Source organism: Diospyros lotus, chromosome 2, assembly GCF_014633365.1.
Source record: "Diospyros lotus cultivar Yz01 chromosome 2, ASM1463336v1, whole genome shotgun sequence".
Classification (NCBI taxonomy): domain Eukaryota; kingdom Viridiplantae; phylum Streptophyta; class Magnoliopsida; order Ericales; family Ebenaceae; genus Diospyros; species Diospyros lotus.
In genome coordinates, this window is record NC_068339.1 from 24,372,765 (window position 1) to 24,444,853 (window position 72,089).

The following is a 72,089-nucleotide window of genomic DNA, read 5'->3' on the forward strand; positions in this document are numbered from 1 at the left end:
CATTTGCCTACCCTTTCTCCCTAGGCTTTCCCATACCTAGCATTTCCTTAACTTACAAATAGACACTTACACAATACTCCACCCATTTAATCTAAAGGATCTTCCACCTAAGTCTAAGATTCTCCCCAAATTTACATGGCTCCATGCCATTCATTTGGATAAGAGTGCATCACCTCTTCTTATACAAGATGTTCCATTTTTCAACCTATTCCTTAGCACTCAAACTTGAGCCTAAGCATCCTTCAAACCCAACATTCCATACCTCACTAGAACCTAACTTAAGACCTATCACTACCCATCCTAGGCAACACTAGACCTTCCTAATCCCTTGCTCATTACCTATAAGATGATTTACCTTCCCTTTCTTTGTTTAACTCGAATTTTGATCAACAATGGCTACACCATACAAGATAACACTTGCACACACCATTTCCCCTTATTGTTCACAAGGACCCTCACTGCAAGAGCCAATGTTATCTTAAACACTAGCTTCCTCCCTCTCACAATCCACAGCCCAAGCTTACACGATGAATATGATAATTTTTTTTTCTAGATTTCCTTATTGCTATACCCTAGTTCATAGGTTGGTTTCGGACATCCCAAAGGATTCTCCTTGCTGGCCAGCATTCTAAATTCCATCCCTTGGCCTTGGAATCAACTAATTCCATGTCCTGTTAGTATAGTTTTTTTTTTTTTTTTTTCCCACATAGGTAAGAACCCTAGCTTTAGAAGACCTAGGCATACCTATTCCACAATTCTACTCCACCTAACCTTTCATACCATAAGCAATTTCTAGCAAGCTCATACTTAATTCTAGCAAGCTTATATACGCTTGGGAATTCCTTAGGGACACATCATCTCCACTAGGTTCACCTCACCTAGCTCTACCATGAGACAAGGCCTAGATAGGTCCCCCTAGATCCTAGAAACTGATCTCTAATGGGCTTTTAATATATACAAGGTTTGATTTTGGAGATTTCTACATTTGGTAACCTTACCAAACTACATGATTCTTATTCCCTTATGTAACACCCCAATTCCCGGGAGCGTTAACGTAACGTAAGATTCCGGGGATAAATTTTTTTTTTCAAACAAAAACCCATCACACAAACCATTCCCCGAAGATCCCGTTACACCTTCTCAGTATATCAACTATGAACCATTAATAAACCAAGACAGGTTCACCAACACAAATGCGGAAGCTAGATCGAAACCTCAACAGGTCATAACCAAAACCACTTTATTTATATATAAAGTTGCACCAACGTTTACATGACGTTTTCAAAAGTAAATAACATAACTGAAAAGACATAATGTAAACTATCCGCTAATCGCCGTCACTCCTCGACGATTCCTTTCCCTTTCGCACCGCTGCCTTCACCTGGAACGTTTGAATATTCCAGGGACAAAGTCCAAATTAGATGATGAATCATCTAAGTGAGAGTTCAAAACACATTTTTCATGAATAATGCAAGACATGAAATAAACCAATATACCCGGTAAGCCCTAGCTCAAGAGAATTCCCACGCGCTTAACCCTACCATGGGGAAAGAGCAATCTCTCTAAAAGCTATGCCACCACACCGACTCGACGACACGACGACGCGACGCGATTCTAGCTTAAATGGGGCTGCCAACGCATCGCACCAGAATACGTTCCCACCTTAAGCATCCAGGAACCACCATACAATCCCAACTCTAAAATTTCACATGGACCACCTAGTCGTCCTAGTGCAACTTCCCTGGCCAAATGGCCTGGCACGGAAATCAAGGCGGCTATCCTGACATGCACACCTAGCATCAGATACCCCTATTATTCCGTCACGCCCTTGGAGAATTACGGCTACACTATCCAGACAACATCCTAGGCTGACATCCCACATGAACAACACAATATGGACCACCTAGTCGTCCTAGTGCAACTTCCCTGACCAAACGGTCTGGCACGGAAACCAAGGCGGCTATCCTGACATGCACACCAGCATCAGATACCCCTATTATTCCGTCACGCCCTTGGAGAATTATGGCTACACTATCCAGACAACATCCGAGGCTGACATTCCATACGTACACATAAAACTCAAGACAATGCAACAATTCACAATTCACAATTCAATGCATCGTATAAACAACATTTATAAAATGCAATGCACAGTTCAAAACGTTTAGGGACAAACCTCCCTCATAAATCCAACCGTCACCGGTTACCATTTTAATGCATAAAACCATTTTGCATGAAATCACCATATGTTCAGATAGAACAAGCACAATAAATCAAGTTTTGGAGGAAAACCACTCACAAGAAAGCCAAATTTTGGTAGCGAACAACTCACCTTGAACGAAACTCAGAACACCTCGAATCTTGTGCCCAACCTCAATTTTCGTGCAACTCCTCAAGTCTTTTAACCAAACCACCTCCTTACAGGTCCTCACGCGCTGCCTAAGTGCTCTACGCGTGTGATGCCTCGCGTATGCTTTAAAAACCCTCTATCCACTAAACCCGAAGCACTCTCGTCTAGCACAAATGTATCACAACTTCGAATGAGAGAATCCTTAGCCTTGAGCCCCTATTTATATGTTTAGGAAACTTAGCCACCAAGAAATATATATTCTGCAATCATTTCAAATCTTTCAAAATCTTTTCCAATCATTCCAAATCTTCTAATATTTTCTATAATCATTCCAAATCTTTTGATATCTTTTGCAAATCATTCCAAAATCTTCTAAGATTCTCTACAATCATTGTAAATCTTCTATAATCATTCCAAATCTTCTAATATCTTTTGTAATCATTCCAAAATCTTCTAAGATTCTCTGCAATCATTGTAAATCTTCTATAATCATTCCAAATCTTCTAATATCTTTTGTAATCATTCCAAAATCTTCTAAGATTCTCTGCAACCATTGTAAATCTTCTATAATCATTCCAAATCTTCTAATATCTTTTGTAATCATTCCAAAATCTTCTAAAATCTTCTGCAATCATTGTTATCTAAATCAAATCTTTTCTTATCCAATCAAATCTTATACAAATCTTATCCTTAAAGTCATCATGAGCCTTCATCTTATCTCTAACGTCATCATGAGACTTCATCCTTATCTCTAAAGTCATTTATGAAGTTTTTTCCTGAATCTCCCAAATGCCCATAGTAAAAAGATTTCAAGAATTACACTTTGGCCCGAACTTTTGGATAATTGCACTTAGACCCTTTTCAACATGGTCCCCGGGCTAATTTTTAATTGCATTTTAGTCCCTGAAAAATGGACTAATTGCGCTAATGCCCCTATTTTTTCGGTAAATTACACTTTTACCCCCAACCTCAAAAATTACGATTTTGCCCCCGGCTCAAAAACTGAACTTCTCTTTAAAGACCTTTATAACCCTTTGAAATATCCCAAAACACTCTCTTTAAAATTCCAAAAAAATATCGTTTCGATCTCCCTCCGTCAATTTCGAAAAAACTGTACTTAGGCCCGAATCTTCGTTTTAGCTACAAACCCTTTTGTTTCTTCCAAAAACTACTGAAGGGTTACTCTATATGCCAAATATGAACTTCCTTGGGGTTCCATTGACTTCCCGGATGCCCCGTACGATAATTCGGTATTTCAGCCTAAATCACAATTGCCTTTTTTTAGCTGTACCGGGAACCGTTCCCGATCCAACTTCTTTTGATGCCTAAAATCATAACTCGTATTACTTGTCGATACTATACCATTTTCCTTGGCTATCTAGGGTCCAGGGTACTCCCTCTGACTAATTCGATCGTCCAAAGTTGCGTTAGTGTACCCTATAGTCTTATTTTCCACAAAGTCCATTTATGCCCTTCATCAAATATTATTTATGACCTCAAATCATTCTCGGGTATTACACCTTATACCTACAAAATTTTTCTCCCCCTAATATCCCTTGCTTTAGATACCTTTCTTAGTCCTTACTCACCATTTTGAGCCATCCTTAACAAATGACACAACCTAACCTTATCATAGGCTATCTTTTAGTAGCTGCATCTTATCCACATATAAATGCAAGCATGCACCACATAACCTCCATGCTTGAGGGTTGCTACCATCTCTCTAAGAGATCCTTGCAACTTCTTAGGACTCCAATTTTCCTCTATAGGAGAAAACCTTTACTATGTAATTCTTCCTAGAGAAATTAGGTTTATGATTAAATAAGGATAAATTTACAACTTCCAAAATTCTGGAATAGCTTCACCATGCTTCCTATTCTCTACCATCTCCAATTCCCTTGACCTTAATTTGATGCCTAGACAAACCATTTCCCCCTCCACCACGACTCTAGGTAAATACCCATTTCCTATGAGAAGTACACTCTAAACTTAGGACCTATGCTACTTTTCCTGCATACTTATAAAAACTATAGGACATCCGCACTCTCATAGCCAAAACCACATATGGTGTTTGAACATTCAGGGCTGGTTTTCTCTTGGGATTCTTTATTTCTATTTGGGCAATCCTTTTTCATATGCCCTTCTTCATGGCAATGAAAACATTTAAACTGTTTCTTACCATTTTTGGACTTAGACTTAAACTTCCCCTTAGATTTAAATTCTTTTTTCTCAGGTTTGCTCCTTGCTTGTCAAAACATCACCACCAGCCTTTCCATCAATTTTCTGCTGTAACTCCTTAGAGTTTAGGGCTCCTATAACATCCTCTAAGGTTAATGTATCCCTACAATGTTTTAGGATGTCACACACGACGATTACTTCCTGTTATTTCTTTCTTTTGTATGCTGTAATCGTTTTCTTTATTTCTGTTATTGCTTTTTATGATTCTTGTTTTAATTTCCAATTGTAATAGTTTGTTATTAGGGAATATTCCAGGGAAGGCCCACGTGTAAGGGTTAGAATAGGACAAACCGGTTGTTATAACCGATTAAGGGAAGGAATCCCCTATGGCTGCGTCCATTTCAGGAGGTATATGTATCCCTCCTAGACCCTTTGGGTCCATTAAAGAGAATATCATTAACAATCAGCATCTCTCTATCTCTCTCTTTCTCTCGCTATTCCTCTGCTCTTCGCTGCTCTTTCTCTCTTCATCCCTCTCTTTCTCGCTTCACTACTGCTACCATTGATTAATTCTAAGTTAGCTAGCTAGCCCGAGCCACCAGTCGTGACAATTTGGTATCAAAGCCACGGTCTTGGCTAGAGTTTGTAAAGTATTCTTCCATGGAAGAAGGTACCCGCATGAAGAGCTTTGAGTCGCAGCTACAATAGTTCAGCTCGACAGTGACAGACTTCCAGTGTCGCGTAGATCAGTTGGAATGAGGGTTGGAGCGCAATCATGAAGCGATCTTAGCATTGGATCGCATGATGGAGAATTTGGTAGGAGAACTTGAGAGAAGGCTCGGTGGGGCTTTATTTGAAATGCGGGAGGATAATGTGCAAATGAGAGCAGAGCTGGGAGCCCAACTCCAACAGTTTATGGTTATGTTCACTCGCCAAAATGCGATGAGATTGGCCTCTGAGTTCCCTCCCAGAGATAGAACAAAACCATTAATACCAGATAATAGGCGAGACAGAGTAGTGGGAAATGATGGAGTCGAGATGGAACTAGAGGGAGATATAATGAATGTGATGGAAAGTGGACAAGAATGACAGAATTGTCCACAGTAATCGGGGTTCCCAACACCCAGGCTGGAGATTCCGGTGTTTGATGGGAATAATCCTCGGTGGTGGGTGAGAAAATGTGAGCGCATGTTCGATTGGTACAATGTGCCAGAGGGAAGAAGGGTAGCCCTAGCTACAACCTACTTTGATGATCTGGTAGACGCTTGGTACCAGGGGTGGATAAGGGTCAGGATAACCCTACATGGGGGGAGTTTATTGATAGACTATGCAAGAGGTTTGGGGAAAAGAGCATGTTTGATGTTGTTGAGGAGTTCAATAAATTAAAACAGGTGGGAGAGGTGAATGCCTACCTAAGGAGGTTTGAAGAGCTGAGATCAATGATGATTAACAATGACCCCCACCTCTCGAAAGCTTATTTTGTGTCAAGCTTCTTGAGCGGGCTCAGTGAGGACCTGAGGCCTATGGTTAAAATGATTCGGCCTAGAATAGTGGAGCAGGCGACAGAAAGTGCACGTTTGCAAGAGATGATGGTGGAGGCCTTGATGAGGAAGTAGAGGCAACAACACCGGGCTATCACTGGAAGCGCATCTCATCAAGGAGAAAATGGACATAATCGTGATTGGGGTAGAGGTAGTTAGGGTGTTAGAATTTCAGGGGGGCCTGGTCTTGGGGGAAAATACGATAAGCCGAGGAGGCAGCCTGGGCTATGTTTTAGATGCGAGGATAAATACTATCCCGAGCATCAATGTAGACAACTATTGTTGCTGGAAGGGGATTTGAAGGAGGAATTGGAAGAAGAAGAAGAAGAAGATGAAAGAGAAGAGGATGAGGAGCTCGAAGGAAGGGACACGAGTGAAATCTCACTACATGCGCTGAAGGGGGTGACCAATAATAAGGTTGGTCACCCCATCCGTACACGAGTGAAATCTCGAGTGTAATCGTTTGGATGCATCATCTCCAGCATGAATGGGCGGCCGCATATGGTGGGGCGAGTTTATTGAGGGAGGAAGTGGTTGTAAAAATGGATTTTCAAATGAGGATATTTTAGGTATATTAAAAGGTGGCCACAAATAGAATTTTCTTTTGCAAAATGCTGCTACTAAATAAGTTGTGTTGACTAAGTAAATGATAATCTTACTTTCAACATTTTGATCAATTTTATCTTAAATTGATTGATCAAGGGAGCTAAAAATTATTTTCCTATCTCATAATGATTAGATCTACCTGGTGAATATGGCGGCGGTGTAACCGTCGGTGTGTTTTTATAGAATAGGCAGGTGTCAATCTGATAATTATAGTTAGGTCCTAAATCTCTCTCTTCTTCCATTCCGGCGCAACAATGTTGTCTCATGGATAGTATAAGAAAGCATTCCATGCAATCTCGTTCGAACTGATTTGGCGTGCACTGCATAAGTCCATGTATACTATTGCCAGAGTCCGAAAGAGTGGCAAATTTACGGTGGTCGCCACCAAACGCCGCCTTTATTTGGAGACTATCGTGCAAGTTCTCTCTTGTTAGGCTTAACTCACCCTCTCCGTCGAAAATATTTGCTAAATTCCCAATAAAGAACATCTAAGTTTTCAATATGTTCAAAATGTGTTCCATGTATTTGTTCGAGTATCAGAGCATGCAGTAATCGTACCAGCTGATCGGTTTCGTATAATTTGGACAAATTTGCGATCTCTTCATAGTAGAGTCATCGATACAGTTCCGGTATAGATCAAGCTTAACGTTTTCTCGGCAGAGAACAATGGCGTAAGCTTTACCAAAGTTATCACATGTGAAGGAGTTTTAGAAGCCATAATTGTGGACATTGGAGGAGAGGGAGAGCATGAGGGTTTCGAGATTCTTCATATATGTGGTGGAGTTGCATTTCAAATATAATAAGAATTCATTGTTTTATCTTACAATAAAAACATAGAGAATACAACAAATATATAGAGAGATGCTTGATCTCTTAACAGATCACATCTAACTGTATCTAGCACTACGCACACACAAGTTATCAACACAGCTATACAAATAAAATAGTTGAATTTCGATGGATTTACGCAGTGAAAAATAAAATTGATGGCTCAATCGAGCGCTTCAAAGAAAGACTTGAAGCAAGGGGATATACTCAAACCTACGAGATCAATTAGACAGAGATATTTGCTCCTGTAGGTAAGATTAATATTGTTCGTGTTTTATTATCCTTAGCTGCAAATCTAGATGGGCTATTGCAACAATTGGATGTGAAGAATGCCTTTTTACACGTTGATTTATTGGAAGAAATTTATATGGATCTCCCACTAGGATGCATGACAATAGAGACACACAGTCAGAAAGTCTACAGATTAAAGAAATCATTGTATGGGTTGAAACAATCTCGGAGGGCATGGTTTGGTTAGTTTACAAGGTCAATGAAATCATTTAGCTATCAGGAAACTAATTCATTTCAGGGTATTTTACCTTTGTAGGGAGAAATCTTATCACATGGAGGAGCAAGAAGCAGAATGTTGTTGCTCGCTCAAGTGGAGAAGCTGGACTTAGAGGGTTGGCTCATGGAATTTGAGAATGTTATGGCAAAAGTTTCTCTTACATGATCTGGGATATGCACAAAATAAATCAATTCAATTATATTGTGATAATAAGTCAACATGTGACATAACCCATAATCCTGTTTATCATGATCGAACGGAGCATGTGGAAGTTGACAAATTTTTAATCAAAGAAAAATTAGATCTAAGAATTGTAGAGTTACCGAAGATACGATCAGACGAACAAATTTGCTGATATCCTTATCAAGAGTCTCAAATAGAGTATTCTCAAAATTTGTGAACAAGTTGGGCATGATTAACATCTATGCATTCTTTGTATGGCTGTGTTGACAAGTTGTGTGTGTGGTGCTACATACAACTAGATGTGATTTGTAAAGAGATCAAGCATCTCTCTATATATAAGATATAACAATGAATTCTCATTATATTTGAAGTGCAACTGCACCGCGAACATGAAGAATCTCAAAACCATCTTCCCTCCCTCTTTTCCAACGTCCACAATTATGGTTCTAAAATTTCTCCACCGGTGACTAACTCCGATAAAGCTTACGCCATTGTTCTCTGTCAAGGAGACTCTGAGCTTGATCTATGCCGGAGCTGCATTGATGACTCTCCTAGGAAGCTGCTGCAGATTTTTTCGAATTATACGGAAGCGATCGACTGGTACGATTACTACATGCTCCGATACTCGAACAAGTACATGGTACACATTTTGAGCATGCCGGAAACTCGTATGTTCTTTATGGGGAATTTAACAAATATTTTCGGTGGACAGGGTGATTTAAGCCTGATGAGAGAGAACCTGTTCGACAGTCTCCGGGTAGAGGCGACGTCCGATGGTGACCACAACAAATTTGCCACGAAGTTGGCCGCTGTTTCGAACTGTGGCAAGAGTATATATGGGCTTATGTAGTGTACGCCGGATCTGTACGAACGTGATTGTGGTGAATGCTTTCTTATGTTGTCTGTGAGACAAGATTGTTGCACTGGGATGGAGGAAGGGAGATGCTTAGGACCCAACTGTAATTATCGGATTGACACTCACATCTTTTATAGAGACACACCGGCGGTTACACCGTTGCCGCTGTATTCACCAGGTAGATCTGATTATTATGATATAGGAAAATAATTTTTAGAATCGATTTAAGATAAAATTGCTCAAAAGATTGAGAGTAAAATGGTCATTTACTCGATCAGCACAACTTATTTGGTAGCAGCGTTTTTCAACAGAAAATTCTATTTGCAGCTAGATGAAGTGAATAGGAGGAAAATCCAATGGGAAAGGTGAGTGAGATTCCAAAGGGAGAGGTGAAGCGAATAAGAGAAAGATCTGATGGCTGAGGTGAGTTGAGAGGAGAGTGATGGCTCAGATGAAGTGCTGTGGGATAGAAGAAAGAGATGCCAAGCGTCGTTGCGGTAGTCAGAGAATCAAATAGTGATTTTGAGAAGTGAAACTTCTAACGAGGCTATAGTCATAGTTCAATGCATCCCTAAAGCCTGGGGTTGGGGGGGGGGGTGTCATGGAGGGCAATCGCCGTCGGTAGGTATGGCCGTCACCAAGTGTGTGTGTGTATTTATATATGTATGTGTGTGTGTGTCTGCGTGTGTATATATATATTTGTGTTTTTCGATGTGTATATATGTGTGTCTATGCGATTGTGTATCTATATATGTGTGTTTGTGTAAGCGTTTGGATGCATCGTCTCCCGCATGAATGGGCGGCTGCGTATGGTGAGGCGAGTTTATTGAGGAAGGAAGTGGTTGTAAAAATGGATTTTCAAATGAGGATATTTTAGGTATATTAAAAGGCGGCCGCAAATAGAATTTTCTTTTGCAAAACGCTGTTACCAAATAAGTAGTGTTGACTAAGTAAATGATAATTTTATTCTCAACCTTTTGATCAATTTTATCTTAAATTGATTGATCAAGGGAGTTAAAAATTATTTTCCTATCTCATAATGATCAGATCTACCTGGTGAATACGGCGACGACGTTGAAGGATCATGAACGAGGAAACAAAGCATGCAGCGGAAGCGGTTTAAAATCAAAATCGTTCCTCGTATTGATAAGAATCTAGGAGACTTACTTTTGCGGCGGATTACCGGACGGAATGGAGCGATGGGAGCTTCTTCGCGTTGTGGAGACGACGGCTGTCCTGCTAGCCTTCGACTTCGTCGCATCAGAACTCAAACGCACCCTTTCGATCTTCCGGAGTATGACTCGAACTCGTGGCCTTTCTTCGGTGAAGAAGAATGAAAAACGACTTAGATGAAAAAACAACTAAAGAGAGATATATATAGGGAGAACCCTAGGGTTAAAACCCTAGTGGGCCAAACCCTAATGGGCCAAGATCTTTTAATTAATTTTCTAATTGGGTTAGCCCAATTAATTAATTAAAACCCTAATGAACTATTATTTTATTCTAGCCCAATGGACCATTCTGAATAAAATAATTCTCTCTCAATGTAATTCATCCAACAAGCCAAATGTATTAAAAAATACATGAGTTACATCGAGCTACCCCGGGGACCAAAAGACAAATTATTCACGGCTACTAAAATGACCAAAATATCCCTGCTACCTAGTAGCTATATTTTGTCATTCTAAGTGTTCCAATTATCACCATATGGTAACACTGACCCCACGAATAATTTTGCATATGCCATGTCTTTGACCTACTAGTGTAATGACGAAAATACCCCTTTGCGTAACACCCATCATTTAGAAAGGAATAATGTACTAACACCTTTCTAAATGACTTCTACCATCCTTAGATCACTAGTCTAATAATCCGTGACTACTCGAATGTACTTGCTTATCACTGGGAGCTACCCAGAAGCACACACTCTTAAGTCACGTTCCCAGGGCCCTGGATTATTCGATTATTCTTGGACAATCACAAGGGGGTGAATCACAGAAACTATCTTGTATTAGTCTGTCTTAGCTAATTAGAAACCATACTCCCAACTCAAAAGGATATTGATCTTTGACAGACCTCACCTACAATGAATCTAAGAATATAGCTCTAGGTTCACTAGACCACCAACTAATACTCAAGTATTAGAGTACTCGTCCACGTAGTAGCAGTGATAGACTAGCTCCATGATAATTAGTACTTTGTCATTAGCTTCTATCACAGGTCCACTCTACGCATTCCAAATGCGCTTGTACAATTAGAGTAAACGGACTGTTTACTGGCTAAGGCAAGCCATCCTCCATTAGGATCTATTGCACAATGATCTTATCATGATAGAATGCCCAGTTCTATCAAAAGATCAAGAGTTATATTTTCTTGCTTATTAAGTACCCATGATTCATGCCTAACTGTGAAGAACGACCCATCACATGAATCACTTACTTAATAGCATTGACACTTTTCCAACAATTAAATGCAAATAATATATGTGTCATAAACTGAATAAAAGAAACATCATTACCATAAATTAAACAAAACGTATTTTTAGGGCATACATTTCCAACAGACGTAACCGCTGGTGTGTTTCTATGGAATAGGGGGGTGTCAATCTGATAATTACAGTTGGGTCCTAAATCTCTCCCTTCTTCCATTTCGGCGCAAGAATGTTGTCTCATGGATAGCATAAGAAAGCATTCCATGCAATCCCGTTTGAACAGATTTGGCGTGCACTGCATAAGTCCATATATACTATTGCCAGAGTCTGGAAGAGTGGCAAACATCGTGGCAAATTTGCGGCGGTCGCCACCGGACGCCGCCTCTATTCGGAGACTGTCGAGCAAGTTCTCCCTTATTAGGCTTAACTCACCATCTCCGCTGAAAATATTCGCTAAATTCCCAATAAAGAACATCTGAGTTTTCCATATGCTCAAAATGTGTTCCATGTATTTGTTCAAGTATCAGAGCATGCAGTAATCGTACCAGCTGATTGGTTTTGTATAATTTGGACAAATTTGCGACCTTTTCATAGTAGAGTCATCGATACAGTTTTGGTATAGATCAAGCTTAGCGTCTTCTTGGCAGAGAACAATGGCGTAAGCTTTACCAAAGTTGTCACATGTGGAGGAGTTTTAGAAGCCATAGCGCCTGTTTGTTGCAGCTTAAAAGTTACAACTTTTAGCTTCTAACTTCAAAAAAGTGGGTATGTAATGTTTGTTTTAACCTTTAGAATTTTAGCTTATAGCTCATACTAGCTTTTAGAAGGGGTAGAAGCTGGCTTTTTCAAAGCTGGGGTACCCTAGCTTCTACAACTTCTGATTAAACAGTTACATTTTTTTGACAATTTTGCCCCTATTTTTAACAAAGAATTACTCTTCTATCTACACAATCAAGGGTCTCTCTTCTCCATCGCCATCTCCATTTTCAAATCTCTTCTTCTCTCTCGCCATCTCCATTTCTCTCTATACACTAATTAATTTTTTTATAATACTTGAAACTTATACATATACACTAATTAATTTTTAAATTATCATTCTATAACTATTAAGGGTATTATGGACAATTATACAAAAATAAGTTATTTTACAGCTTATAGTATCAAACACCACAACTATTTAACAACTTTTCAGAAGTTGTAACAAACAAGTTCACAACTTATTCTAAGTTTTAGAAGCTATAATCTAAGAAGTTAGAAGTTATAATTTCTTTAATTAAGTTGCAACAAATAGGGCCATAATTGTGGACATTGGAGGAGAGGGAGAGCAGGAGGGTTTCGAGATTCTTTATATATGCGGTGGAGTTGTATTTCAAATATAATGAGAATTCATTATTTTATCTTACAATAAAAACATAGAGAATACAACAAATATATAAAGAGATGCTTGATCTCTTAACAGATCACATTTAACTGTATCTAGCACTACACACACACACAAGTTGTCAACACAGCTATAAAAATAATTTCGTATCTCATAATGATCAGATCTACCTGGTGAGCGTAACCGCCAGTGTGTTTCTATACAATTGGTGGGTGTCAATCCGGTAATTACAGTTGGGTTCTAAATCTCTCCCTTTCTCTATTCCGGCGCAACGATGTTGTCTATGGATAGCCTAAGAAAGCATTCCATGCAATCCCGTTTGAATAGATTTGACGTGCACTATATAAGCTCATATATACTATTGCCTGAGTCCGGAACAGTGGTAAACTTTGTGACAAATTTGCTGTGGTCGCCACCGGACGTCGCCTCTATTCGGAGACTTTCGAGTAAATTCTCCCTTCTTAGGCTTAACTCACCCTCTCTGTAATATCCTCAAATTTTGAAAATAAATAAATAATAAAAGTATAAATTAAGTTTATCTAAATTAATTTAAATTAATTAAATTAATGTTTTAATTTGAGGCAGTGCGCGTGTGTTGGTGTGCTAAGCATAAAAAAATTTGCTATTTTCTTTGTGTCTCTCATTGAAGCTTCTTGAAGCTTCTGGCCGAATGGAGAAGCAGAGGAGAGAGAGAGCTCAGGGGCGAGAGAGAGAGCTCGATTGAGAGGGAGAGAGGCGTGTGCAGTGGCAGCCATGGAAGCCGCAAGTTCGAGCTTCCAACAAGCTCGTGCGGCCATGGCCGCAAGCTTGGGTGAAGAAGGGACAGTCAGCGAGCAGGGAAGCCATGGACGACGCGGAGCAGCCATCGATGGCGGCTGGAGCGCCGGTTCATGGTGGCACGAGGTGGCAGCTAGGAGCTTCAGCGACGGCTATGGCGATTGCGGCAGTTGCAGCGCACGCGGTGAGCGTGGAGGCAGCCGCGGAGGCGGCTGGGCATGGCCGCGAGGGGGCTGTGCGCAGGGTGAAGGCGCAGGGAAGAAGAAGAGCAGAAAAGAAGAAGAAGAAGAAGAAGAAGAAGAAGAAGAAGAAGAAGAAAGGCGCAGGGGGTGATGAAAATTGTGAAAATTCAAGAGGAATTGTGAGGAAAATACAGGTAAATTGAAATTTAAATATTTCCGTATGTGAGGGTGTGTGCGTATGGGTGCAGTATGTAGATATATATATATAGATATATATATGGTTATTCTCTGTAAAGCAGCTCTCAGGTAGGCCTCTATGAGGAGTTTTACTGTTATTTTTCAAGGGGTGCTCGTTGTGAGTGTTTTAAGTGTGAGTGTTGATTTATATACATATATATATATTAATGTATTCATGTAGGTGCAGGTGGGTGTGAGCAGCGAGCAGGGGGTGCTGCTTTGTAACGTGCTGGGGTGATCATAGGATGTAGGCATAGTTTTTCTATATAAATATATATGTATATATCCATTGAGGGACTTTGCTGTGTGCGCGTTTGAGTTTGGATAGTGAGTTGTAAAAATTGGCCTTTGGGCGTGTTTACTGGGTGTGCATATCACCATGCGTAAGTTTATAGATATATATATATATATGTTCAGGTGCACAGTGAGCGTTGAATATGTGTGTGAGGAAGATTAAGTGGCCTTTGGCCGTGAGTTGCTGTGTGCGTGAGTGTGTGTTCACTGGGGGAGGTTTAAGATAAATAATGGGTGTCTTTTGGGTGTGATCTCTTGGAAGAAATTAGATTGATATATATATATATATATGTTTATAGGTATATTGCAAATAGACAACTTTTATATATATAGTTAATTACGAGCATCAGGTACGTGGGTAAAAATTAGTAGAGCGTGATATGTTTAAATTATAAATTTTACGCGGTTAGAAATAATTAATTTAAGTCCCGGTTGTGTTATTTGTCAGGAAATGATTTAATTCGCATCGGGAGCACAAGAGAGGCTGAAAGCAGCTGTTTTCAGGCAAGCTCCTCACCATCTCCTCATGTTCTTCAATTCCCGTGAAAGACCCCTTGATTTCCTGTATTTTATCTTCTCCCTTACTCTAATTCGGCACCTCGCCTTATTTGTTGAGTTATTATTCAGTGTTTTAAGTTAAATTAAATTCGAGACATCTAGAGCTTTATTTGTTGTGTGCCTACGGGGGTTTGTACCGCCCCCATTCCTTTCGGGAATGATGCTGAACCAGCCTGGGAACTAGGTTCCTAGACGTACGGGTTTATTTACGATTTTATCAAGTTTATTTATAGTTTTTCTTAGATTTATTTATGGTTCGGTTAGAGCTATTGAGCAGTGGGGCAGGGGTCAACCGTTTGGTGACGTTGGGGTAGACTACGGTACGGCCCTGAAGAGAACCGTTGGGCGGACACTCCTAGTCACTGGCCGTTGACTGGTGCCGGGCACTGTTGACTAGCTCTGCCGGTATGTGATTTACTGCATGATTAGATACATTGTATTACTGTTCATGATTTGATATGCACATGGGTACGGGATGCATATTGGGATATCCATTTATTGAGAATGCTTGGACACGGATATTCTAGTTTGGTTAGGTTGCATCCAACACGAGCATATGCATGGCGTGTGGTTTACTATGTGGGCGGAGCATGGCCTGATGCCTGGATGTATGGGCGCCTTGTATCACGTTGATGCTCACTACGCCATTGCATTTCTATGTGCATTGCATGGATACTAGTAGTATTTAGTTCTCGGACGGGAGTACCGTTCCGAGGGAGCCTATGGCTCGGTTGTCGGGAGTACCAACGGATACGGGTGACGGGAGTACCGACCCGGGATTGCGCGCGTAGGTTTGTTGCCTTTCAAGGCAGCGGCAGGTTGGTATGGGACTTGGGTGCCAAGTGTCTTGTGTGGGCCCCAAGGACCGGTATGTGCTTTTATTATGCTCTACTATTGTATTGTAGCGTCTCATGACTTGTGTGTACCTGGGGGTTTATTTTGGGGAGAGTTTTCTGGTTATCTTCAGCCTTCAGCCTTTCTTTTCTTTATGCTTGCTGAGTCTCTCGACTCACTTTGCTTTCCATCATTCCAGGTAGTGCCAGCGTGGGTCTGAGCAAGAGAGTTAGCGTCTAGCAGCAAAGTCGGTACGGTGTACAGGCAGTCCCGTCAATCCCTGTTAACTCTGATGTCTTAGTAAGGTTTACTCTGTCATTTCGTACTGTGTCAGGTCTTTCCTCGAGTCTCGTGTATGCCGGCACAGGAGTTTGAGTTTATTTATTTATCTTGTGACCGCTGTGTTAGCGGGGTACCCGTAGTGCATGCATGTCTTGAGCTTTGCTTCCGCTGTTCTTATTTTTTTTTGTGTATGCATGCCGGGGTGGTCTTTGTCTCTGTGTTCATTACTTTTCTCCTCCTGTAGGTGCTCTCGTTCGGGTAGTCCGGGTGGTTGGGGATATCTGGGGGGGGGTGCTTACACTCTCCGTAAAAAATATTCGCTAAATTCCCAATAAAGAACATTTGAGTTTTTGGTATACTCAAAATGTGTTCCATGTACTTATTCGAGTATCAGAGTATGCAATAGTTGTATCAGCTGATCGGTTTCGTATAATTTGGACAAATTTGCGATTGCTTCATAGTAAAGTCATCGAAATAGTTCCGGTATAGATCAAGCTTATCGTCTTTTCGGCAGAGAACAATGACGTAAGCTTTACCGAAGTTGTCAGTTGTGGAGGAGTTTTAGATGCCATAATTGTTAAAATATTCTTTGTATAGCTGTGTTGACAGCTTGTGTGTAGTGCTAGATATAACTAGATGTGATTTGTAAAGAGATCAATCATCTCTCTATATTTTGGTTGTATCCTCTATGTTTTTACTGTAAGATATAATAATGAATTCTCATTATATTTGAAGTGCAACTCTATCGCGAACATGAAGAATCTCAAAACCGTCTTCCCTCTCTCTCTCTTCCAACATCGACAATTATGGCTTCTAAAACTCATCCACCGGTGACATCTCCGATAAAGCTTACACTATTGTTCTCTGCCAAGGAGACTCTGAGCTTGATCTATGCCGGAGTTGCATCGATGACTCTCCTAGGAAGCTGCCGCAGATTTGTCTGAATTATACGGAAGCGATCGGCTGGTACAATTACTGCATGCTCCGATACTCGGACAAGTACATGGAACACATTTTGAGCATGTTAGAAACTCTAATGTTCTTTATGGGGAATTTAATAAATATTTTCGGCGAACAGGGTGAGTTAAGCCTAATGAGGGCGAACCTGCTCGACAGTCTCAAGGTAGAGACGACGTCCGATGGAGACTACAACAAATTTGCCACGAAGTTCGCCACTATTTCGGTCTGTGGCAAGAGTATATATGGGCTTATGTAGTGCTTGCCAGATCTGTTCGAACGCGATTGCGTGAAATGCTTGCTTATGTTGTTTGTTAGACAAGATTGTTGTTTCAGGATGGAGGATGAGAGAGGTTTAGGAAAATTATATTTGCAGCCAGATGAAGCGAATAGCAGGAAGATCCAATGGGAAAGGTGAGTGAGATTCCAATGGGAGAGGTGAAGCGAATATGAGGAAAATTCGACAGCGGAGGTGAGTTGAGAGGATAGTGACGGCTTAGATAAAGTGCTGTGGGATAGAAGAAAGATATGCCAAGCATCGTTGCGATAGCTGGAGAATCAAAGAGCAATTTCGGTGAGGCTACGGTCGCAATTCAATGCATCCCCGAAGCCTAGGGTTTGGGGGGGTCATGGAGGGTGGTCGCCGTCGGCAAGTATGGCCGTCTCCAAGTGTGTATATATATATGTATGTGTGTGTGCATTTGCGTATGTGTATATATATATTCGTGTGTTCCGATGTGTATATGTGTCTATGTGACTGTGTATCTATATATGTGTGTTTGTCCAAGCGTTTGGATGCATTGTCTCTAGCATGAATGGGTGGCCACGTATGGTGGGGCGAGTTTATTGAGGGAGGAAGTGGCTGTAAAAATGGATTTTCAAATGAGGATATTTTAGGTATATTAAAAGGTGGTTGCAAATAGAATTTCTTTTTGCAAAACGTTGCTATCAAATAAGTTGTGTTAACTAATTAAATGATAATTTTACTCTCAACCTTTTGATCAATTTTATCTTAAATTGATTGATCAAGGGAGCTAAAAATCATTTTCCTATCTCATAATGATTAGATCTACTTGGTGAATTCAACGGCGGCGTAACCGCTAGTGTGTTTCTATAGAATAGGTGGGTGTTAATCCGGTAATTACAGTTGGGTCCTAAACCTCCCCTTCTTCCATTTCGGCGCAAGAATGTTGTCTCATGGATAGCATAAGAAAGCATTCCATGCAATCCCGTTTGAACAAATTTGGCGTGCACTGCATAAGCCCATATATACTATTGCTAGAGTCCGGAATAGTGGCAAACTTCGTGGCAAATTTGCGACGGTCGCCACCAGACACTGCCTCTATTCGGAGACTGTCGAGCAAGTTCTCCCTTATTAGGCTTAACTCACCTTCTCCGCTGAAAATATTCGCTAAATTCTCAATAAAGAACATTTGAGTTTTCGGTATGCTTAAAATGTGTTCCATGCACTTGTTCGAGTATCAGAGCATGCAGTAATTGTATCTGCTGATCGATTTTGTATAATTTCGACAAATCTGCTACAGCTTCTTAGTAGAGTCGTCGATATAGCTTCGGCATAGATCAAGCTTAGCGTCTTCTCGGCTGAGAACATTGGTGTAAGATTTATCGAAGTTGTCACATGTGGAGGAGTTTTCGAAACCATAATTGTCGATATTGGAGAAGATAGAGAGCAAGAGGGTTTCGAGATTCTTCATGTACGCGGTGGAATTGCACTTCAAATATAATGAGAATTAATTGTTTTATCTTACAATAAAAACATAGATAGTACAACCAATATATAGATATATGCTTGATATTTTTACAGATCACATCTAACTGTATTTAACACTACACACACACAAGTTGTCAGCACAGATATACAAAGAATATTTTAACATTTCCCCTCAAGTTGGTGCATAAATGTTAATGATACCCAGCTTGTTCATAAATTTTTAAAATATTTGATTTGAGACTACTTTGGTGAGGATATTAGCAATTTGTTCGTCTGATCGTATCTTCGATGACTCTACAATTCGTAGATCTAATTTTTCATTGATGAAAAATTTGTCAACTTCCACATTCTTCGTTCGATCATGATGAATAAGATTATGAGCCATGTCACATGCTTACTTATTATCATAATATAATTGAATCGATTTTTTTCCGTGAATATGTCAAATCATGTAAGAAAAACTTACGCCATGACCCTTCACAAATTCCAAGAGCCAACCCTCTAAGTTCAGCTTCTCCACTTGAGCGAGCAACAACATTCTGCTTCTTACTCCTCCATGTGACAAGATTTTCACCTAGAAAGGTAAAATGCCTTGAAATGGATCGTCTATCACCCTTGTCTCCAACCCAGTTAGTATCAGTGTATACTTATAGGGTTTGCTTCCTTGTGTTTTCAGAGAATAAAATTCATTTACATGGAGCGGACTTTAGATACCTCAAAATGCGTACGACTACATTCATATGTTGCTCACCAGAATTATGCATAAACTGGCTGACAATATTCAATGCATATGCAAGATCATGTGTAGTGTGTGTTAAATACATCAATCTGCCAACAAGTCTCTAGTATCTCCATTTGTCAACAATATATAATTTCAAGCCCTCTTCAACTGGTGTATCAACTGGCTAACATGCTAACATACCAGTCTCTTGGAAAAGATTTAATGTATATTTCATTTGAGATAGGAAGATGCCATTACTAGATTGGGACACTTCTATCCTAATAAAATATTTCAAAGGACCTAGATCATTCATTTCAAACTCTCTAGCCAAGTGTTTCGGTAGGGCTTTCCTTTCTTTTGAATCATTTCCTGTCACCACCATGTCATCTACATAAACAATGAGTGCAGTAATTTTTCTATGTTTTCTTTTAAGAATAAAGTATGATCTGAATTACTTTGTTGATAGTTAAATAATTTCATTGACTTCGTAAACTGACCAAACTATGCCCTCAAAGATTGTTTCATCCCATACAATGATTTCTTTAATCTGTAGACTTTTTGACTGTGTGCCTTTGTTGTCATGCATTCTGGTGGGAGATCCATATAGACTTATTCCAATAAATCACCGTGTAGAAAGGCATTCTTCACATCAAATTCCTACAGTGGCCAATGTAGGTTTGCGACTAAGGATAATAAAACACGGCTTAGTTTCGGTGCATGAGTGAAGCTTTTGAATATGAAGACTATGTTACCCATTGTTGGTCTATCAGCTACATTGTCTTGAATGCACAACAATTTCATATGGATGTTTCTTATTATTTCGCTCATCAAACTTGAACCGAACCTTAACATGGGATCTATTAGATATGAAATTGTTTCGTTCCGCCAACTCTTCCAAGCTTGCAAGCATTTAAGATTTTCTATGAGCTCTTACATCTCGAACATGGTGTTTGTTAACCTGCCATCAATATTCATACTTACATAGCTTAATAAGTCCTCTTCGTTCTTGCCATTTTGAAAACAAGTGATTTTTTGGCTACTAACAATCACTAACAATCTTCAAAACTAATATGTCGAAATTATAAATATCTGACTTTATTGAAAATTGTCCAAGCCTTGCATACTTTGGAGACATGTATCCATCGTAATGGTTAAAGAATTGATTTAATTAACAGAATGATTAGTAAAAAATAAATTTGATACACAAAACATAATATTTTTAGAAATCAGCAACATATATGGATTAAAGTAATAAGGTGGAGATGGACTTTAAATTTTACTAGGTCCTTGCAATTTTGCTTGTATACCCTTGAATTTCATCTATCATAAATAATCTTGTCATGCCAAAATATGATATTTTGGGGGTTCATCTCATCATCTAACAAAATATTACTAGTTTTGAGATCACGGTAAACAATTCTAAGCCTTGAATCTTCATGGAGGTTTAAAAGTCCTCGAGCAATGCCTCTTATGATTTTATAACGCCTTCCCCAATCCAAATTAGTATGGTTGAGAGGATCTACAAAATTATCCACCAACAAAGTTGAAATATAGGTTCAAACAGATTAAGATAATTTTTGTTGGCAAAAGTTGATAAGAAAAAAAATCTTCTATGAACATTCACTGTAGCAATCATACCAAATAAGAAGTGATCTAGGCTTGAGTAATCATGAACTCGTACACAAGGAGCCTTTCTCTATCTTGCAAACAAAATCCAAGAAGCCTAACTAAATTCCAATATTAAAGCTTGGCTACTAGTATAACCTCGTTCTTAAATTCTACTTCTTCTTATCTAGAATTCAAAGAGTCTCTTCACTACTATTTTTTCTCCATTAGGAAGCTTACCCTGAAGATCAACAATATAAAATGACAAGCAGATCAATTGTCTACGAAAGGGTTTTTGATAATAAGTAAAATCCTACAGAATTTGAATCTTGAATTACCTTATAAACTACTCCAAAACTGGCTCGACCAAGCTTATTAGTATCAGAGAAGTTATCTGATGCAATATAAAGAGTATTAAAATCGTATTGCAAGGATTGTAGTGTTGGAGTTATGCCCACAAGCCAATTACATTTTATGTAATTGATCATACTTTTCATTGAGATTATTTTTCTTCAATCAATTATTATTGTAAGACATTATGTTTTATTTGTTGTTGGTGGTTGTCGTCATTATTTATTTAGATCTATACTTGACAAAGTCCATAGATCAGATAGGCTCATGGAATATGGTTGTGCATAGAGATGACGATCATGAAACATATTTCTTGTAAGCCTTGATCTTAAATGTTCTTAGTCATAAAGTTATTAGGAATGTACACTAATAACTCGGATAGACTAGCACATATGATGCATGCTCAATCAAGAGAATGTCTTATTTCGTGGACATTGGTGTGAGGACACTAGTGCATATATGTGGGTGCTTATTATAAGTACACAGAACTGACTCGCTATAGAATTCCTAATGGTTATTATTTAATGTCGAATTGAAATTCTTGTGTTGCAATTGTGTAGATTGATCCTTAGATTTTTAGAAATCATGGTAGTCTTATATTTGACTGGTTACGTCTTGGTGTTTTTTGGATTCTAAAGGAGTCGTTGACAAACTGTCACTGGGCATAGCCTTGTCACACATGAAGGTTTATGAATGTCGATAAAAGATTTATCACATATCGTCAAGATAAGAGGATGTTCTATGTATTTCAATGATTTCATGACTCTGGAAATCCTTGGCTAAGGTGAGGTGAAAATCGAAAGGTGTTTTGATTTCACTTATCAAGTCATAAATTTAGAATGGATACATAGTTATTGAATGATTAGGGTTTCGTCATAAAATCATACCCTAAATTCAATCAGGACATTGATTGATGAAATGATTTTACTGCACGGTAATTGCAATTAACCATAATATGTAGGGATTTTAGAATTAATTTGATTAATTCTAAAATTATTAATTAAAGAGTTTAATTAAGTGTCACGACCTTGGGTATTTTAGGGGCAAAGCTGTAATTGAGTTACAATTACAGTTAGGGGTATTTTTGTAATTTGGTTACAATACATGGGTATTATTATTCTGTTATTTTCCCTTTTTGTCTTATACCTTAGTTGATTAAAGAGTTTTGTTTGGTAGCTAAGTGATGCTATATATATTACCTTAACTATAAGAAGGGGATATGATGAAAATGAATTGAAAACTCTATTTCTATATAATATTTCTCTCTCTTTCTCACTCTCGCTTTCGGTGATATCCTCCCTTATCTTCTTCTTTCCCTTTCAACTAATTTCTCCCGAAATTCTTCTCTTATCATTCTCAATCTTCCTTTCATACCCTAGCTCATCTCCAAGGTTCATGACAAATGGTATTAAAGTAGTCAATCCTTGGCTGTGCATTTGATTCCAGTTGAGCAGTTTTCCTTGGTGATCACGATAAGGCGGATTTCGGCGGCGTGTGGATTTGATTCTAGATGAATGGAACTTCCAGACGAGCAAGCAAGCCTAACCCAAGTGGTGAGAAGTGCTTCTGGGTGAGGCGAAGCGCTGCGAACAGACAACGTTGGCAACTGGTGAGAGAGTCCATTAAATGCGTTCTCGGAAGCTCGTGGCCTTCCGTTTGTGCATCGTCTGGCGAAGTCAAGTACCAGTGTCAGAAGCAAGTTAGGTTGCTTAAGACGAGGATGAGACTCATTTCAGAGGCGACTTTGAAGGACGATAACAAACCGACCTCGACTATCCAAGCAAGCTTAGGGAGCGATAGTAGTGATGCGGGTTGGTCGAATAACTGGAGTGGGTGACCAAAGTTTGACGCGAATGGCCAGGAGGTCGCGATTTTGACTTGGGACTGTCCAAGGCCAGTGTGAGTCCGTCGAAGGTGAAGCAGACGACCTAGGCACTTGCGACTGAAGCAGAAGACAAGTTATAGGAGCTCCATTGGAGTTGATGTCAGGGGTGAGAAAGGTTGTCACAACTAGTTCAAACGAGGAAGAATTGAGAGAGAAGCAGGGGTCAAGTGATTTCTGATCACCTCACAGTCCCAATCGAAAGGCATCACAGAGCGAACTTATTCTCCTGACTATAACGGGCTGGCTGATCCGAATTTCCGTTCAACTTTTGGGATAGGAGCAGGCCCAGTGCTTCTGACGGTAATTCGGTGTCACTTGAAGGCGATTCAAGAAGCAACAACTTCCAGTGAAGACGCGAAGGAGAAGTGCGAGGATTAGATCGCGACCAAGACTCCAATAATCTAGACCAGACTTGAAAATGAGCAACCCAAGAGGATCCGCGAACTGGAGTTTAGAAATTCTTAACGTCTGATCCACAGTCGCTATGGGTGACCCTCAAAAATTTATTATGAAGCACGGGGGTTGAGCGTTGGCTGCTATTTGAGGCTGAAAAGGGAACGCGAAGCAAATCCTAGCGAAATTTCAATAAATTACGAGTCCGAGCCAGTGGATGCAACCAGTGGAAGGTGATTGGGTGACGACGGATAAATTGAGCTTCCGATCTAATTTGGAAGGTGTCTACTGGAGCAACTGGATAGCAATTAGTTTGATTTGGAAGGTGTCTGCTGGAGTAGCTAGACAACAATTAGGCTCGGAGTTCAGGAGAAGGAGTTTGACGGTGATTGAACTAAGAGGATTCCGATCAATTCTTGGGATATTGCTGCCGACATGGTTGTTTGAACAAGGAAGGCGAAGCAGGTTAGCCAATCTGAATTTCTGTTTAATCTTTAGAAGCGGCTTGTAGAAACTGGTGGAACAGGCTAACGATTGTTGGCCGTGATTTCTGGCAAGCTGGGCGAACTCTTTTATCAGATCTGTTGAAGCCACGTCAGCTGATTTACGAAGGTGATAGAGGCGGAATTCCGATAAATAAAGTGAAGAGGATATGGAGTCCGATTATTTTGTTGAATTAAGGCCGACATAGGTGAGGTTGCAACAGTTTATTTGGTGACTACTGACATAAGCATTGAATTGGAAGGCAGGTGGCTCATTTTGCTGAGAAATTGAAGACCATTGAGGGTTGAGAGGCGATCGTTTATCCTAAGTGTTTTCTGTGAAGCAAATATCAAAAGGAGATGAGGTCTCAATTGCAGTCGAATGATGCTACATTTTCAGTGGCTAATTTTTAGGCAAGAGAGCAGCCTCAAGTGCAGCAGACCAGTGCTGCATTTTCAGTGGGATATCCTACTTGTGAAGTTAGGGGCAACAGTACATACATGAAGCAGAATGCTTCATTTTCAGTTAGAATGAAGCGCCTCTATGGCAGCCAAAGAAGGCTGCATTTTCAGTTGACTAGAAGCATCAAACATGGGGAAAGGATTTTGAGAAGGAGATCAGCCACGGGAATAAGGAAAAAAGAAGTGGGATTGATGAAGAGTGCGAGAAATTTGGCCGTATGTTCCTCGAGAAGTTGTAGAAGTTTGCAATGATACTAATTAAGAAGTATTATTACAACTTTCCCATTGAATACTTCTAATTATCGTGGGAGTTTTAACAAAGACAAATTCCTTAAAATAAAGCCGCTAAAGGAGAAATTGAGGAGGCGGGAAACAAATTCATTGCTCACCTCCAATGTTGAGTAGAAAAAAATATACCAGTTTAGGTAAAATTGACAAGGAAGATGCCAACTCATTACCCTTGTTGGCTAATGCATAGGCTGAAGGATTTGGGGGTGTTTCGGATCAGAAGTTTGTGGGAAATGGAATAGCATTGGATCAAGAAAATCCGACTGAAGGACCCTCAATCTACACAGACATTGGGGTTGAAATCATTCCTCTTATTTTGGACTTACGAAAAGCTAAGAATTCTTTGGCTTGGGGTAAAATAGGCAGCGAGAAAGTGGAGAGGGCTGAGGAGTACATGGAGGAAGAGAGTGAGGATGTTAGTGTAGGTGCTCTAGACCCAATCAGATTGGGCATGTTGTACACTGATAATTATAATCATATTTATTATTAAATAAGGAGTTATTCAATCTCACAAAGAAGTCCTTATATTAGTTTTTTGTTATTATTGTAACGACCGGATGAAATTAAATGGAAGTCCATATGATGTATACTGTGATTAATCTATAAAGATGTGAAATGATGCATTACAGTTTCAAGACATCATTAAATGTCCCAAGTCGTAGCAATGTCAAGAATGAACATTGACAATTGCGGTAAGACTTGTATGTGTTATGTTTTTGCTATGTGATAGCAATGGGGGTATCACACCCATAGGCATGGGGATGCCTAGACAAGTACATATGTGACCAATGTTGGAGAACGTGTCACTGGACATGACTCGCCATGAGAATTCATTTTGGTTATATGTTGATGGAATTCTCATACGAGATGGGTATAACTAATTTTTTGACCTGAGGTTGTCACGATCATCTTATAAGAAGACTGGTATGATTTGATATCGTTTCGATGAGCCTAGACAAAGGGTGCACGTGGGCGATCGTTGGGCATATTGTGAGGCTTATGGAGATGTGTGTATAATCAAGATGGGACTCCTCTATCCTTTGATAGAGGATGATGTATCTAAGGCGTCTTCGGTGGATATTCACTTTAAATCCATGGCCATGGGGAAAGAGATCAATAAGGAGTTATTGATTCACTTTCTATTAAGTGAAGATATCCGAATGACTGAAGAAAAACGCATGTGATCATAATCAAGTAACACATTGCCAGACTTGAGATCACATAAGATACATTGATGAGAGGATCGTATTACACGGTAACAATGCTCGTGAAAGGTTATTTGCAGATTATGAATCCTTCTGAATAATTGGCTAGGCATAACGCCTTGTTAGTGGCCAATCTTGTCTTATGTGTTTGTACTGATACATTGCCAACATATTCGGAAGCCTAATGAGTCATACGCAATAGGTACAGTCCCTAGCTTAAACTAGGAGAGCGGACATATGGTTAAGTGGGATACTTTGGCAAGAAGTTATGCCGTCGTAGGTTCTCACGGAAAAAGAACAAAGAGACGTAATGAGATCGATATGACGATGGGTCGTCATAAAGGAAAGAGTTTCTTAAAATGACAATTGATTAAATTAGAAAGGAGTTTCTAATTTAATAATTTTCTATTTATTAGAGTGGCAAATAGGAAATAAAATATATTTAGGTTTAAGTTAATATTTGGACTGAATTGAATTTAGGCTAAATATTAAATTAAATATTATATTTAGACTAAATTAGATTTGGGCCAAATATTAAATTAAATATTTTGTTTGGCCTTGAATTAGATTTGGACCAAAATATTTTATTTAAACTTATAATTAGATTTGAGCTGCTTAATTAAGTTTGTAGTTGGACTAGAATAAACCTATTTAATTCCTCATTGGACTAAATTAAATGGGCCGACCCATATCTATTAGGGTTTAAGAAACCCTAGAAGGCTTCTCTATAAATACCCTTTTATGGGTTGCCCAAATTGAGTGATTAATGGTTGTGTAGTTTTTTAAGAGTTGAAAAACGAATTGTCGTTCACTCTTCCCGTTTCTTTTGGCATCAATACGAAATGAGGGCGTTTTTTTCTATCTGTACTCAAGCCGCGAAAAAAGATAAGGAGCTAGCACTCATTTTTCGCTCTCCTTGCTAATGGATGTGTGCTGTGTATCACAAATTAAGAGGTTGGACGGTTGAACGGCTCGAATCCGTGAACGACTCAAAAATTTAAATGTTAGATGTATTTTATTTGTATGTGAATGATTTAATTTCGACGTTGATCCAATCGTTGGGATCGGGGTAAGGTTCAAAATTTTTTGAACTACGCTGCTTGCCCCGTAGTAATCTTGCTTTACTTTCATAGGAAGAGGAATTGGAGAATGACAATCTCTTAAGCACTCTTACTAGTGTTAAGACACTTGATTCTATTGATTTCTAGAAGCAGTAGAAGAATGAGCCAGAAAAGCCTCTTCACCAAGTACTTGAGAAGGAACAAGGGATTGCACCAGACACCTTGCTTGGAACATCTCACATGTATGTCATTGGCATGGGCACACAAGACAAAGCAAATGATGGGTTGTAGGGCTGACGGCACATTTGGAACCATTTTTAACGGCACTAAGGAAGAGGCGGATGGCTGAAATTGGTGTGGCAGCAAGACATAATGTTGTTGTTGCCGAGGAGAAAGAAAAGAGAAGGTAAAAGAAAAGGGAAAAACAAGATAAGAAGGAAAAACGAAGAAAAAACCACTAGGGTGAAGATGGACATTGGATAAAGAAGCAACGGCTAGGTGGTAATAAGTTTCTTGGGGACAAGAAACATTTTAATTGGGGAGGGGGGGGGGGAATTGTCACGACCTTGGGTATTATAGGGGCTAAGCTGTAATTGAGTTACAATTAAGTTAGGGATATTTTTGTAATTCAGTTACAACACATGGGTGGTGTTATTTTATTATTTTTCTTTTTTGTCTTGTAACTTAGTTTGGTTAGAGAGTTTTGTTTGGTAGCTAAGTGAGGCTATATATATTGCCTCAGTTGTAGGAAAGGGATATGATGAAAATGAATTGAAAACTCTATTTCTCTCTCTTTCTCTCTCTCTCTCGCTCTCTCTCGGTGATCTCTTCCCTTATCTTCTTCTTTCCCTCTCAACCGATTTCTCCCTAAATTCATTTCTTATCATTCTCAATCTTCCTTTTATACCCTAGCTCATCTCCAAGGTTCATATCAAATGGTATCAAAGCAGTCAATCCTTGGCTATGGATTTGATTCCAGTTGATGGCGACTACTGTGGTGAGCGGTTTTCCTTGGCAATTGCGGTAAGGCGGATTTCGGCGGCGTGTGGATTTGATTCCAGTTGAATGGAATTTCCAGACGAGCAAACAAGCCCAACCCAGACAGTAAGAAGTGCTTTGAGGCGAAGCGTTGCGAATAGACAACGTTCACAATTGGTGAGGGAGTCCGTTAAATGTTGTAATAATTTAATCCTCATCAACATCATGAATTATTTCATCCTCATCAACATGACAAAATAATTCGAGGATGAAATTTAGTGGTGGGATTGGTTAATGTGAAATAACAATTGCAGAACTGAACACATATATAGCTTCAATTATTGGAATATTTGAAACTAGTATCCAACATGTGCCATGTCACACCAACCCCCCCCCCCCCCCCCCCCCCCCCCCCCCAACAAAAAAAAAAAAGCAAGCCCCACACACTAGAAACCCTAGTCTTCTCTCTGATTCACTGCCAGTGGAAGCTACCAAGTAATTTCTCTCCTCTTTCTTTCTCTACTGATTTCTGTTAAAGAAAGAATAGAAATGGTAGAATATTTGATTTGCACGTCTCTACTCCACTCCATTTGCGCGTCCGCTATGGGTGGATTTTTCGTGGGGTGGTTGCTTTTTGAATTGAATATTTGTGTATGCGTGGTGATTTTGACTAAGACTAACTCAACCAGTTTTGAATTGACTGCAAAATGCCGGGAAAAAGAGAATTGAGAGAATAATGCAGTGCTGCCAATGCAACGACATCCTCCACATATTCAGCTGCAACTCTAAACAACTCTTAATTCTAGTTTTTTAAGTTTTAAAAAAAATAATTAATGGACAAATTTCAGGTTAAAAACCATTCCTTTCCTTCTAAACAAAGCTACCTGCAACTCTTTGTTAAATAATCATTAATAAATTATAAAATAATTACTAGGCATGATTAAATAAAACTTGTGTACAGATTACATGAAGAAGCCTATTATGGAGTGACAGTCTCGATGTGCTATTCACATATTTGTTCAAAGAATCATCTTCAAAGATAGTGGGAGTTGGATTGCTGGGGCACCTTCGGAATCGCCTTTGTATGCTCAAGTCAGATAAGAAAAAGATAAAGAGTATATGTAGTGACGGTTTTATGGAGAAAAAAAATGCTGAAATTGATTTGCTCAGAAAATGTTTATAAGATTTTTCTTATACATGTATCCCATAAGTGGGTGACGCGCATTTTGTAAAATTACCCCTCATATTTCGTTACTTAAAACACATTTCTTCTAATGATTTGGCGAACTCCCAATCTTTCCCTTATTATTTATTTTCTTATTTTCTATTATTAGATTAATAGAATTTTTGAATTTTTTTACATTTAAATAAATTCATTTACTGAATGTATTTTTTCTATTGAAAGGAAATTATAAAGTTTAAATTATATATATAAATTCAATAGAATTTTTAAAACTCTACTAATATAAAAAAAAATTATTCAACCAGTGTCATTTCATCCTTGAGGGAGGAGTTTGTTAGGAATGTACTAACGCTTAGTGTATCATCTAAGGGAGTTTTTGAAAACTTTTTAAAAAACACATGTATCGGAAAAGGATGCAAAATAAACTCTTACAAGACTAGGTATAGACAACTATATGCAAAAAAACACATATCAAAAATGAAATACGAAAATAACTTTTATCGATTATGCCAGTGATGCACCTAGACCTAAACTCCTTTGATCACGAACAACTTCCACCAAGTTGATTTGCTCTGATACCTGCTTCTTTGGTTGACCAAGCTAACCCTCATATATAGCAGGCCGTGTAAGTTCCTATTATGAGTTTTCTTGCATTGTTTTCTTCAATTTGAATAACCCAGTCTGATTTCAATCCACAGACGAGCCAAGAAAGCTGGTACTGCTAGTCACCCACATTTGATATTGTGCATATCATAATGTTGTGACATATGAGATTGAGTTGCATTCATTGGGGGACATGATTTGTGTGTGTTGGGAGTATGCGTATTGACATGACCTGATTGGCCTGTTGCGTGCCGACTTGGGCATGATAGGTGAGCATATGCATTTAGAGCACTTTGCCTATGTGAGTTCCTATGTGGGCACAACATAGCCTAATGCTTGGTTTCTGGAGATATTGTCATTACGTTTATGTTACACAAGCCATTGCATTTCTTATGTGTTACATTATATGGTGAGTAAGAGTGGCTATGAGAGAGAAGAAATGTGCGTAAGACTGTGGGGATAAGACCCACGACAACTATATGTTATATGTATGATGGCAAGAAATATTAAATGATGTGACAAAAGAGTATGTTTCAAGCTCGGGTGGGCTATATGCTGGACCCGTCGTAATGTTAAGAGTAATGAATTGGTAGCTTATGCTTGGCTGCCAGCAGGTTTGTATGTAGGGACATGGGTGCCATTGTGTGCTTCTTATGTGGGCCCTAAGGACCGTGTATGTGCAGTGTACTTTCTATTTACACATTTGGGCTAATTCACGTGTTTTACATGGCATGAGATGTTGTTGCATTGGCATGAAATGCATGGGGCGTAGGGGAGCTATATCCTTAATCCGTTGCCTCTACTCTATTATGTTTGTTGGGCCTTGCGGCTCATGTTTGCTTGCATCATTCCAAGTAAGCGCAGGGTCCCACACGACGACGAGCCAGGGGTGCTAAAGCGGGGGTTTAGACGTGTACAGAGTAGTCCCGATTGTAAAGTCATAAGGGTGTAACCCTACTGTGGGTATTTGTAATAGGGTAACAAGCTAGCTTTAGCGTTGCTTACTGTAATTGACCTTGATGTATGCTTAAGAATGTGTTAGTCAATGTATAAGGCAATGGTAAAGTTCTGTTATTAGAAATGTGTGTGCTAGCTGTGATGTTTTTCATTAAGACTCTAGTATGAGTAAATCATTCTGACGCTTCGCCTTGAATTCTTCAGCCAGGGTTTCTAAGGAAGAAGTTGCCATGAGTTTTTGGTAATCGTGCCAGCATCGGGTCCCCCCCAAAAAAATATAAATGTTTATTATAAATTGGGGGCCTTACATAGAGAATTTTGAGTGGAGTAGGGAACTCGTGCATGCGGGGTATGCACTTGATGGTAATTTACATGTGAAAATGAAATTGAAAAAAAAAAAAGTAATTTTAAGGTACGAAATAGAATTTGTGGTATTGGGGTTAGAAAATGGAAATAGAAAAAAAAAAAAATTATATTGGTACGATTGTAAGCTGTGTAAATAGGTAGATACCAAAGTCTCCACATTATGTATACAAATAAAATGACTTGGAAGTTCCGCGTTTGAATAATGTAGGTGGTTGCTATGTGACCTGCTAGTACTCCCTTGTATGAGGGATGCCAATGTGTTAGGTTATGAAGCCAAGTTGGGTTACCAGAAAACACGCAAATCGCCGAGGATTTAGGGTACTAGCATAATTCTAGATGAAAAATTATTGCTCCAATGGCAAGTATAGCTAGATTTCAAGGGAAACAAACAATTAAGGGAACGAGACCTAACAAGCAAGGTCTAGGGTACACAGTCAAGGCAATCCTAGGAAGTAATATTGGTAACTAGAACTCAAAAGTATTGAGTATGGACAAGTGTGGGAAGCATGTTAAAATGGGGAGAAATGCCCATATGCATTTCTAGGAAAAATTACCTTCTAAATCAAAAATTGGGACTAGCCATGCACTATTGCCTGAGTCCAATAGCTGGTTAGCTCGTTCAAGGGTGTTCCTTGTGGTATCTTTTCTGCATCTGGGAATGACATTGATTGAAAATCTCGCAGACTCTTTCCACTGCTTCTCAGTATCTTTTCCATCTCTATAAGAGTATAACCCTTTATTTCTTCTTCAGTCAATTCCAATTTTGCATATTGTGGACACAATTAAAAAATATTGGAAACGTTGTCATAATTCAATTGAATGCTAAATTATGCATGTAGCAACAAATATTAAAATAGAATTGAATACCTTCATGTTGCAACATGTTTCGTCGGTTGTAAAGTATATTATTAGAGAGGTATTGCCAACATTTTTCCCACACAATTTCGGGGCAAGATAGAGAATCAGAAAACAACAAAGTCGCGAAAAAATTTCTCAAATAATGTGTAGATCCCCAATGACTTGAGATCACATTATTAATTAAAAATTAAAATTAATAAAAATGCACCGCTAAATTCAGAAAATAATTAAATAATTAATAATTAAAATAAAATAACATTTGCGGCGATTTTGAAAAATCGCCGCAAAATTCATTAAAAATTTAATTTAGTGGCTATTTTTTTCAAACCGCCGCTAAATTTAGAAAAAAATTTAAAAATTTACAAAAAAAAATATTACCGCAAAATTTATTGAAAAATTTAATTTTAAGAAAATAAAAAAAATTAACAAAATTTTAATATATAAAGTTTTTTATAATTTTAAAAAGAAATTTTAAAAAATATATAAAATCTTTGTTTTATTTTTTAATCAATTAATTTATTTAAAAAATAATCAATTAATTTATTTTTATTTTATTCCATTACTCTTTTAAAAAATAATTAATTTATTTATTTTTTTTCAATTTATAGTAAAGAATATAAATTATAATTCTGAAAAATAGTGGTTATATGTTAGTATATAATTTATATGAGTGAAGTTTTACTAATAAGGCTTTGCAGCTAATCTGTTTCACGCGCGCATGTGGTCAAGGGAGGTTCTGGGTTCTATATTTTCAGCATCCGCCACGTGGCCAAGGGGGGCGGATAGGCGCGCGGCTTGGCCGCGAGCGCGAGATTTCAAAATTTCAAATTTTTTTGAATTTCAAAATTTTTTGAAGTTTCGCGGCAGTTTTGAAACCGCCGCTATAATTTAATTTTTTTGAATTTTTGCGGTGGTTTTAAAATCGCCGCTAAAATTCAATATTTTAAAATTTTTTTGCGGCGACTTTGAAACCGCCGCTAAATCACTTTTCTTGCGGCGGTTTTGAAACCGCTGCAAAAAATATGACTTAGTGGCGGTTATTCCAGCGGTTGCTGAAAACCACCACTAAATGTTTCGCGACGGCTAATATAGCGACAGTTTTCAAAACCACCGCTAAATTATGTGAACTGTCGCAAAATGCAAAAAAATCGCTGCAAAATGCAAAAAAAACCGCCGCTAAATGCTATTTTTTTGTAGTTGCATAGCAAACATCTTTGTAAGAACTGTATTGAACACCGCCAATACATTTCAATTTGTCGAAGCTTGTTGGCCCACGAACTATATTTAGGAGACTTCTCAAGTAATACATTTCTCCACAACCTGAAGGTACATAGAATATACGTCCAATAGAGAATCCATGTTTCCTCGGGTGTCATTCTCTGATTGATTGCTTCCAAACAAACTTATTGGGAAATTCTGCAAAGTTACTTCTCTAGCTTCAGGGTATATTTTATTAGCATCCATCCACGCAAGAAATATGCTCTGGTTCACAGAAGGTCGATTTACCACTTGATTAATCGAATCAGAATCAGAAAACACAATATTTTGTTGGTTTGGAAGATGAAAACTCATACGCTCAACAGGAGGATCTTAATATTAGATCTCAAACCCAAAAATTCTCAAGGCTATCTCACATGGTGAAATGTACCTACAATCGTAGTACATATTTATTTCATTAACATTTTTACCTGCATCATAATCGTCACTGCTTTTGTAAAAAGCTGCAGTAACTCGATCATGTCCTTTGTTGACATATTTAAACAAATATTTGATAGATCTGGATTAGTGACACCACTCTACATTCAAATGAGCACCATATTTCAACAACAGATAGCGATTATAGGGCATGACGTATCTATTGTTAAGCTCAACATTGTTCTTCAACACGGTTTTATCGTCATCTCTTCTGTACACTGGATAACCATCTCGTCAACATTACTAGATTTTACAAACTTCTTTGGAAAAATTTTTGCACATCGACCGTTAGACATGCAAGGAGAACTGTTTGTTAAACTGCCGCATGGGCTGTGCACCACGAAATCCCGAACTGTTGAATAGTAGCTTGGGTCAAAATCTTTGTCTAGAATCTCAGCTAATATTATGCAATCAATGTCAGTTCTAGTTAGATATTTGTCTTCCTTAGACAAAAATATCAAAATGTGAGCATGTAGTAGTCCACACTTCTGCAATTCCACTGTATACATAACTGAATTGGAAAAATAATTGTATGTTAGGTTATAAACAATAGCAAATGATAATCATATTTTTTGCTAATCTTAAATAGAATACTTGCTCTAATTGTACCAAAAATCTTATTGCAAGTAGATCTTTAATCAAGTGGTCTAATTTGATCTTAAAAATTTGATAAATTATGTCCGGACGATCATTGGGTCTCAATCCTCTGCTCTCAACCAAATGAACTATCTTCGGCCACTTTGGATTACATCTAAATGTAATAAAAATGTCTGGATAACCAACCCACCTACATATCGCCATTACGTCCTGATAGTTCTGTATCATGTATCGTGCACCGCCAGTGAAAGAAGATGGCAAAACCACACTCCTACCTTGCATTGAAGGGTCGGTCTCTCCTCGTAATACTATATTTGTCAAGCCATTGTACATTTCTGACCTCAACTCTTTTTGATGAGTTCGTAAATAATCCAAGCTTGATGATTCAACCATCGTGTAAGCATTGACCACAAACTGTTGGAAGAGTCTCCTGGAGAATAGAATATGTGGTGATTCACAGTCTCTTTCTTGTAATCTATAGGCGAAGTACTCATGCTAAATTTTTCCTCTAAGCAGACATACTGATTTTGAATCTGTTAGTGGAATATCCTCCCTATAACCATCTTTCACGTACGACAAAAGCAATGGATATTGAAGAGCTAGGTATGAAGCATTGAGCTCATTTACTCGATTCAATTCTCCGGATTGAGTTTCAACTAAAATATCTCTTTCACCAATAGCCGAATCGAAATCCCCTATGATAAGTGTCGCAACTTCATTTGTGGACAGCATATTGTATGTCCTTGCATCGCAATCCCTTCTACCAATTAACTTGAACCTCACATAAAAAATGTCTTCTTCATGCATTTTATCTCTAACCATTTTGAACGACTTAACCAACACATTACTTTGGTCTAGCATCGACTTCAAGTCAGAGACGATTTCTGCATAAAGAGTGTTGATGTCATTGTTTTTCCTATCATAACCAAATAGAGAATAAAGGAACATGCCATTAGTTGAAAAAACTTCACAAATGCTAAACATGTTGAAAGCTAAAAAAGTAGAGATAATCACCTCACAGATCGTATCATGTTCATCACTTCATTTTCAGTGTCATAAATATACAATTGAGAAAACTTTGACACATTTCCTTTTAGGCTGCAAAAGACTACCCATCAGATGGTAGTTTTGTCCGTGCAATCTGAATACAGGTGGTGAGCCCCCTCTGTTTAAACTCGAGTCAATTTTTCCTCCCACTAATGTAAAACAAAACATATTATTGTACGATCTTATATTTTTGACAAAATGTTTACTTCTACTGTTGTCCCCTATAGCAAACCAGTAAGCACATTAGGAGGACGCTGCATCGCAGGCAGTTTAATCTTTCCGTGCATACAACATAGGGAGGACTTTGGATTTGAAGTATTGTAATAGTATCCTACCTTCTCCTTGTACCAAAAAATGGCACAATAGAACTCACATTATGTGTTGGATCTCCAATATCCCAATATTCTGCATCGAATTCCAACAACAATAACTTTTTTGAACATTAAAATTAGATCATGAACACTATTGTCCTAAGACTAACATATTTGGGAATAAAGACTAATATATTTATTGTGAGGGGATGTGGATAATTACGAATATAAAGCCTTGTTGAAAACTCATATTTCGATACACAACAATAGAGTTAATGATAAAACATATCGATTTAAACGTGAAATTCCTAGTTCAAATCACAATGCAATTAAATAAACTAAAAAGTTCAACATACCTGCGCTTTGATCACTCGTAGCGTTCTCTGTATCTTATCTCACAAAAGAAACATTTAAAACAGTTAAAAAATATTTTCAAGTGGTAACATGTAATCAACAATATTAATATGTAAAATGAGTCTAGTAATCATATACCATCAAGTTCACAATCATCTTCGGTTGCGTCATCCGAAAACAGCAAAGGAAAAAATTATAATTACACAATAATGGAAACATTCATGTTAAAAAAACAAAAATTATACAATTGAATAGATTAAATTAAATAATAATAATTTGAATAATTTTATCATAAAAAAAAATGCTAGCCGTAACCTGTGCAGACATTTGTATCCCCTAGTTTATTGTTATGGCTACTATTAGTTACAACATTGAGATGATTTTGAATCGCTGATGTCGAACCACTTAGGGTTGAGTGATTAGACAATAGTCCAATAGTGGTTGTCAAGCTAGTTGGAGTGCTCAAACATTTGTCGACAAAAGTACTTTTCACTCCGATCCTTTCGGAAGTCACATTGGTAGTTAATTGACTCAGCCCCACTGCTTCGACAATATAATTAATTTTTATTAAATAACCTCTAATTAAAACTATAAATAAATGAATAGATGTGCAAAAAAAAAAAGAAAAAGTAACTAAACTAATACCGTTTGTAATGTCACTTAGAGGCAATCACGAAAATGAATCCAAACTTTTTGAAAATAAACCCTCAATATTGGTAGCATGTGGATCACTTGTCGGAGTAGAGGCATTTGCTTTTTTCACACAATAATCCATGCCATCTATAGAGATTGAGCAAATAAATTAAATGCAATAAAAAATTTAATTTTAAATAGTACATTATATCCATATTGAGAAATCAGATTGATTCAATTTATCACTAACAAGAAACCACGATTAGGTAAACGTTAATTTCCTAAAATTAGGGATACGATTCAAAGCCCAAATAAGCATCCTAAGACAATTTTTTAACAACCTAAATATGAATTATCGTAATTGGCTAAACATCACATAAGAACATGGCAGGAATTATTATAACTGGTCCAACACTACATAAGTGCATAGCAATCCGCACATATTTACCCCCCCCCCAAAAAAAAAAGAGCAACAAATTGAACCGACCTATTTATAACAATTTGCATTATCAAGGACCTTTATTTTACCCAAAGAAATCGGCCTCTATCTTTCCTTGATTTCATTTTTAACTTTTAGATACACAAAAAATCTGAAAAATCCTCTCATTCCCCAAAAGCTCAACCACATAAATTCATGATTTTCTATTCAATCTCCATAAAAACAACCATAAAAATTGAAGAAAAGAAGGATTGGTTCGTAAATGGCTCCTCAAAACATGATTAATGTTGTAGAACTCTTTAATATTGCAATTCATAAAAAGCTCTCATAAATGGAAAATACGATAAATTAATATAATTGCCAAAACAGGAAAAAGGAATTGTATAAAATGACACCATAAATATTTTTTTTTTACTGGACTTCAAATTCAATCTGCATTTGATCTTCATTTTGTCCTTTTTTTTTTGGTTAACCATTGTACTATACTGTAAATATGCTTGGGAAAGAATTATTATGGTTTACGTTTTTCTTTATGACCTATAAATTTGCAGTATTTTTTGTCAGAGCTGGCCCAACTATAAGGCCAGATAGGCAGCTGCCTAAGGCCCCCAATTGTGAAAGGCCCCAATTTCAAAATTTTATAATTTTTATATAATTTTTTAATAATAAATACTATATTAAATAATTAAATATAAAACACTAATTTTATATTCCCTTCCCATGCTCTCTGTCCAATTTTGTACCGTTGTTCTGCCCAATTTTACAGTGTATTCACAGTTCTCAATTCTTAAACCCATCCATTTAAACCCACTTTTCACTTCCGCCCCCCCTCCTCTCTCTCTCTTTCTCTCAGACTCTCATAATCCCAATTAAACCTACTTTTCCCTGTTCTCTCTATCTCTCTGCAATCTGGGTCACTGGCTCACTGCGTATTCTTCTTATTCACTTCTTCTTCTCACTTCTCAGTGCCCCCTTTCTCTCTCTCACGTGCACGAGTGCCCGCTTGCTTGCTTGCTTTAGAGTTTAGGCTTCAGACTCAGATCGTGGCTCCCCCATGGCTGGTTGTTTTGATTCTTTCCACTCCGAGGGTCGCCCTAGCCTCAACGATGTTAGTTAACTATCTCCATCTAATTTTTAGTTTAGGATTTTAATGTTCGATTTGATCATTCTCTTACCTATATCTATGGCCTTCATTTTTCTATGTTAGTTTATTTGAATTCTAGGGTTCTATGTTTTGTTACAATTTTTCCTTTTTCTGTTAAGAAGGTTGAAGAGAGATATATATATATGTTAATATTGTGATTCAAAATAGATTGATATGTTATATGTTATTTGATTAATTCATGTATGTAGCATATGGCTTATTGTATTATATTTTGATATTAAATATATTAACAAAGTATATATTGATTTTATCATATGTTGTTATTTGGGTTATGTATAATTAAGTTGGGTTGGGTCGTTGGTGTTTATAGCCCAACAAGCCCAAGCTTATTGTGTCAAACCCATTTATCCCATTCATGTCCTTGGCCCATATATATATATATATATATATGGGTGAGATTTGGGGAAATTAGAAGGAAGCTTCACTTTGCTTGACACAAAACACACGATCAGAAGCCCTAATCGGGCAAGAAGAAGAACAGAGCTCGTGAAGAGCTCGATTGGCACGTTCAAAGAGGCACTCGATGACCAGAATGGATGAACGAATCGCAAGTCATTTCCAATCTTGTCTCATGGTATGTATGTATCACTTAGGGTAGTTTTTCCTGAGAGATTGGTGAGGTATGAGCGCTGGGTTGCTCGAGTATTTTGAGCATTGTGCTTTGTTGCATTTCTCATTGTTATGGTTTCTGATTTGTGAGTTACCGTGAGGATCTTGTATATGTATTCTGTAAATCCCTTGGGGTGGTTTTTCATGAGAGATTGTGTGTTGCGTTTATTTTCATTTTTTGTTTTGTTCGGATTTCTTGGATCGTTGGTATTGCCATAGTTCTTGATTTTGTGTTAGTTTACACATGAGATTTCTCAACAAGTGGTATCAGAGCCATTTGAGGGTAAACCAGATCTGTCAACATTCAAGATTCGAGAACTCAAGGATGGAGGTGATCGGAATAACGAAAGGACGAGGGTCGTTTGTTATTTGAACATAAAGTTTGAAGATCAGAAGTTGCAATAGGTTTCCGACTCAACTCAAAGGAGATCCAAGAACTCGCACTGAAAAAAGCCATCGGAGATCAAGGCGGATCGATCGTCATCGAACAGAACACTGGAAGAGGGAAGAACGGAAGGTCGCAATCACTTAGTAAGCACGACATATCCTTTTTCTTCCCCTTTCCCTAATTTTTCCATTATAATCTGTTTGACGATATATTGGTTAAACCTTGTTGTTTGGGTCACTATTGAGCATTGTTGCGATTCTTAAATCATATTGGATATTTAGTTGTTTTCTGTTTATCATTTGGGCATTGCGATTTATGAAGAGTCTTAGACATCTTTCTATATACACGGTTAATTTTGCTCATGATATGTTGCTTCGGCTAGTTTCTAATTTATTTGAATTTATATTTAGTTCTTATGCCTTGTCTTTATTCTTGCGTATGTGCATTGTATGGTTCATTTCTGTTATTGTTGATTTCTTTTTGTAGTGAATCTTGGCACGGCCGAGTTTGTGTCTTGCAAATTCTTGCTGTTGGGTTTTTTTGTTTCCATTCTTGCAAGGTTGTCTCCTGTTTGGTAAATGCCCCTTGCTAATTTATGAATTCACTTGTTATAGACCTTTTCGTTTCCAGTTATTGTCAATTTTTACAGTAATAAATCTCTTGGCATTTTGTGACTGTGACCTACTTGTGGATCTATTGAGGTTGATTGTGTGTAATTGCTAGGTGTATTTGAAGTATTGCAATCTAATCTCTGTACTGTTCGAACCCTAGTGCATTTTCCTAATTTGATTGAAATTTTGGTGATCCATTGTCTATGTTCTGTTGGCATGTTTCCCCTAGCATGTTTCCCATTTTTCTGTTGGTTTGTTTTTCCTTGCTTTGGTGTTGGTTCTTTGTTTTTTGCTTTGCAAGATATATTAAAGAACCAAACTGGTTTCGATGCCAAGATCGAAGGAGGCAGTCTATTCAATCCAAGAGGGATCAAGAACAAAGAGACGCGAGAGGGCAAATCAAAGGCAATTGGCAGATCAGAAAACTGCGATACTCAGGGAGACCATTGGCCGCGATAGATTTCGAGTTGGAAAGTTGCGACTGTACCGTATCCTTTCTTTATTTTATTTTCTTTCTTTTTGCCCCAATTTTTCGACTCAATTGTAGCATCTCAAAATTTTGGAGACTATAATAATTATTAAATTTCAATATTTGAGGATTTAAGATAACCAAATAATAGTAAAAAATAATACCAATAATAATAGAAATCATAATAATGGTAAAAATAATGCTAATAAAAGAAGATAATAATGATAATAATAATAATAATAACAGTTATAATAATAACAATAATAAGGATAATACTAATAATAATAACAAATGTGTAAATTAAATTAACTTAACTTAAATTAATAAACTAATATATAAATGTATATATATATATACATATATGTTCAGGTGCGTAGCCCCCAAGCATGCTACAAGGGGCCATTTTCGTTGAAAATAGAGAAGGAACAAAGAGGGAGAGAGAGAGCTCGTGGGAGCATGGAAGTTGAGAGTAGAGTTGGCCGAGGGGGAGAGAAGGAGATCGAGAGGGAGAGTTGGGAGATGGCCAGGGCGGCTAGTTGCAGCGCGAGATTAAGCGTGTTGGTGCAGGCAGCCGTGGTCGACACTGAAGCAGGGTAGAGCAGCAACAGATGGTGGTGGCGTGGCCATCGGTGGCAGAGCTAGAAGCGGGGCTGGTCGGTGGTGCCGCTAGTAGGAGGTGGCGGCGGATAGTGGCGCTAGGTAGGACGGGTGGCTGCTGGTGCGCGCAAGGAAGAAAATGCGGGAAGAAGAAGAAGAAGATAAGGAATGAAAGAAAATAAAAGAAAAAGAAAGAAAAAGAAAATAAAAGAAAAGGAAGAAGGAAAAATAAATGAGGTTTTGGAATTATTTCGGCGTGAAAAGTGACCAGGTGCGTGGGTAAAAATTTATTAGAAGCGCTATATATTTAAGAATTTTGTACGATTAAATTATTTATAGTACACAGTTAGATTTACTTAATGAAAGTTACAATTTTATTAATTGCTAGGAAATATTTTATTTCACATCGGGAGCGTGGAAAAGTCACGAATCAACCGCTTACAAACAAGCTCCTAACCCTCTACTCATCTTCTTTATTTCCCGTGAAAGTCTCCATAGTTTCTCGTATTTTATTCTCTCTCTCATCGTAACTCGGATCCACATATTAATAATTATAATCCGCGTGGCAACCCCCCTATGACTTATATTCTATTAATGGAGTTTATTACTAATGGAATGAGTTAAGCAGTGATGTCTTGGTATCTTTCATTTCTTCCGTCACGGAGCTTTGTACTGCTCTGCTTCCCTTGGGAATGATGCCGAACCCATTGGGGCTAGGTTCTTAGAAAATGAATGTGATCAAGATTATGGGGTTATGTTAATAATTTATTATAAATGTGGAAATGGTTTCTTGTGTATGCGAAGAAATGAGAACGTAAATGTCATAATGGAGTCTATGATGTCATGGATTAAGTGTGCAAAATGATAAGCTTAAGTGACTAAGTTTAATATCGTCTATGTCTGTCTTAAGGGTATAGGGTAAGCAACTGACTGTCGATCATGGGTCATGGCAGATGATGGTTGGATGTATGGGAGCCAGTCATCAGCTGTTATGATAAGCGCTAGACGGGCCAGAAGAACTAGTACTGCCAGATTCTCACCTTGATTGTGTGCATATCATGATTTGTGTGCTACATAGGGGCTGTGTTGCATTCACTTGGGGACATGCTTTGTGTGTGACAGGATGTGTGAGCATTTGCATGACCTGGTTGGTCTAAGAGCTAACCTAAGTACTTTAGGTAAGCCGGTGCATTTAGAGCATATCGCATGTTTGAATTCCTATGTGGGCGTAGCATGGCTTGATGCTTGGTTTATGGGGGCCTTGTCATCACGTTTAAACAGCAAAAGTCGTTGCATTTCCTAATTGTTGCTTTGCATGGTGAGAATGTATGGCTATAGGTGATGAGTATGGGTGATGGGTTGGGCCTACCATGGAACGTAGGCCATGGAAGAGGGCCAGGGAAAGACCTTGGGAGTGAGACCCAAGGCGGCAGAAAGACCTTAGGAGTGAGACCCACGGTGACAGAGAGACCTTGCGAGTGAGACCCACGACGGCAGTAAGACCTGGGGTGAGACCCACAACAATGTGTATTTGGATTTGGGCGCCAATGTGTGTTTTATGTGGGCCCCAAGGACCATTTATGTGAAGTTTATTATATGTTCATGCATCTAGGGATAAGGCAGATATTGGACATGGCATGATATGACGTTACATTGGCATGAATTGCATGGGGTTTTATGGGAAGAGTTATGTCTTTAACTTACAACCCTTCTTTCTAGAGCTTGCTGAGTCTTGTGACTCACAATTTCTTTCTATCATTCCAGGTAAGAGTATCTTGAGATCGCAAGTGCATTCGATAAAGTTGGGTCCAAATCATCGAGTCATGATAGCAAGTGCAGAGTCCTTCCGAGACTAAGTCCTGGGTGCTATTATGCTTGTGTTAGAGTAATGTTCTATAATTTTGAGATGGATATATGTTATGTAAGCCGGATGGGCTCACAGTATGAATGTTTATGTAAGAATGTCTATGAAATGCTATTTGATTAAAAAGGTATGGTTTTAATAAGGGTGGTGTTTGAGTTTTTAGTTTGTGTTTTGTTCTATATCACTCAAGTAATGACCCTTTCACGAATTCTCTATGCTAACGGGGGCTCCGAGAGGCGGGCTGTTACACAATGGTCTAAGTTTGATCTGCTCATCGATTGACTGAAATTCTTGAACCAAATTTTTGTTGGGTTTTTTGATTATATACTTTGTCGGTTCTAGAGACTGTTTGCATTGGCTGTTGATTCCTGTTGTTGATTACTTGATTCTTGTTGTTTCGAAACACGATTAGGGCTAGTAAAGATTCACAAGAACATCCTTTTTGGTTTAAATCTAATCCATTGTTTCTGTTGGTTCTTGCAACTCCTGTACGTATGATTCAGTACATGGTTTTTTTTTTTTTTTTTTTTTGTTCTGGAAATTAGAATTTGCGCGGATGGTTTGTGTGTGTGGGTTCTTCAAGTTATGATCTAATCATTATTTGTGTATGTTTTTCCCTAATCCTCTGTGTTCTTAAGTTGTTTTAATTTGAAATCAAGATAGGTTTGGAGAGATACCCATTACTTCTTAGTATTTTGTTTTGAATTGACTCTGTCAGTTTTGGAGATTATTTGCATTTGTTGTTGTTTCTTGTTGTTCTGAAACTTGGTTAGGGTTTGTAAGGATTCTTGTTATCAATTATGTTCTTTCTCATTAGTTCAGTCGGTATTCTATTCTGGTAAGAGATTATTTGGGGTTGTTCTATTGGTTTTCTCTTGCTGTCGTTTATTCCTTCTATTGGTTGTGAGTCTTGAACCAATTTAGCTTTGATTTTATACTGCATGTCTTTGTGGTTATTTGCAAGATTCATAGGCAATTGAAGTGTGAGTACTCCCTGCAGTGAGTGTGAATCACTTGATTATTTGGGAGATTCTGGTGAGGTGGATTGCATGTTATTGCTTAGTGTATTTTGGAAGCATTGCAATCTGATCATTTCACTGTTCTGAATTACATTTCTATTGTTGTAGCAATTTTTGTTTACTTCCAAATGTAAGTATATATTACTTGATCATTTCTAAGAAATTGGTAAGATTGATTGCATGTTATTGCTCAGTTCTCTTGGAGTGTTGCAATTTGATCCCTGGGTAGTTCTTGTGGCTGTGTTACTGCCATTATTGATTTTGTCTTAGCTGTTGGGTTTACCTTGATATTTTTTGTTCTGTCCATGCCCTTTGTATGTTGTTCATCTTGTGTCATTCTTGTTCCATATTTTGTTTTAGATTCTATGTTGTTGGATTTTTTTTGTTTTCCTTGCAAAAACAGAACCAAAGATGGCACTTATGAAGGTGGAACTTGAAAAGTTCGATGGCCATGATGACTGTAATACCCCATGTTCGTATAAGGTTGCCACATAATTTCGATGAGTTTGGGATACCGAAAAATTGGTTTGATAGCAGTTATACATACCGAATCGACTGCAGGGAATGTCTCAGAGTGAAATTGTCTAAAGAAAATTATATGATCTCAATGAGTGTTCTGAGATGAGATTTATGGTGGCGAAAGAAATCAGATCGGGAACAATTTTCGGTACAGCTAAAATACAACTGTCATTTAGGCTGAAAAACTAAATCGTTGTAGGAGGCTCCGAAAAAATCAACAGAACCCTAGGGGGGGTTCCAGTTTTGCTTAATGAGCAACCCTTTAATGGTTTCGGGATAAAACGACAACCCGGTGAGGACACTGGGACAAAATCGTCTAAATCGATTAATTTTGAAGCTATTAATTTTGTGTTTTCAGTATCATAATGTCAATTAATTCAATGTTTGAGAATATTATTATAATTAGAGAATTATTCTAATAAATTTAAGATAAAATTGGGGGTTAATGCGTAATATTTATATATATTAAATGTAATATATAATATATATAGTATATATATTCATATACACGTGCTGGGTGGATGGCAGCCATGCCTTTTATCTTCATGCCATTTCCTGCTATGCTATTCCCTGCAAATGTTAAGAAAGATTTGCACGCAAGTCCCACGCCTTTGCAGCCTCAAGCCATTCCCCTGCAAGATTTGAAGCCACGCGTTTGCAATTCCATGGCTGCAAGTTGAGTGTTTCATACGCAAAGAGGTATGGCCTCAATGAGGTGAAAGAGCTGTTGAACACCTATAAATAGATGAGAAATTGAGGGGTTTGAGCAAAGGAAGAAGAGCAACAAAATGTTTCAGAGAAAGAGGGAGAGCAGCCGCGAGCTGTCAACAAGCTCAAGTAGGGGGGTGGCCATCGATGGTGCGGTGATGGCAGCGATGCGGTGGCGATCGGGGGTGTGCGAGGAGGCTAGTGCGGTCGCGACGGTGGCCGACGGTGGCCGAAGGAGTCGGCCACACAGCTGCAAGCTTCAACAGCCATGGCGGCCGCGAGCTTCAACAACCATGGCAACCGCGAGCAGCGGCTGGGCAGCGCGCGAGCGAGCAGCAACGACCTGAGGCGGAAGCGGCCGGAAGCATGGAGGACGGCGAAAGCGTTGGTCGTAGCAACAGCGATGGAAGTGGGTGGCGAGTGGCGGCCGTGCGCAGCCCCTGTTCGTGAGTTGCAGGCAGCGCACTGGTGGGAGGAAGAAAAGAAAGAAGAAGAAGAAGGAAATGAAGAAAAGGAAGAAGAAGAAGAAGAAGAAAAAAAGAAGAAGAGGGAGTTGCAGGCGGGAGCAGGAGGAAGAAGAAGGTGGAGAAGAAGAGAAGGAATAAGAAAAAAAGAAAAAAAGGGAAAAAGAAAAGAAAAGAAAAAGAAAAGGAAAGAAAAGAAAGAAAAAGAAGAAAAATAGGAAAAGGTCTTGGAAAAATCCAAAAAAATAGGATTTGGTGATTTATTATTGTTCCGGAGATTTTGGCAGGAAAAATTGTCCGGGCACGCATTTTGAGAATATGGCACGCATACCGGGGAAGTCGGAGATGCTAAGTTAAGGTAAGTAAAATTTCTTAGAAAATTTTAAAAATTCAAGAATATTATTTTATGAATTCTTATAGTGGAATATTTGAGAAAATATTTTTAGAAATATTTAATTTGGATTTATTGAGGAAAAATAGGAAGAAATAGAGAGAAAATTATAGAAAATGCTAGAAATTATGGAAAAATAGGTTTTAATGTTTATTTAAATAATTATGGTGATTAGGATACTTTGAGCCTTAAGTTGAAGTGACTGGTGCAAATTTTGAGATTGGCACGCAAATCGAGACAATGCATGCACTTCGAGACATGCGCGAATATTGAGATAGCTTGATAAGCTTGAGAAGGTAAGTGGTACTCCCCAATTAAAGTTAGTTCTATGGAAAATGCTTGGTTTATGTTCCTCGAAAATGTTTTCATTATATTGACATGCCCTGATATGTATCCATCACTTAGACTGCATACATGACATGACTATGAAATGCATGAATACATGTTGATATCATTGATCACTCGCATTTGAGGCCGTAGGGAGTACGAACTGGCACCGCTACTTTACCAAGGGTGCACCCATACACCTCGGCTTCGAAAGATGGGGCAGCAAAAATGGTAGGTAGCATGAGGAGTGCAGTTGACACCTACAATGAAAGACATTGCATTCATACACGAAATATGTTTTTTGTACCCTTACTTAGATGATTCATCATCTAACTTGGGTTTTGCCCCTGGAATATTCAAATGTTTCAGGTGGAGATGGTAGCAGATACAAGGATAAATGAGGCATGAAATGACACTTAGCTGAGTGCATGAAGAGTGAAATGTATGTTATGTAGCCCATGTATTTAAGTTCTTCTACTTTGAATTTTGAACGTTTTGAGGAATGTTGATGTATATCCTTGTGGTTAATGAAGATGTTGAATTTATTTATGATTAATGTTAAGATATCAGGTTTCGATCTTTGCTTCCGCATTTGATGTGTATAGTGATTCTCTTTCGAGATTAATATATGGGAATTCTGGAACGGAGTCGAGGAATTATGTGATTTAGAATTAAGTTAGAAAAGAAAAAAATTTATTATCCTGGAATTGTCTCAAGTTTATAATGCGCCCGAAAAGCGGGGCGTTACAATGACTTTGGGATGTGACAGAAGAAGATGAAAGCTATTTTGGTCCAACACCGGTGCGTGAAGGCCTTGATAGAACAAAAGCAAGAAAAGGCAAGTAAGCAACAAGGAAACTATAGCAAAGGTATGGAGTAAACAAGAGTCATTTAATATGGTTAAGTCTGGGTTAAGTAGTTTTAGAAGTCTTGGCATGATAGGATATGGCTTATAGTGTTTATGGGGCTGTAAAGAGAGAAAGCTAAAGCGATTAGGTCGATTGAGAGAAACCCTTGAATGCATGTTGTTTCTCCCATCTGTTTTTGTGAATCTCTGTGAGTTGAGGAGGACAGATGATCGAGTGCTATCATTTGATGTGGAGAGCATGAGTAAGTGGTTGTCTCTTTGTTTTGATTGATTCATGTATGTAGCATATGGCATATTGTATTATATTTTGATATTAAATATATTAACAAAGTATATGTTGATTTTATCATATGTTGTTATTTAGGTTATGTATAATTAAGCTGGGTTGGGTTGTTGGTGCCTGCAGCCCAACAAGCCCAAGGCCAAGCTTATTGTGTCAAACCCATTTATCCCATTCATGTCCTTGGCCCGCATATATATATGGGTGAGATTTGGGGAAATTAAATGGAAGCTTCACTTTGTTTGACACAAAACACACGAACAGAACCCCTAATCGGGCAAGAAAAAGAACAGAGCTCGCGAAGAGCTCGATTGACACGATCAGAAGGCACTCAACGATCAGAATGGATGAATGAACTACAAGTCATTTCCAATCTTATCTCATGGTATGTATGTATCACTTGGGGTGGTTTTTCATGAGAGATTGGTGAGGTATGAGTGTTGGGTTGCTCGGGTATTTTGAGCATTGTACTTTGTTGCATTTCTCGTTGTTATGATTTCTGATTTGTGAGTTACCGTGAGGATCTTGTATATGTATTCTGTAAATCCCTTGATTATCGCTAGTGGATTGACTAGGGTGAAACCCCTGCCGTGAGTAGGATCTTTTGATCCGAACACGTACATGCGGTGTTCTTTGTTTCAGTTTCTATTGTGTTGTGTGTGTTGCGTTTATTTTTATTTTTTGTTTTGTTCGGATTTCTTGGATCGTTAGTACTGCTGTAGTTCTTGGTTTTGTGTTGGTTTACATAGGAGATTTCTCAACAATATATATGTATATACACTTTTGATCTTAAGAGAACAAATGCGTGCATATATATATATATATATAGATAGATAGATAGATAGATAGATAGATAGAGAAAGAGAGAGAGAGAGAGAGAGAGAGAGAGAGAGAGAGAGAGAAAGGGTGGATTAGGAAGATAAAATAGTGATAGATTTTTAAAGGTTAACAGTTTATGAATTTTAATTAATCAATCTATTTATAAGTCCTATTCTTTAGGGACTAGTTGTTTAACAAATTCCTTTTAATCTGTTACCATGTTTTAGGGTGTTGCAAATGTGGGCTATTATTTTATCTCTTTGTAAAAGGCTATATAAGCCTGCAGGTGGTTATCAATAAGATGGACTTTTCATTCAAGTTTGTGTGTTATAGTTTCTTCTGAGTGTTCTCAACAATTGGTATCAGAGCCCCAAGAGGCCTGATTGTGAAGTGTGTGTGGAAAGAAACTGCAGTTTTCTTTCCAAGTAAGGGGGTCAAGCAGAATGGCGGGGAGCAGTAGCAGTGGTTTCGTGCAGCCGACCATTCCTAAATTTGATGGACATTACGACCATTGGGCGATGTTGATGGAGAACTTTCTCCATTCCAAGGAATATTGGGATCTCATAGAGAATGGGATTTCGGTGGTGGTGACACAAGGGGCTAAGCCACGATCTGTCTCTACAATGGTGGCAACAGAAGCACAATGCAAATCGACCGAGGACTAAATAGAAGCACAATGCAAATTGATCGAGGTGCAGAAACTGAAGGACTTAAAGGTAAAGAATTACCATTTTCAAGCTATAGATCGGAATATCATGGAGACTATACTAAATAGAGACACATCAAAGAGTATTTGGGACTCCATGAAACAAAAATACCAAGGCTCTACCAAGGTGAAGAGGGCACAATTGCAAGCACTTCGGAGGGACTTTGAGACTCTCCACATGAAGGAGGGCGAGACTGTTGATAATTTCTTTTCTCGTACTCTCGCTATAGCTAACAAAATGAAGGCTCATGGTGAGACAATGAGCCAAACCATCATCAATGAGAAAGTTTTGAGGTCCATGCTTCAAAATTAGATTATGTGGTATGCTTTATTGAAGAATCCAATGATATGAACACACTGACCATTGACGAGGTGCAGAGTAGTTTGTTGGTCCATGAACAAAGAATGAATGGCCATCGAGGAGAGGAGCAGGCTCTCAAGGTCACTCATGAAAACAACACTAGCAGAGGAAGAGGAAGAGGTCGTGGGAGACAACTTTTAATAAGGCCACTGTTGAGTGCTTTAAGTTTCACAAATTAGGACACTTTCAGTATGAATGTCCTAGTTGGGAAAAGGGAGCCAACTACGCAGAACTAGATGAAGGAGAAGAGTTCCTATTAATGTCCTATGTAGAGCTTAACCATGCTAAGATAGAAGAGGTTTGGTTCCTCGATTTAGGATGTAGTAATCATATGAGTGGGAATAAAGAATGGTTCTCGGATTTGGATGTTCAATTCAGGCAAACTTTGAAACTAGGCAACAACTCAAGGATGGCAGTTGTGGGAAAAGGAAACGTTCGAATGAAAGTGAATGGAATCACTCAAGTAATTTCTGAGGTCTATTACATTCCTGAGTTGAAAAATAACTTGTTAAGTATGGGGTAACTTCAAGAAAAAGGTGTAGCAATTATGATTCAACATAGGGAGTGCAAAGTTTTTCATCCTAGCAAGGGTCTAATTATTCAGTCCGAGATGAGCACAAACAGGATGTTTGTTGTGCTCGCAGCAATGATGCCTAAAGCTACTACTTGTTTTCAAGCTATGACAGAGGATGAGAGTTATTTATGGCATTGCAGATTCGGACACTTAAGCTTTAAAAGGTTGAGAACCCTTTTAATACAAAAAGACGATTAGTGGTTTGCCTTCTCTTCAAACTCCTGCAAAGTTATGCACAACGTGCCTGCACAAGGAATCCGCTCCAAAAAGAAGTCTATGGAGGGCGTCACAGAAGCTGGAGTTGGTACATGCCGATATATATGGCCCTATAAAGCTTGCATCAAACAACAACAAGAGGTATTTCTTGAGTTTTATTGATGACATTAGTCGTAAGACTTGGATTTACTTCTTGCATGAAAAATCAGAGGCTTTTAACATGTTTAGAAGTTATAAGGCTTGCATTGAAAAGGAAAAAGGTGCCTATCTTAAGTGTTTGAGGACTGACAAAGGTGGTGAGTTCACCTCAAATGAGTTTGAGGAGTTTTGTAAGGCAAATGGCATAACCAGACAATTAACCACAGATTATACTCCTCACCAAAACAAAGCTGCTAAGAGGAAGAATATGACTGTGATGAATTTGGTACGTTGTATGCTCATTGAGAAATAGGTTCCAAAGGCTTTCTAGCTAGAAGCTGTGAGATGGTGTGTGCATGTCCTCAACAGGTGCTCTACTTTAGCTGTGCAAAATAGAACTCTAGAGGAAGCATGGAGTGGTATGAAGCCTACAGTAGATTATTTCAGAGTTTTTGGGTGCTTGGCTTATGTGCACGTACCAGACCAAAAAAGAATCAAGTTGGATGACAAAAGCATTTAGTGTGTTTTATTGGGAGTGAGCGATGAGTCGAAAGCTTATAGATTGTTTGATCTAGTCTCTAAGAAGATAATTGTTAGTAGGGACGTTGTTTTTGAGGAAAACGAGGGCTGGAATTGGGACATAAGCAGGGAAGAAATGGCTTCAGATGTGTTAGAGTGGGGTGATAGTGAAGAAGAAGATGATGAAGCTGAGAATGAAGGGGTACTTGGAGCAAAAATTAATAGGAATGAAGATGCTGGTTCAAGTGACACTAGCTCACCTTCCAGTGAGTCACATGATGAGAATTCCTCGGGCCTAGTTGAAGGGAGGGTAAGATGAGTTCCACTTTGGATGCAAGATTATGAAACCAGAGAGGGTTTGTCAGAAGAAGAAGACTTGAGTGCCATGATGATTCTCATAGAAGTTGATCCCATTACTTTCGAGGAAGCTGTGAAGAGCAAGAAATGGAGAGATGCCATGAACCCATAAATTGAGGCTATTGAACGTAATAAAACATTGGATCTGACTATCCTACCTGAAGGAGTGAAAGACCATTGGAGTTAAATGGGTTTTTAAAACAAAACTCAATGAACGTGGTGAGATAGACAAGTACAAGGCTAGACTTGTGGCGAAGGGATATGCACAACAATATGGGATTGATTACACAGAAGTTTATGCTCCAGTTGCAAGACTAGATACCATACGTTTGGTTGGTAATTGCTCTAGCAGCTTAAGAAGGTTAGAGTATTTTTCAGCTTGATGTGAAGAACGCATTTCTGCATGGTGAGCTTAGTGAGGAAGTGTTTGTTCAACAGCCTCAGGGATATGAGAAGCAGGGCGAGGAACACAAGGTTTATAAGCTGAATAAGGCGTTGTATGGCCTCAAACAAGCTCCATGAGCTTGGTACAACAAAATTGAGGCCTATTTTGCTAAAGAAGGCTTTGAAAAGTGTCATTGTGAACACACGCTATTCACAAAGTCGAAGGAAGGAGGTAAGCTCTTAATTGTTAGTCTTTATATTGATGATTTAATTTTTATTAGGAATGAAAAGAACATGTGTGAAGAGTTTAGGAAGAAGATGATGTTAGAATTTGGCATGTCTGACTTGGGAAAGATGAGATACTTTCTGGGGGTTGAAGTACTACAAAATTATGATGGGATTTATGTGTGCCAAAGAAAATATGCTCATGAAGTTTTAGAAAGATTTGGCATGGACATAAGCAACTTAGTGTAGAACCCCATAGTTCTAGGTTGCAAATTGTCAAAGGATGAGAAGAGAGCTAAGGTTGATGCAAGTATGTTTAAGCAAGTGGTTGGCAGTCTTATATACTTAACTGCAACCAGACCTCATTTGATGTATGGTGTGAGTCTTATCAGTAGATACATGTCGTGTCCTACAGAGCAACACTAGTTGGCAGCGAAAAGATTGCTTAGATATTTGAAGGGAACAACTGATCTGAGGATTTTCTACAAGAAATAAGGCTGTAAGCAACTCATAGCCTATTCAGATAGTGATTTTGCTAGAGATGTAGATGACTGCAAGAGTACTTCGGGGTATGTCTTTATGTTTAGTTCTGGAGCAGTGTCATGGTCATCCAAAAAAAAAGCCTGTGGTTAGCTTATCCATCATTGAAGCTGAGTACATCGCTGCTGCCTTATGCGCTTGTCAATGTGTTTGGTTAAGAAGAGTTTTAGAGAAGCTTGGTTATGTGTAGAAGAAATACACTACAATTCTGTGTGATAACAGTTCAACTATAAAACTCTCCAAGAATCCTATTCTTCATGGCAGAAGCAAGCACATTGACATCAGGTTTCATTTTTTTCGTGACTTAGTAAGAGATGGAGTGGTTGATTTGAGTCATTGTAATACTCAAGACCAGGTAGCTAACATTATGACGAAGCTGCTCAGGTTGGAGGTGTTCTTGAAGCCTCGTAGTTTGCTGGGCGTGTGTGAAGTTCCTAATATAAACTGAATGCATTCTGCATACAGTTTAAGGGAAGGAATGATAGACTGTTAAAGGTTAACAGTTTATGATTTTTAATTAATCAATCTGTTAATAAGTCCTATTCTTCAGGGACTAGTTGTTTGACAAATTCCTCTTAGTCTGTTACCATGTTTTAGGGTGTTGCAAATGTGGGTTGTTATTTTATCTCGTTGTAAAAGGTTATATAAGCCTGCAAGTGGTTATCAATAAGATGGACTTTTCATTCAAGTTTGTGTGTTATAGTTTCTTCTAAGTGTTCTCAACAAATAGACAGTACAAAGAGATAACCATTGACTTCGTTAACTTTCTCATTACTGTTGTTTTCGTACAATTTTTCCAACCTTGTTTAAAAGACAAGCACGATCGTGAAGTACTTGAACAAAGAAAATACTCAATTGTTTTGTTGAAAAAAAGGATTAACAAACTTGAATGGGTATTGTATGAGTGTTAAATTAACAGGCAACAATGTATGAGATTAAGAACACATATATAATGGGGATAAGGATGTGGAGGGATTAACACATTGTGACCTTATAGGTTTTTATGTATAAAAAAACGGCTGGACCATTTTCCAATATGGTGGGAAGGGGAGGGGGGGTACTGGAATATGAATTGATTAGTATATTAGAAGCTTGCCTTTTAGTATCAGCACAACAACCGACCATTGGGATGTGGACTAAGTTATTATGTAAATGGTGGGCTTTTATATTCTAGTAATTATAATCACATTTACGAATATTATTTCCCTTTCAAATATCAGGTGTTAAATGAGCCATTATTCTACCTGAAAATTTGGTAAATGATGTTTAGGGGTACGGTTTTTCATTGTCTAGACCATGTAAGTTTGAAATTAGCCTAATCTCACGTGTAAATGGGATGATTCATCCCACCTCTGGTTTGTCTTCTACAATTGCAGAATAACTGAACCTTTCTAGGCCATTTCCCATAAACTTTTCTTCATGAGAATTATGATTGATCTATTGTATGTTTACAAACAAAAAGTGCATATTTACAAGTGACTATTGTATGAGATTTATGATTGATCTATAGTATGTTTTCTTCATGAGACTTATGATTGATCTATTGTATGTTTTCTTTAGATACGATTTATGAGATGTTTTTATGCTAAACTAATTTATTTAAATCGAAATTGTCATGAGACTTCTTCCTATTAGTGCTCATTTATGACTGATTTTTTTTTTTTTTTTTTGTATGCTTATGATTGATCTATTATATGGTTACAAACAAAAAGTGCATATTTACGATTGATTTAATGTATCATATTTACAATTGATTTAGAAGTTCAAAATGTATAGTTCAACAAAAAATGATCATTCAAAGTCAATAATTAAATAGCAAAACAACATCTCAAAACCAACAATGTAGAAATCTCAAAACCAACAATGCAGAAAATGCAGAAATGTCAAAATCAATAGTTTTAACACATTATCAAAACAGAATTTCAATCTTTCTCTGTCTTAATGACAGCTCGCATCTTCTTGGTCGGTGCGTTCGACGATAGGTCACCCAATAGATTCCTTTTTGCAGAACTTTCTCCTGTAATATCACTTGATTCAGTTTGGTTTGGAACACTCTTCAAGGGAGTCGACACCTCATCATCATTAGAAGAAGATACCTTCAAAAAACAAAAAACAAACCATCAAATCCATTGTCAAGCAAAATGGAAAAAGATAATTAAATTGTGGATTTATCCAACAACCTTTTCATCATCGACATTAATTTTTTCAAGGTTCGAAAATATGTCAGACTCCTAAAATAACAGGAATCATTGCCAACCGTTAGATAGAATTAAATAAAGAATTGCAAAGGAAAAAAGGTTAAGGGTATAACCCACCTGGTCGTGATCACGCGAACTAACGTGTTTGGAAATCATGTTTGGATCATCAGTTAACTATGTAACGATAAACACATCATTACGTCTACGTATGTTTTCGGACTTCATATGCACCTTGAAATTTTTTTTATTCCCAATCAAGGACTCGGTCTCAATGGGGAGCATCTCCTTGGTAGACTCCTTTAGAAACATAAAGTAGATGGATAATGTTTGGTTTTGTATTCCATGATAACAAAATTTAGTAGGACTACTTTGAATATACCTTCACAACAACATCCTTCAATTTCGTAGTAGTCTTCCCTACCAATTGAGTATACTCACGATCCCAAAGTAAAAAGCACACCTATTTGAAAATATGATTTTCAAACGATTTAGAGGAAATGATGAACTTTTGTTTTTTTTTAATATACGTATAATAAAAATATGGGTTAGGATAGATGCGTTTAAAAATCAACCTTTGATTTGGAGATACGTCAAAATGGTCGCACCTCTCGCAATAAACCTTGATCCAACCTTGGTGACATTTTTTGGACACTTTGTGCATGAAAGATAATACCAATCACCTTTAATTTCAATGACCTCAATGGTCCCACAAACCCAAAACTCCCTACCTATGATTTTATTTTAAAAACAATTGTGTTTAATTAAATTAGACTTAAAAACCACATAAAAAATGATATCTCTTTGTGTCCCATCTCATTAGCCTCATGCAACTAATCCATGGCTAATATCCGACTACCCCCACTGGCAAGGTCATCGTCGATCATGAAAACGGATGCCGATGATAGTTGACTAATTCTATTAGCGTTAGGATCCGGCCCAGATAACAAACTTCACAAAAAAAAAAAAAAGTAACAAATTGATCAAGTATAGGAGATATCCTTATAAGATTAAATTGTTTCAAAATGATAGACGGAATACTTATTCTAAAATTCGTAGATCTCGTCAATATCTGCGTTGATTAGCAGCTTTGTCACATAAAAAGCATTTGACACTTTTATCTCACCTAAAAAAAAAAACAATAATTAATATATCAGTTATAGGTGAATATAAGGACGTATATGTTGAAAACTTTAACCCGTAAGGTATTTAGCTTGTCAAATGGGAAATACAAATCGTTGAAAATTCTTGCCCTACAGTACTAAAGTAGAATGATCACAGGTTCTGAATTACTAGTGTTCAAGAAGCTGTTAAGTTGATCTATGCAATCCCCCCATAAAGTGATTGGCATACAAGTTTTGCTTGAGACCGACAAAATATTTTACAAAGTAATTAAATAAGTATATTAAATGAATTTGTTAAGAAACTATGATAGATCAAGCTCAAAGCACAATCATACTCTTTGTCTTCCAATACGACGCCGAATAAGGTAGTAGGCTTGTCTTTAACCTGTTTAGTCTTCGGTTCGTACTTTGCAACAACTTCACCGATTGCATCTGATGAAGAATGCAATCGATAAAAATTAGTCCAAATAATTAATCAATCAATTAAAATTAATCATATAATGAAACATCAAGATAGGCAGTCTATGCCAAATAGTTCAGTGTCATTAGGTTTCGGGCAAACCAAAATGTCATGAAAAGATTTGAAACGGTACATGTAATTTGGAAAACTTTCATCAAACACCTGAATTACTTGAGTTCTAGCCAAGAAATTTATCTTGTACTTGTGAGGCAAAGTTTTGATCGTTATGTTATTCAAACCAACCAAAAAATTGCAAATGACATATAGACTTCCTTCGCAGAACAGGCTGAAAAGTTGGAATCAAAGCCTTTTTTACAGTATCATAAATTCTCCCCCTTATTAAGGAAGTAAAATTAAGTTAGCAAAAAATCTATAGGACAAATAAGGAAAAGAAACCATAACCTATCTTAAAATAATGGAACGAAGAGGCTCACACGATAGTTAAAAATGGTAAATTACAGTAAAGATAAAAAATACTAAATTACAATCTGCAAATATGTATATTATAGCAAAAATACTATTAGTAAATCTGTATATTAAAATAAAAACAAAAAAAAATAACAATGTAACCAATCTTAATAAGAGGATTACAATGTCTGTAATATGCAAAGCTGCACATTACAAATAAATTAGAGTAAAAAAATGTAACCAATTTGAAAATTATGGAATGAAAAAATGTAATCATTCTTAGAAATGTAACCATTATTAATAAAAAAAATGATAAAAAAATATAAAATTATGCATTTTCGTTCTGAAACGATAAAAAACAAATTAGGATTCAGACGTACCTCCCTATCGTGAAAATTAATCTCAAACATGTTCACCTCATCGACGTTATCATACATAGGCTTCTCATAATGCCGCACAACCTGCAGCTTCATTGCCCATTGAGTTTTATTTGAGTTAATCTCGAATACCAAGTTGAATATCAGCGCCATGCTCATACTATGTTGTTTAGGACTTGAGAATAGGTAGATAAGAAAATAAAAAATTACATAAGTACAATATAAACACAATGATCTTCATAAATGTTTCAGGTAGACAAAAGAAATGTCATTAAAACATGACTCACGGTAATGCAATTCCAAATGACAAAGAAATGAGAAGTAGGTGAGAAATGAAGACATGATTTCTAGTGTATATATATAAATTTTCAAGATATGGCAACTATTCATCACTGCAGTACCCAAGACAACCCATTACACAGCCAAATGTGCAGTGAAAATTGAAAATGCAGTTGCACGCCATCTCCATTAATTAAGCATTTTCATATACCAGCATGCTTATATAGTTTGTACTCTCCGTCGGTCATGGCTGTATGTTGTGCAGTACGCTCTTCTACACCTTGCCGACTATGACAGTGCTTAGGTACACTTGTTTAATTTGTTTAATTTCCTTTCTCTGCTGAAAATTTCACATTTCTTTCTTGGAGTTTATCTTGATTTTGGATTGTGTTAATTTTTCTAAAATAAAATTATACCACTCAATTTAAGTGGAAGAACAGCTGAAACTCACAATAATATTGGGATTATTATTGGTGGTTTTTAGGTGTAACACTTAATGTATCAAATGCACACATGAAAAGTAATAATTGCGGGTTCTTATTATTACTCAAAAATAAAAAATAAAAAAATTAGATTGTCTTCGTTCTAGCTATTTTCAGTTGGATTTGTCTTTATTCTGGCTATTCTCAATGGTATGAGTCCAATTGTGTTTCATTTTGTTTTCCCGCTGGCTATATTTTCAATTGGATTTGTCTTTATTCTGGCTATTCTCAGTGGTGTGAGTCCAGTTGTGTTTTGTTTTCCTGCCAGCTATATTTGGAGGTTTGTTTTTATTCTGAAAATGATTTTATGACAGCATCAAGGTTGTATAAGTCCAATTGTGTTTTGTTTGTTTTACCAAAGGTGATTGAACATGATTTCTTGTTTATGGTAATTATTAATCATTGTAGTACCCGAAATAACCCACTGCACAATCAAATGTGCAATAAAAATTGAAAATGTCTGACATGCATCTATTAATTAAACCTCTTCGTATATCAATATGCTTACACATTCTTTAATCATTATTTAGTCAAGATAAAAATCATTTATAGATTTCAAGAACTACACATTTTTCACAAATCTAGGTTTAATTTCATTTTGAGTAAGTAAAAAAAAAATAAACAAAACATAATAAAATATCGAAATATAAATTGAACATGGGCGGGAAAAGAATTTTGCTACTATTTTATTATAATAGATATAATAAAATAGATACTCAAGTTAATTAATTAATTAATCCTTCTATATATATATATATATATATATTAAAGCAAGATCTCATTCACTTATTTCATAATGTATATACTAATATCATAAATTTAATCTTATACATATACACACCTTTTACATTCCGCCATATTCTCGTATTTACACCAATACCTTAACATTTAATACTTCGTTCACACCTCGATAGCCTATGCATTCGGCCACGACCATCCTCCATTTTCGATTGAAACTTCCCTACATAATATTATATATAATATATTAGATTTCTTTTAATTTAGTTTTTTCACCAAATTTCTCAAATTCACAAAATTTTAATAAATCATAAATCATTTCAAATATCAAAATGAATAATTATTATTTTTTTCAAAAATATCAAAATATTAAAAATTGCTAATAACATTCAATTTAAGGGATGATGTTAAGTTTATTTATTTCTAGACATTAGGGTTTGATTTAGTAGTTAGATACTGTTGTGTTAATAATTAATCCTTGATTTTCAAAAAATACTTATTATTTTAACTTATTTTTTAGAAAGTCACCACGTAATTAGGTTCGTTAGAGGTGAATTATTATTTCCCTTTTCAGTTTTCTTGTAAAACTATTTATATAGCTAATGTGCTTTGTTAATTCAATAAGACGAATTCTCTGATCACATTTTGCACTTCAACCAAATACAGCTTTTGATTTCTTAACATATCCTCCACCAATTACATATCCATGTACAAGTTTTCAATACGTTATTACGCTCATTGACGCTCAAGCTTGGTAAATTCGGGAGAAGGAGCAACTTGGAACTTTCGAAATGAAATTAATTTTAATTTTAATGTGAAAAGAAGAGAAATATATGGGTTCAACAATAAAATAAATTGAGTTGGGAGTGTAGCGTACGTGTTGGAAGTCAAGCCTATTTGATTGAAGACTCTGTCCTTACCACCCACTCCCGTCTGAATCAGCCATTGTTCCGTTTCAAACCTGCATTCATTTCATTACTTGTCAATTAGCCCAAGTGGCGGTAGCGTGTTGAAAACTTTGAAACTTTCAAAATGGGTGGATGAAATAATACCTTTCTATAATAATATATACCTAAACATATAGTCAATCAACCAGATATTTTTTTGGTAGATGAAATAATACCTTTCTATATTTTCTAATGCTATTTGTTTAACAAAGAACGAACTCCTCCTTACAGACTCTTAACATATTTTGCCACTCCTAAATATTCATTCATGTGGAAATATTCTCTACAAAAATATTCTCACGAAACATTACAAATTTTACATAAAATACCACCTTGGCACTGCCTAAGTTTTCGGTCTTCCTTTCCGCGGTCATATATACCCAAGCACTTGAAACCGTAAAAACTGTAATTTACACGCTAAAAGATGTTGTGAAAACACAAATACTCTTAAATTACACTTTTGTTAATACACATAAATAAAAGAAACCAATCTATACAGCTAGCAACGACAAAACTGAAAAGTTAACCAACCGAAAGATCTGCTTTTAAGGCCAAACAAATGGACAATCTTCTCCCGAATGACTTGACTTTCCTGAGAATGTCTTAAATGACTGATATTAATTTTAATAAAAATAAAAATAAAAACCATAATACATAGTCAACAATGACATAAATTAATACTCTTGCACCCAATAAAAAATGGGCACAAGAGTACGTATATATTCATACAAGTCTGTTGGGATTGTTGCTTCATTCAAAATTAGATGAACCCAAGCCCAAACTCTTGTGTTTGCATGATTTTCAGTTGAATCAATTCATCGTCGTTCTTCCCGATACATACGACAGAAAATAAAAAATGCGCTCATGGGCAGACCCTATCCTCGTTCTTCATCACATTCTCTTAACCCTTGTTTCTCTCGCCGTTTCCCAGCCTGACTTTCTGTACCATTTCTGTGTCCAAACAGGCGGCAACTCCACTACCACGTACCGAAATAATCTCGAAACCCTCTTGCCTTCTCTCTCCTCCAACATCGACAACTATGGCTTCTACAGCTCTACCACTGGTAACAACTCCGATAAAGCTTACGCTATTGTTCTCTGTCGAGGAGACGTTCAGCTTGATCTATGCCGGAGTTGCATCAATAACTCTACCAGGAAGCTGCCACAGCTTTGTTCGAACTACATGGAAGCAATCGGTTGGTACGATTACTGCATGCTCCGATACTCAAACAAGTCCATGAAAGGCATTTTGAGCGACACTCAGATATTCTATATGTGGAATAAGGAGAATATATCCAGCGGAGCGGATGAGTTCAATCGGACGCTGGCAAACTTGTTCGACAGTCTTCGGGAAGAGGCCGCGTCCGGTGGCAACCGCCGCAAATTTGCCACCAAAATCGCCACTGTTCCAGACTTTAGCCGAAATATATATGGGCTTATGCAGTGCACTCCGGATCTGTCCCGCCAGGATTGCAATAATTGCTTGGTTATGGCGACGGCCATGAGACAAGATTGTTGTATCGGGAAGCCGGGAGGGAGAGTTATCGGACCCAGCTGTAATTTTCGGTTTGAGACATATCTGTTCTTTAATGACACACCGGTTGTTACACCGCCACCGGTCGATGCGCCGTCAGTTGATGTGTCGCCGTCTCCACCAGGTAAATCTAATTATTATGAGATAGAAAATGATTTTGAGGTGCTCTAATCATTCGATTTAAGATAAAATTGTAATTATGTCCCTACCAGTGGACTCCATTGGCAGCACCAAAATTCCGATCCGATGAGATAATATAATATAGAAACTTCTGATGAATTGATTGAGAGAATTATGCACACTAGGCCCCATCAGCATTACTCAGCTTACACATATAAATATACTATAAAAGTTCCATTGAGGAAAGTTTTTCCATTTTAAGAAATTAAATTATAGAATTAGTGATCTAATTAAGAAGTAGTTTTTTGGGTCGTTTGAAAAGAGAAATACTTGTTATGTGACTGTCATTTTGTTTTGAGTTTGGTGAGGAAATAACTGCACAATTTGACAAAAAGAAACACTCTAAAACCCAGAACTTGAATTGATATGATAAGGAGGACTAATTTCTGGTTTTGTAGGAAAAGATGATAAAACAATAATTATAATTATTGTTATTGTTGTTGTTGCTGCTTCAACTATTGCTTTATTAGTAATGCTCATCTTTGGGATACTCATTCTAAGGAAGAGGAAGCAGAGGAAGCTAATGGAGAGACTTGGAAGTAAGTAAAAAATCTAAAGATTATTGAATTTGAACCTTATATGGACTTATGCCTCTCTTTTTGGCACATTTCATTGACTTGTCTAGTAACTTTTTTTTGTTTATTTGTGAAGCTCTGGATGAAGCTATATCTACGGACGAAATCAGTGTCCCTGAATCCTTGCAATACGACTTTGATACTCTTTACATTGCAACAGATAACTTCTCTGATAGTAATAAACTTGGTCGAGGCGGTTTTGGAGTGGTTTACAAGGTAATTGAATATTCGAACTCTGTAGGATTTTACTTATTTTTAAAACCATTCTAAAGGCAATTGACCTGCTTGTCATTTATATTGTTAATCTTCAGGGTAAACTTCCTAATGGACAAGAAATAGCGGTGAAGAGACTCTCTTTGAATTCTGGACAAGGAGAAGTAGAATTTAAGAACGAAGTTATGTTAGTGGCCAAGCTTCAACATCGGAATTTAGTTAGACTTCTTGGATTTTGCTTACAAGATAGAGAAAGGCTCCTTGTCTACGAGTTCGTGATTAACTCAAGCTTGGATCACTTCTTATTTGGTATGATTGCCATAGTGAATGTTCATAGAAGATTTTTTTTGTTTTCAACTTAAACTCTCATGACTTTTTGCCAACGAAAATTATTAAAGATTTCAAGAACAAATTTAGAGGATCTTAATCTGTTTCAAATTAAATTTCAACTATATGCATGGATAATTTTATAGATCCTGTCAACCGTGCCAATTTGGATTGGGAAAGACGTTACAAAATCATAGGAGGCATTGCTCGAGGACTTTTATATCTCCATGAAGATTCAAGACTTAGAATTATTCATCGTGATCTCAAAGCTGGTAATATTTTGTTAGATGCTGAGTTGAACCCTAAAATATCAGATTTTGGTATGGCAAGATTATTTATGATGGATGAAACTCAAGGATATACAAGCAAAATTGCAGGGACCTAGTAAGATTTTAACTCCATCTTCACGTTATAACTTTAACCCATATATGTTGTTGATTTCTAAAAACATAATGTTTAGGATATCACTTTATTTTCTACTAATTATTCTATTAATTACATCAATTCTTTAACTAATGCAGCGGATACATGTCTCCAGAGTATGCAATGCATGGACAATTTTCAATAAAATCAGATGTGTATAGCTTCGGCGTTTTAGTTTTGGAGATTATTAGTGGTCAAAAAAATATTCGTTTTCAAAATGGCGAGAATGAAGAAGACCTATTAAGCTATGTAAGTATGAATATTGATGGGAGGTTAACAAATACCATTTTCGAGATGGGAGAGCTTATAGAAAATGTTGAATGCTTGCAGGCTTGGAAGAGTTGGCGGAACAGAACAATTTCAGATCTGATAGATCCCGTATTAAGGTACGGTTCAAGTCCAATGAGTGAAATAAAGAGATGTATCCATATCGGATTGTTGTGCATTCAAGACAATGTAGCTGACAGGCCAACAATGGCTTCTATAGTTTTCATGCTCAACAGCTTCTCTCACACTCTTCCAATTCCTTCAGAACCTGAATTTTTTCGACAACATAATAGCTACAACCAAGACATGCCATTGCTTCGAGGGTATAATTCTGAAGCAATTGAGTCCAACAATTCGAAAAGTATTTCTATTCACGCATCGATCAACGAAACTTCAATTACTGAGTTATATCCTCGATAATAGCTACAAATTATGATATGTATGATTTTATATGTTTTGGTCAATTCTTTGTTGGACTTATCTTTCATTTATTATACAATCTAGCAAAACAATTGTTGTTTAGTTGATGTGCATTATAATGAATCTGTGAGTGCAATGTCCAAATGAAATAAGTGTCCTGGAAAAGACCACCATTCATTTTGACGTGGTGACAAGGTGTAATGGTCAAAATTTTAACACATCTAAACATGTTTAGATTGAATTTTATTAATATTGTTATTTTATATTCTTTTCAAATTATCTTTAATTTAGCCCACTTTTAGGTTTAAGGGACTTCTCAAACCTTATGCTTAAAGAGACTCCTAAGTCTTTCTTGGACATAGTTATTACCTAACATCCCATTGGAGTCAACTATTTAAAATATCCAAATTATCACGAAAATTTTATAATTGTAACACCCGTAAGGCGATCTTGTATAAAAATATAAACTTTAAACAACATTACTTGACCCATCAAAAAAATGTATAAAGTCAATTGTTTATAAGTTTGCTCCTAACTTTGACAGACTTCTATATCTTAGGATTTGACTAAACAAATATCTACCTTTCCATGCAAGTTGCAAACCTTTGCAAATTAAGCTCACCCGTTGGGTTATAACATATTTCAAGTTCGTCAGATTTTATAATGTTTGATCTTTTCAAATTTGATTCAAAATCAATTAGTTAAACTACGACTACACACCACGCAGTCCTACCGAATGTGGGCATATATTTTTTCATAAAAATCAAACAACACCAAATGTGTGGAAAATAGACTTCTTTTCCCATCACTTAGAATTTTCTTACAATTTAATATGTTGTCTACTTCTCCCAAGAAACCATCAAAATGAGTTTGTTAATAGTAGTATTCTATATTATATTTCCCGATCAAGTTCCATGACAAAAATCGTAATTAATTATGAAAAAAATCCTTTCTCCAAAAATTTAGAAATACATCCTAATTATCTCATTTAATTTATTAGAATTTTATTATTTTACAACATGAATTTATCGTTTTATTTATTCATTTAAAGTACTTTAAATAATTTTTTAAGTGAAAAAAATTTACAAATTCCTTTGAATTTGTGTTTTGAATAATGAAACATAGGAAAATAAAAGAAAACTTATCTAATTATTTCAATTTAACTTAGTAGCTCTAATGTAATTTAATAAAAATTTCATTCAATAAAAGAAATACAAAACAAAAGAGCACTCATCTAAATAATTTTAAAAGTAATTACTTAATGGTAAAACTGAAACGAATATTTCTTAGTTTCTTGTTGGTCATCCTCTTATTTATTAATTTAAAATTTTTAATTAATAAATATTTTCAAAGTCCTTTAAATTTGTTTAAGCCATACGTGCTTTCAATAACGAAAATGAAAAATGAAACAACAATTATTTTAATAGTTTAATAGATATAAATTTAATATGATTTAAATATGACATGCCCTGCAAAAGGCCCGTGAAAGCAAGCCACAACCCATTAACAACATTAAAATATAAAATTTGAATTTGAATAATATGAGGAACTTGAAGTTGAAGCTTGGCAATTTAAACAATTAAATTATTGATGCTTGAAGATCAATTAGCAATTGAGGAGAAGCGCAGCAAGGCAATTAATTAATTGGCCCAAGCTGGGTAATTGACATCAAAATTCACAAAATTTTGGAATTTTTTATAATTTAGTTATTAAATTTTAATTAATTATAAAGTGATCATAAAATTTTTAAATATTTTGTAATGTGATCATATTTAAGACTTTTTAGCATACTCTTGTCGACACATTAGCGCTACGTTATCGACACATCAGTACTACATCATCGACACATCAACAACTCCGCCAAAAATATGTCAAAAAGTTTTAAATGTGATCATGTTACAAAATATTTGAAAGTTTTGTGATTACCTTACGATCAATTAAAATTTAATGATTAAATTAAAAAAAATATCAAAATTTTATAATTTTTTATGTGAATTACCCGCCCAAGCTTCATCCCAATTAATTAATCCAACAAAACCCCACTGGACAATTGAAAGAGGCAGAAAATAAAGTAGCAATTGGAGGGGCGCTTCGTGTAATTAATAAGTAACGGCCCACTGTCCCTTTCATCAATAATAATAATGCTATTAAATGGTCCGGAAATAAAAACGGCCGCACAAATTGAATTGTCCAAATCATCCCCAATTAAATTAATTCAAATCGTTAAATCTGATTTTTTTTATTTGAGTAGTCGGTGACTATTTGGGTTATTGGAAAAATGAATCATGGTGGTCAATTTTAATTTTATAATTTAGTAAATTGACATGTAAAATTAATTGTGTATACTCTTTAATTGAAACTTAAAAAATTATTATAATTTACTAAGGTCGCGTTTGTTAAAATAAATAAGATAAAAATTATATAATAAAATTAAATTGTATCAAGATAAAATTTAAATATTTTCTAAACTAAGATATAGAATGATTACAAAAAGATTGAAAAACATTCTAAAATTTTTATCAAACTGTTTGTTAAATTTTTTGAAATATATTAGAGGACACAAATGTCATTTTTTTTTATCTGTAAAGTCTTAAATATACTTATCTAGAGAAGAGAAGAGATAAGCATATATGTAAAATGACAGATAAGAAGTTGTGTGATTTCTTTTTTAAGAGTTGTTAGATAAGTTTAACAAACACATTGAAAATGATAAAATTTTGTAATACAATCCATATCTTACTTTTTTAATCTATATCTTGGTTAACATTTTTCTTTGAAGATTAGTTGTTTCTCCCCTTTTAAATTCCACCACCTAATTTTTTGATTTTATTTTATGTGATTTTTTCTCTTCTAATTTCTTACTTGAACGTCAAGTATCAAAAGTTTATATTGAGTAGTCAAGCATTCCCCCAGTATCACCTTATAATCCTTACAACATAATCGATAATCTTGTTTCACGAGGAAGTAATATATTTGGGTGTTTGATGCTCAATATAGATCCTTACAACATAATCAATCCTCTTGTCTCATGATTAAATGTTCATCCCGCTTTTTGAACCTAGTATTGGTTATGATGAGCCCATATGCCATAATAAAATCTAAAATAGACTTACCCTCATTATTAATTTTTTCGAGTTTATACCCTCCATGTACCCCTCTATAGCCGTTTTCGTCTCTACCCACGTGACCATTTAAGTCACCTCCTATAATCACTTTCTCTCCTCTTGGTATCATTTGTATGAATCCCTCTAGGTCATCCCAGAATTTTGTTTTTATCTCCTCACCTAACCCATTTGTGGTGCATATGTACTAAAGATATTCATAGTTATTCCTTCTAGATCAACCTTCACCATAATAATTATATCTCATATTCTTTTTACATCCATTACCTCATCTACTAAGCTTTTATCCATAATAATGCTCACTCCATTTTTCACTCAATTGTTTCTTGTATACCATATTTTATATGCAGTTTCTGATAAATTTTTTATTTTTTTCCCTACTCATCTCGTCTCTTAAAGGCACATAATATTAATCTTTCTCATAATCATCACATCTACCACTTCCATAGTTTTGCCTATTAATATTCCTATGTTCCATGACCCAATCCTTAATCTATGATTTTGGTTCTGGGTTTGACTTTGAATTTGATTTTGTTTTTAATTTTGGACTAACTTCTTTACCCACATCCGTTCAAGCAAGTGCGGTGACCCTTGCTCATTTGTCACTATACCCGGGCGTCGATGTAGCGGCTCTAGCTCATTTGACACTACACGCGGGCAGTGTAGCGCGTCGCTATGAAGGGTTACACCCCAATTGTGTTTTTCATAGTTTGTTTAGAGTTCATACTTTAAATTCGACTAGGTTTTACTTTATTTTCATTTTGAAAATGAAGATGACATGAAAATATTTTTTGTCATAAAAAATGAAGATATTCGATATCAAAGTAATTTCCATCAAAAGATATTCAACATAATGATTTTCATCAATAAGTAATCATGAACTTATTCATCATCAAAATAATATTGCAAAAATAATTTTGACACATTTCAAATAACAATTTATTTGATTTCAAAATAACTTCACATTTCATACAACACTTCATTTGGATTCAAAATAACTTTCTTTGATGCCATAATGTTGTCTTTCAAGACGAAAAATTTTCTCAAAGGATTTTATATTGAAAGGAGAGTTAGGATTTTTATCCTTTGGCATCATTGGGATATATAAAAGTTTTGAACAACAATATCATCATAACCATTTTAGATATTCTACAAATTAATCTTATTAATCATTTTCAAATTCCAAAGAAGTAGTTTTTCATCATCAAAACATTTCATCAAAAACAAAACAACAACATTTGCTCCAAAAACATGAAAATGACCTATATTCAGTTGCTTGTTTCTTTCTTATTAATTCATAAGGAACTTTATTTAAAATAGGTCTAATAACTGATCTATTTAACATGTAGCAAGTGGTATGTAAGGTTTCAATCTAAGAACATTTTGGTGTGGAATTCTAGGGGTTTAGAAATTATAGTCTATGGCATTGTGACGGAAATATAATTCAACATCTGTACTAACTCTTTTCCCCTGTCACTTCTAATAGATACCATTTTTGTCCATTTTTATTTGAATTTTCCTACAAACCTCAGTGAAGTACTCAAATGTTTAATCTTTATAATCTAAAAACAATACCCATGTGTATCTTGGGAAATTGTCCACTTCTTTTACCACCTAAGCTAAGTGTTCAAGTTGGTCCAAAAATATCTGTGTAAATCTAGTGGTTTAGTTGTGGTTACCATATTTTTAACTTTAAAGGATGTTCTTCTTGTTGAAATGCATCACAAATTTTCTTTTTTACAAATTTTATCTTAGTCAACCCTTTAACTAGGTCAAGTTTAATTAATTTGATAAGTTGATCCATACTAACATGACTTAATTTTTGTGCCAAAGCCAACTATCCCCATTAACGACTACAAGTCATTTTATTTTTGAAGAAATAATGTGATCCAAGTATATTATGTAAATGTTTTCATGCCTAGCATCAATGAATACATTATCATTACTATAGATGTAAATTTCACATGATTGATTAATACTGAACAAATTATGTTTTAATCCATCAATATATACACATTTTCTATAATTGTAGAGTTAGTGTTGAGAAATCTCCTATGTAAACCAACACACAACCAAGAACTATTGCAATACCAATGATCCAAGAAATCCGAACAAAACGAAAAATGAAAATAAATGCAACACAATAGAAATTGAAACAATGATTCGCATGTACATGTTCGAATAAAAAGATCCTACTCACAGCAGAGGTTCTACCTCTAGTCAATCCACTATAATAATAATCAAGGAATTTACAGCAATATACGCACAAGATCATCACGGCTTTCACAAATCATAAACCAATAATAGAAAACTACAAGACAACTATACAGAGTACAACGCTCAAAATCCCTAAGCAATCCCAGCACTCTACCTTTAATCACTCCCACAAAGAAACACCCCAAGTGATATACACTTATTGTGAGACGAGATCGAAAATGCCTTGCAGTCTTCATTCTTTTTTATCATCGAGCGCCTTCCTCCGATCTTGTCGCGACCTAGCTCTTCGCGTGCACTGTTCTTCTTGCCCGATTAGGGCTTTTGATCAAGTGTGTGTGTCAAAGTGCTTCTCTTCTAATTTCCTCAAATTCATCCATATATATATGTAGGCCAATGATATGAATGAGATAAATGGGTTTGACACAATAAGCTTGGGCTTGGACTTGTTGGGTTGCAGACACCAATAGCCCAACCCAGCTTATTTATATATAACCCAATTTCATTATTTAACCCAAATAAAACATATGATAAAATCAGCATAAACTTTGTTAATATATTTAATATCAAAATATAATACCATATGCCATATGCAACTTACATGAATTAATCAAATAACATATATCATATCAATCTATTTTGAATCACAATATTAACTGTTAGCATTATCAATGCTTTTAATTTTCCCTTTGGCTTTATCCCTAAATGTCACATAGCCTCCATCCTTTGGTGTAAGTTCTAAGAACAAGGATAGATCTCTAGTCACATGCCTCGAGTATCCACTATCTAAGAACATTTTTAAAGCTCGAGCTGAAGACTTGTGCACCTATATCAACAAATCAAAGATCTGTTTTTGGTATCCAAACTTCCTTGGGTCTAATGATGTTAACAAAATTTAAAATGGAATTCTTAGAAACCCATATTTGTCTTTCTCTCTTTATCTAGTATGAAAATGAGTAGGCTTTATGTCCTTCGTCATTAATTACAAGAGTAGCATTGCGAAAAGAAATATGATTGAATACCATAGGAATGATACCTTTCTTTAGATTTGCTCTTTTGCTCATTTCCATATCTTCTTCTCCTTTGATTGTTGAAGGAATGTTTTTGAGGAAGATTTGGTTCTTTTCAAAACTTTTATTTCCTTCTAAAGCTCTTCATTTTTCACTATAAAAAAGATGTTTTCAATGTCAATTATCGATCTTTACTTTCTATCTTGTTTGAGAGAAATGATTTCAATTTTAATATTATTGTTCTTTAAGGTAACATTTTCAATTTTTTCGATAACATCATAAAAGGGTTCAAGAAGTTGATCATATGAAAGATTAATTTTAAAATTATTTATAGTTTTTCATGCTTCATAATCATTAGTTTGAACATATATTCTCATCCTACCTTTCCAATAGGCATAGTTTGTTTCATTGAACAAAGGAGATCTATTAAACCTACTCTAATACCACTTGTTGCCCAAATAATAAGCCAAGAGGAGGAGGAATTGTCCCTTTTTAATTTTAAGAAAATTTGATTTGTAGATTTAATTTGAAAAAATTTAAGGTGATTTGAGATGATTACCAAATATGAAAATGAAGAGCATAACCAAGAACATAAAGAGTTTATAGAGATTTGGAGCTTCCGAGCCTACATCCTCTCTTCATGGGAAACTTTGAAGGTTCTACTAAGTAGAGTCTCTAGCTTTTAATGGAGTTAGAAACCAATAAAAATCTCTTACTAAACCTAGAACAACCTTCTTATAAGCAAGAATAAGTCCCTCACACTAATATGAGAATCCTCTCACTTAAGTGAGATATTACACCAACAAAAAAACTCTACAACTTATAGAGCTTTGAATACAAGAAAAACAAGGAAGGTTTAAATAAATATCTCTTTCAATGCTCCAACCACAACAGCACAATTTCTTTACCTTGAGAGAATTGAATGTTCTTGCAAGTGTTTCCATATTTTTATATCCTCTAAATCTCTACAAAAGTCTTCATTTATATTCCTCAATTCAAAAAAATAATTGTTAGAGATAAAGCGAAAAGGGGAATATCTTTGTGAACGTTAAACTAGGACCACCACTATTTCATTAATAAAAATCACAAAAAATGAGATTAAAAAAGAAGACAACAAATTGATGAAAATATTTGTAAGCACCCCCGCCCGGATATCCCAATCACCTGGTCTATCCAAACGAAAGCGCTTACGTAAGGGAAGATAAACAAATACAAGACAAAATGCTCTGACATGCATTCATAAAAAAAAATGCCACAGCGGAAGCAAAATGATATACATGCATGTCCGCAGGTACCCCGCTGGGACGGCGGTCAAGAAGTATATATAAAAATATACAGACACCTGTGCCAACAGATGAAAATACAGGGAATAGTCCGGCACAGTAAAAAATGAGGGACAAAAATACCGACAAAATATCAGAGATAATGGGAGCGACTAACTGTACACCGAACCAACGCGGCCGGCTGCTAAGTGGAACGATCCTCGCCCTCGGCCTTTGCTTTACCCTTACCTGGAATGATGGAAAGCAAGGTGAGTCGCAAGACTCAGCAAGTTTATAAGAAATGAAAGGCTATAAATAAAAGATGAGACCATCCCAAACACAGCCCCACAAGTACACACAAGTCATGAGACGTTACAACACAACAGTGCAGTATAATAAGAGCACATACCGGTCCTTGGGGCCCACACAAGACACATGGCACCCAAGTCCCATACCAACCTGTCGCTGCCCTGAAAGGTAACAATATCCTCAACAAACCTGTGCGCACTGTCCCGGGGCGGTACTCCCGTCACCCGTATCCATGTCGGTACTCCCGACTACCGAGCCATAGGCTCCCTCGGAATAGTACCCCCATCCGAGAACTAAATACTATCAGTAGTCATGCAATGCACATAAAATGCAATGGCGTAGTGAGCATCAACGTGATACCAGGTGCCCATACATCCAGGCATTAGGCCATGCTCCGCCCATATAGTAAGCCACACGCAATGCATATGCCCGTGCTGGATGCATCATAATCAAGCTAAAATGCCCGTGACCAAGCATAACCAAATCATGTTAATCCCAACATGCAGCCCGTACCCATGTGCACATCAAGCCATGCAACGAGAATAAAATATAAGCAGGCATGCTATAATCACATAACGGCTAAGCTAGTCAGCAGTGCCTGGCCCCGGTCAACGGACAGTGGGTAGGAGAGACTCGCCGGCGGCCTAAGGTAGACCGTACGACAGTCACTCCGTCACCGAACCGCCGATCCTAGCCCCCACTACCCAACCGCTCCAGCCAAAAAATAACCAAAAATCCAATTAATACCCGAACCGCTAAAAACCTAGCCCCAGGTGAGTACGACATTATTCCCAACAGGCAGGGGGTGGCACAAACCCCCGTAGGCAACCAACGAATAAAACCCACGAGATCCATTTAATAAATTAAATCTTAAACTAACCGTTTAAAAACTTCATAATTAATTAATAGCCGAAAC

The 72,089-nt window shown here is 36.8% G+C and overlaps 2 protein-coding genes across 4 annotated transcripts; both read left to right on the top strand.

The window, feature by feature from the left end:
- Positions 1 to 11,975: 11,975 nt before the first annotated feature.
- Positions 11,976 to 15,020, top strand: LOC127794935 (uncharacterized). The gene is made up of 2 exons (XM_052326263.1): positions 11,976 to 14,015; positions 14,801 to 15,020. Exons 1-2 carry the CDS (start codon positions 13,707 to 13,709, stop codon positions 14,810 to 14,812), a joined length of 321 nt encoding a protein of 106 aa, XP_052182223.1. The 5' UTR covers positions 11,976 to 13,706; the 3' UTR covers positions 14,813 to 15,020.
- Positions 15,021 to 60,088: 45,068 nt separating this feature from the next.
- LOC127794932 (cysteine-rich receptor-like protein kinase 10) lies at positions 60,089 to 63,416 on the top strand. Of its 3 annotated transcripts, none has more exons than XM_052326256.1 (7): positions 60,089 to 60,975; positions 61,430 to 61,570; positions 61,683 to 61,822; positions 61,918 to 62,128; positions 62,293 to 62,530; positions 62,668 to 62,818; positions 62,900 to 63,416. In XM_052326256.1, exons 1-7 carry the CDS (start codon positions 60,174 to 60,176, stop codon positions 63,254 to 63,256), a joined length of 2,040 nt encoding a protein of 679 aa, XP_052182216.1. In that variant the 5' UTR covers positions 60,089 to 60,173; the 3' UTR covers positions 63,257 to 63,416. The 3 variants fall into 3 exon arrangements, with proteins under 3 accessions (XP_052182216.1, XP_052182217.1, XP_052182218.1); XM_052326257.1 differs by having other exon boundaries at positions 61,502 to 61,570; XM_052326258.1 differs by having other exon boundaries at positions 60,855 to 60,975; positions 61,533 to 61,570.
- The last annotated feature ends 8,673 nt before the right edge of the window (positions 63,417 to 72,089 follow it).

What these genes read in the sequence shown, in the direction of transcription:
- LOC127794935 (XM_052326263.1), top strand. Translation starts at nt 13,707, where the DNA reads ATGGACGACGCGGAGCAGCCATCGATGGCGGCTGGAGCGCCGGTTCAT.
- LOC127794932 (XM_052326256.1), top strand. Translation starts at nt 60,174, where the DNA reads ATGCGCTCATGGGCAGACCCTATCCTCGTTCTTCATCACATTCTCTTA. An exon ending in GCTAATGGAGAGACTTGGAA is followed by an intron (nt 61,571 to 61,682) that starts GTAAGTAAAAAA and finishes TTATTTGTGAAG; the next exon opens with CTCTGGATGAAGCTATATCT. An exon ending in AGCAAAATTGCAGGGACCTA is followed by an intron (nt 62,531 to 62,667) that starts GTAAGATTTTAA and finishes TAACTAATGCAG; the next exon opens with CGGATACATGTCTCCAGAGT.